Genomic DNA, 72089 nt, shown 5'->3' on the forward strand with positions numbered 1-72089 from the left:
AAGTGACCCGCCTTACACAGTTGCTATCAGCAAAGGATGCCACCATCAAGGGACTCCGAGCTTCTAAGAAATCCATTGCTCAGGAGCTAGAAGCTGCTCAGCTGGCTACTAGAGTTGCCGAAGAAACTGCTGTCACTTTCAAAGCTCAGCGTGATAAAGCCCTGGACAAGGCTATTCGGGCGGGACGAATCTTGATGAGAAGACCCGGCGTGGTTGTCCCTGAAGATATAAGAGCCGATGTGAATGCTGCCCCCGATTCTTCGAATCGCCCTTCTTCGTCAGTCGTTCCTGAGAAAGACATTGGAAAATAAAGAAACATTTCGCGTGCTATTAGCGCGCGGTTAGCATGATCAAGTACTCGTTAGAGGTTATCGGCTTATCATTCGAATGACATCATCACTCTCTTATTGTATCCGAATTGCAAATTTGTGGTAACGCTGCATGATGATTATGAAGTTTGTTTGTGGGATATGGAAGTCATCCCCTGAATTGCATAAGCGCGAGTATGCTATACCGGCTTAAGCCGACAATGACTTTAGCCGATAACTCCGTTAGTAGGGTATAGTGGTCACCCTAGGTTAAGTAAGCGTGAGCATGTTGCACTGCCTTAAGTCGTTGCCGACTTAAGTCGATTGCTCCGTTTGTAGGGCATAGTGGTCACCCCGAGTTAAGTAAGCGTGAGCATGTTGCACCGCCTTAAGTCATTGCCGACTTAAGTCGATTGCTCCGTTTGTAGGGCATAGTGGTCACCCCGAGTTAAGTAAGCGTGAGCATGTTGCACCGCCTTAAGTCGTTGCCGACTTAAGTCGATTGCTCCGTTTGTAGGGCATAGTGGTCACCCCGAGTTAAGTAAGCGTGAGCATGTTGCACCGCCTTAAGTCGTTGCCGACTTAAGTCGATTGCTCCGTTTATAGGGCATAGTGGTCACCCCGAGTTAAGTAAGCGTGAGCATGTTGCACCGCCTTAAGTCGTTGCCGACTTAAGTCGATTGCTCCGTTTGTAGGGCATAGTGGTCACCCCGAGTTAAGTAAGCGTGAGCATGTTGCACCGCCTTAAGTCGTTGCCGACTTAAGTCGATTGCTCCGTTTGTAGGGCATAGTGGTCACCCCGAGTTAAGTAAGGATGCAAGTCAATCGTAAACGAGCCAAGTATCTTTGAAATCTCTCTTTATTGATGACGTATTTCCATTATACAGAATACATGGTCGCCCCGGCTGTTTTGAAATACAGCTAGGGGTAAAACTTTCGGAGGTGCTCTATGTTCCAGGAGTTCCCAACTTCTGTGCCATCCATCTGGGTGAGGCGATACGATCCGGGCTGAGTGACCTCTGCTACTATGAATGGCCCTTCCCATAAGGGTGATAACTTGTGTCGTCCCTCCCCCGTTAGAATTCGGCGGAGGACGAGGTCTCCTATCGAAAAGAAACGTTGCCGCACAGCTTTGTCGTGGTAGCGCCTTAGGGTCTGCTGGTATCGCGCTGATTGGATTACTGCATTCAGTCGTTCTTCCTCAAGTACATCAATATCCTCCAGCCTGGTGGCTTCGGCTTCTGCTATGCTTTCGAAGATCAATCTTGGCGCCCCAAACTTGAGATTAGCAGGTAGCACTGCCTCCGACCCATAGACCATGAAGAAAGGAGTGTTTCCATGCAGGGCCCGGCTAGGTTGGGTTCTCAAACTCCAAACAACATAAGGTAGTTCTCTTATCCATTTTCCTGCGAATTTTTCGTTCTTATCAAAGACCCTTTTCCTGAGTGCCTCCAATATCATTCCGTTGGCTCGCTCAACCTGCTCGTTGGCTCTCGGATGGGCTACAGATGCGTACTTGATCTGAATGCTCTTTTGCTCGCAGAAGTCAAAGAATTCTGAACTGGTGAAGTTGGATCCCAAGTCAGTGATGATACTGTTTGGTATCCCGAATCTGAATATTATGCTTTGTATGAATTCCACGGCTTTAGCAGAGGTTAAAGAGGCAATGGGCTGGAACTCTATCCATTTAGTGAATTTGTCAATTGCCACCAATACATGGGTGTATCCTCCTTGAGCTTTCTTGAAAGGTCCAATCATATCCAATCCCCAGCATGCGAAAGGCCAAGTTACTGGTATGGTCTGTAGCTGCTGTGCTGGCATGTGCTGTTGCTTTGACAGGTATTGGCAAGCTTCGCATCTCTGAACTAACTCGGCTGCATCGTTCTTCGCCGTCGGCCAATAGAATCCTGACCTGAAAACCTTCCCGACTAGTGTTCTGGATGCTGCATGTACTCCACACTGCCCTGCATGGACTTCCTCCAGAAGTTGCTTCCCAGTGGACGGGAGAACGCACTTCATGAGGACGCCTGACGCGCCCCTCCTGTATAATACCTCCCCAATGAGTGTATAATGAGCTGATTGTCTGGCAATACGCTCTGCCGAGTTCTTGTCATCTGGTTCTTCTTCATCCTTTATATACTTAATAATCGGTCGTCTCCAGTCATCAGAGTCTGACTCAGGTTGATCTATGATGTTGCACTCTTCTATTTGATCCGTCGAGATGCTCGGCTGGAGAATTTCTTGCACAAAGATCCCGGGCGGGACCTGAGTCCGACCGGATCCGAGCTTGGATAGTACATCGGCCGCCGTGTTCCGATCTCTTTCTATATGATGAAACTCCAGACCCTCGAATTTATCTTCTAGCTTTCGGACGACGGCGCAGTATTTTCCCATTGAATCACTTGAACAATCTCATTCCTTGTTTATCTGACTGATGACTACCAGAGAATCTCCATACACCATCAGTCTCTTGACACCCAGTGATATGGCGATGTTTAATCCGTGTATCAAAGCTTCATACTCGGCTGCGTTGTTAGAGGCCGGGAATAGCAGCTGGAGAGCATACTTGAGGTGCTCGCCTCCAGGTGCAGTGAAGAGAATCCCTGCTCCTGCTCCCTGTAGCTTCAGCGAGCCATCAAAGTACATTCGCCACACTTCTGCCGTTTCTGGATTGTCTGGAACTTGCTGTTCTGTCCACTCTGATACAAAATCGACCAGTGCTTGAGTTTTGATGGCAGTGCGAGGTCGGAACTCGATATCATGGGATCCCAACTCGCAAGCCCACTTGGCTATTCGGCCAATGGCTTCCTTGTTGTGGAGAATGTCCCCTATTGGAAAACCAATAACTACTATGACTTTGTGATCGTCAAAGTAGTGACGCAGCTTGCGGGCAGTTAGAAGTACTGCATATAATAGCTTCTGAACCTGAGGATACTTTTTCTTCGATGGGCCTAGAACCTCACTGATGAAGTAAACAGGATGTTGTACCGGATAGGCATGCCCTTCTTCCACTCGCTCGACTACCAACGCAGTGCTTACCACGTGAGTCGTGCAAGAGATATATAGCAGCAAATCTTCAGCCGGTTGAGTCGGCGTAGCTCGCCGGGGCGGTTTCAATACTGGTGGTGTTGTCAGGAATTTCTTCAGTGCGTCTAGAGCTTCTTGTGCTTCTGAAGTCCATTGAAACTTATCCACCTTCTTGAGTAGTTTGTAAAATGGCAGACCTTTTTCTCCCAGCCTGGATATAAATCTGCTCAGGGCTGCCATACATCCAGTGAGTCGCTGAACCTTCTTTTGCGACCGAGGAGCTTCCATCTTCATGATAGCTTCAATCTTATCTGGATTAGCTTCAATTCCCCGGTGGCTGACAATAAATCCGAGCAACTTTCCTGCTGGTACCCCGAAAACACATTTTTCAGGATTGAGCTTCCATCTATATCTTCTCAGGCTGTTGAAAACCAGCTGTAAGTCTTCGATGAAGTTTTCCGGATTCTCCGTTTTGATCACCACGTCGTCTACGTAAGCCTCCACACGCTTGCCCCAGTGATCGGCTAAGCATGTTTGAATGGCTCTCTGATAAGTCGCTCCAGCGTTTTTGAGGCCGAACGGCATGGAGGTATAACAGAAAGCACCAAACGGGGTGATGAACGCCGTTTTTTCCTCGTCTTCTTTTGCCAAACTGATCTGATGATATCCGGAATAGCAATCTAAGAAAGACAGTACAGAACACCCAGCGGTGGAATCCACCACCTGATCTATCCTCGGGAGCCCGAAGGGATCCTTTGGACAGTGTTTGTTGAGATCAGTATAGTCGACGCACATGCGCCAATCCACTTTATTCTTTTTGAGTACAAGAACAGGGTTGGCTAACCACTCGGGGTGTAATACTTCTCTAATAAATCCAGCCGCGACCAAGCGAGCTAACTCGGCACGAATGGCCTCTCTCTTGTCGGGCGTGAAACGACGCAGCTTTTGCCGGATGGGCCTCGCCTGAGGATAGACTTTCAATTTGTGCTCGACCAACTCCCTCGGGACTCCCGGCATATCCGCAGGTTGCCATGCGAATACGTCTCGGTTATCTTGCAGGAACTGGACGAGCGCGCTTTCCTATTTGTCATTCAAACTGGAGCTGATGACGGCCGTCTTGCGCTCATCAGCAAACCCCAGGTTGATCCGCTTGGTTTCTTCAGTCGGCCGCATAGAGGTCGCGGCCTGAGCTTCGTTTGCCGGTACGGCGAGGTCTTCTTCAGGCTTAGAGTTCGCCGGTGTAGAAGGAACCGTTGACGGCTTGGTGGTGAGGGCTGCTTGGATGGCCACTCGGAAACATTCTGCGGCGCCTTGGAAGTCGGCGCGCACAGTTATGATTCCTTGCGGTCCTGGCATCTTCAGTATCATGTATGTATAGTGCGGGATGGCCATGAATTTGGCCAGCCCTGGCCTCCCGATGATGGCGTTGTACCCGCAGTCGAAGTTCGCCACCTCGAACCTCAGGAACTCGGTCCTGTAGTTATCCGGAGTCCTGAAGGTGACCGGCATGTAGATGTGGCCCAGCGGGTATTCTCCTTCCGTCGGCACGATGCCGAAGAAAGGAGTGTCTGACTCGTGGAGCTCTTTGAGGTGAACTCCCAAGCCTTGGAGCGTACGGGGGAAGGTGACGTTGATGCTGCTCCCCCCGTCCACTAGTACCTTCTTTACCCGGCTCTCTCGGATCACCGGATCGACGAGGAGCGGGTATTTGCCTGGATGATCAAAGTTGAGCCATTGATCCTCCCGAGTGAAAGTGATCGGGTGTTCCGACCACCGGTATGGGGCGGGAGGACCGGTGGTCGCCACCAGTATCTGGCGGTCGTTGAGCTTTTGTTGTCTTTTGTTCTCCTGCGACCCATGTCCGCCGAAGATGACGTTGACCTCCCTGTCAACGCGTGGGAAAGCTCCTCTTCCCCCCTCCTCCGGCTGATGGGGCTGTCGTGGTTCATCTGGTCCTCCCCTCGGCGGAGGAGGCGGTAGAGGTTGGAAGGGTCGGCCATGCCCGACGGAATGCTTGAAATCCCGGCAGTTGCGGAGAGTGTGGCGCATGTCCTTGTGGTACGGGCACTGGGCGTCGAGAATGTCATCCAGCGTGCGCTCGCCTCCACGAGGTCCTCCTCGGGCGCGAGAGGCGGGCGGTCCGGCGGCGTGTACCTCTTCACGAGGCCTCTTCTCCCAGCGTTTGTCGGGTGGCTGGATCGCGTCGCGTCGTGGTGCTGCCGGTGCGGGCTTTGCTCCTCCGATGAGATCCTGGGTCCGCTCGTCGGCGGTGATGTAGAGATCGGCTTCCCGGAACAGCTCCTCGGAGGTAGTTGGCGCCTTTTGTAGTATGGCTCGGACGAAAGCCGAGTCGTTAGATCCTCTGTAGAAGTCCTCGATCACGGCCGCCTCCGTGACCTCGGGGATGCGGTTTCTCATGGTCTGGAACCTTTTAAGGTATGACCGGAGAGTCTCATCCCCCCGGTGCTTGATGGATTTGAGGTCCCATGGTTGCGCTGGCTTGTCGGAGAGAGACTGGAAGTTGGCGGTGAAACGTCGACTGAAGTCTCCCCAGTTGTCGATGCAGTGTCGGGGTAGATGTCGTAGCCACTGCAGCGCATCTTGCCCAAGGACGATGGGCAGATACGCGGTCATGACGTCTTCGGATGCCCCGGCAGCCCGAGCAGCGGTGGTGTAGACGGCTAACCAACCCCCTGGATCCTGCTTAGGTTCATATTTGTCGACATTAGATACCTTGAAGTTGGGAGGCCATTGGATGGCCCTAAGGCGCGGAGTAAGGGCGGATACTCCGCACGTGTCCTCCTGTCGTCGGGGATGACGCCTGTCCCGGGGAGGGGAGTGGTGGTGGTGGTTCATCGACCGTCCCCGGGTGGTACCGCCAGTTGAAGCTGTTGCCGATTCAGTCCTGGTGGCCTGACTTTGAGTCGGGAAGCCATGATCTCGGTCATACTCCTCCCGACGGCGAATTTCGTTCTCATGCCGCCGTTCGCGCGAAGCATTGATAGAGCTTCGCGCGTCTCGGCGACTGTTGATGGCGTGTCGCAAATCGTTCGGCGGGTGAGCGAGCGGTAGAAGATGGTTGGCCGCCTGAGTGAACAGGCGTCGGTATCCCTCGGCGTCGGGAGTCCGAGGAAGTCCGTCAGCTATCCGAGCTAGAACGCCTCCGACTTCGCTCGGCGTGTTCATAGCTCGGGCGAAGTCGGGGTTCAGGTTGCGCCCAAAGAGTGGATTCTCGCGTTGTTGCCTTGCATCTTGCTCGGCTTGCTCCTGAGTCCGCCGGCGATCACGTCGTCGGGAGTTCCTTCGTTCCCTAAAGACGCGTTCTTCCGGAGTTTCTCCTATCTCTGAGACCTCGTCTCGCGAGACAGGCTGCTCCGGATCCCGTTCTCCGGCTGCATGATGTCGTCGAACGTTCCTGCGTCGGTTCCTTCGTCGGCGGGATTCTCGCTGAGGTGGTTCTTCTCCAGGCACGGTCGGTTCATCGTCAGAGACGGCGGGCGACTCTGCTCTCCCGATGAAGAGGACATCGGGGTAGAACGGTACTGCTGTCGCGGCGACTTTCTTTCCGTTCTCCTTTGAGGCCAGAGGAACGGGAAGAACGACTTGCCTCTCCCTGGTCTCCTTCTTTCTCGCGACCTGTGTCCATTCTTTCGTCGGGGAAGTAGACAGCGGAGTCTTCCGGGTCAGCGAGCTTCTAGCTCCAGCCTCCCCGGAGATAATCTTTTTCCGAAGAACCAGAGGTAGCGTCTTTCCAGCATTTTCGGAGTTTGTTGGAGGAGACTTCTGTTCCGGCAGATCTGCGAGGCGGTGTAGAATTCCCTCTTCATCCGCTACAGATGAGATTGTTCCGAAGCAGAATACAGATCCGGGACGCACAGCGATCTTGCTGTGGAAGGTGACGGCCATTGAGCTAGCTTGGATCGTCGACACACCCCCTACCTGGCGCGCCAGCTGTCGGTGTTTTGGGTCCGACCGCACACCCAGGGTTACCCCTCAAGGTGTTTTTAGGAGTAGGACGGTGTCAACGACTGTAGCAAAATGGTTCGTGCCGATCGCACGAGGGACAGTGGACAAGATTTGCAGGTTCGGGCCGCTTAGAGATGCGTAACACCCTACGTCCTGGTGAGTATTCGAGTGTGGTTACAAGAGGGCTCTCTGGATTGAAGGCACAGAGAGTTTACGTAAGTGGCTTGGTCAAAAGTAGGGTCGATCGTTCTGAAGGGGTGCCCCCTAGGCCTTATATACTCGACCGTGGGACAGTACATGTGATATGATAACAACAAGTAGCTAAAAGATAGTGAACCTCTTGAGTTTATCCCTACGTGACCCTCGCTGACTTATCCTCGCATGGCTCCGCTGCATGGGGGCTTCAGCGCGGGAAAGTCGGGTCTCTGTTGCGATTCATTCGTTCGACGTTGTGGGCCGTCCGGGTCTGCACTAATCTAGTTTCACGTCTTCTCTTCTTTGTTGGTTGTCTTTCCCTAGGCCCACGAAAGAATGACCTTACGAATTATTGGGCCCTTAGGCCTTTCGTGAGGCCTTTTACTTCTTTAGTGGACCCAGGGGATATCTATCCCCCACACCGCCGCTCTTCGCGCCATCCTCTTCTCTGTCGCGGCCGCCCCCGCCGTCGTTGGGAGCATCTGAGCTGGTGGGCACAGACGAGGAGGAGATGGAGGAGAGGAAGTGGAGCTGGGATTTGTACTGGGAGGGCGCGTGGCAGCGCAGCAGCGGCAGCAGCTGCGGCTGGAGGAGCGCGGGTGAGGCCGGGAGATGAGGGTAGCGAGCTATAGCTACTCACAGCAGGAGCAGCGCTCGAGCCATTCCCGGGCGGCGGTGGGCGGTGGGCGGAGCGCGTCACCGGGGGTCGCAGATGGGGTCCATGGCGAAGCTGATCTGATATGGCAACGATTTCCATGGGGCCGACTCAGAGCTGGACGGACGGAGGCCACCTCCGGCGACGGGTTCGAGGCCGCGGGCCTAGAGAGGAGCGGGTACCGGACGCCGACGAAGGAAAGAGCTGGGCGTAGGACGGCGTGCCCCGAAGGATCTGAAGCAGAACCTGAACAAGGAAGCCGATCCACCCCACCACCGCCCGCCACACCTGCGACGTCGCCTTCTCCCGTTGCTGTTACACCGCCGCCGCGGTCGGCGTGTACACCTCTGCCACCGCCATAGACGACAGAGACGAGCCGTCGCGCCACATGGAGCTTCCGGTCCGGGAGGCTGGAGACCGGGAGGACGGAGGGAAGTCGAGGACAGAGGGATGGCGAGGCCGGAGGCAACCGGAGGAAGAGGTGGTGTCGTGGTGGTCGGTCTCCGCGCCCGTGTGCGTGGTGTTTTTGCGGGCGGTGGGAGCGACGGCGGTGTGGGGAGGAGAGTCGGGGGAAGGTTGGACAGCGGCGTGGGAAGGCCGGAGCCATTGCCGACGACGGCGCGAATGAAGCCTGACGGAGGATCTACTGTCGAGGAAGAGGGGAGCGGAGAGAGGAGCAGTTGCGATCGATGGATGGAGGAGGCTTGAAGCGGAGGCGACGAGACGGACGGTGATGATTTGACGCATATAGATGGACGGTGCAGATTGGCTGAAGGCAGAACCAGGGGAGGCAGCCTATCCCTTACAACCTTAATCTATACTACTAGGTGAGTGCCCGTGCGTTGCAACGGGACCACTATATTACAACCATCAGTACTATACATACTTCTATATATGATAGGTATCTATATATGATAGGTAAGTGCTCGTGCGTTGCAACGGGGTCACTATATTACAACCATTAGTACAGTGCCCATGCGCCTACAAGAGAATTGAAAACATCACATGATAGATAAAAAAATCCTTGGAACAAAACGTTTGATCAAAAGCAAGTGATATGAAGTTACTGTTTCCACATTGCCATGAAAAAGACATATCTACAACAGGAAATAACAGACAACAAAGTAACCATCTCCTCGAGGACTGGCAATCACTTACCAAATATATCAGTGACACCATCTTGGGAATTGGTAGTTGCTCCAGCAGGATACTACTTCACAGCAAAGATTCAAATGTATTTTTGACCAATGGCATGTTAACATCACCGTTGGATAATTATTTAAAAAATGTACCAAGAACTTTATAGTACCTTCCTGATAGCTAGACACGCAATACAGGCGAGCCCACAGTAACTGAAAAGCAGCCATATCAAAGAAGCCCCACTTTTGTCCTTCCTCTGGCAACTACAAAGAATAAAATGCATTTAGTAGAATTTACTGTATAAAATAACACAAGTAGTACCTATATCAAGAATAAGAGAACTCACGCAGCCTCTTGCAGTGCTAAACCACAATGTTCCAATCACAGTCCAAACCCAGAGAAAGGGGTAGAGAAGTAGCACAAGAACTGAGAGGACATTATTCTTCCACAAAAACGAGCATATCTCTGTTGCCATCCGAGATCTCTAATTTTTTTCAAAAAAGAAGATACATAATAGAATAAACTGACAGCCATACTTTTGCAAAGTTCAGTTAGTCATTGGTTGTGGAACAAACAAACAAGACAAAGCTTAGAAACCTAAAACATCAGTATGAGAATGACAACCATAAGGTAGCAAAAATTATGGTAGGAAAACAGGTGTCAAGAAAGTCCCATGCACCAAGATAAATCATAAATGGCACAATTATCATTATTTTGATCATAAGGATACAGTCAATCAGTCACATTGAAATTCAAATCTTAGAATCATGCTTTCCATAAGTAATCTTCCATTATATAGAATATTTCTAGTAAAAGTTCCATTTCAGTTTTCAGCATCATATATAGAAAAAACTGAGATCTCCTAATTAGACGGTTTCATTAGCTGATTAAAAATGGAGTACTTTGGACAAAGAAAAATCGAGACTACAAACCCAATATTTTTTATTGACTCACTATTTTCCTAAATGAACTCATCAGGTGGTAAATCACACAGCCATAGGTATCCATCTAGCATATGCATCTCGATAATCCTGTTTTCATTAAGAGTTGCCATAGAACTAACAATTTGATTAGTTTAACACAAATAGGGCCAGGTTGCAATCAGGTGGCTGCTTGTAATTCATGTTGGTGAGGTCATTACTCATTAAGAACACAACTTGTTTTCTAGAATCTAGACTCAATCTCGAGAAAAAAAAGAATCTAGACTCAATCAAGGGGAGGGACATCGCCTTGACTTCACCTTAAAGTAGGGGCCCACTGAACTCTAGAAAGCAGGCAGGAACCTCACACATGCTTGCTTCTTTGGCGGTCACGGAACCATCTGTTCTGTTACAAACCAGAGAGGTGGGCACATGACCCACGCAGCGCCAGGGCTCGAGCCCAGGTGCGGAGTGCCGCACCTGGGTGCTCAACCATCGCGCTGTTAGCATGTCTGCTGACAAATTGCTTTTCTATTTAGCTTTTTTGGTGGCTGATAAAGTAGTGAGAGCATGAATATGATGCTCAATTGCAGCAAGGGACAGCAAAGACGTGTTTGCATATGTAAATACAAAATGCTAAATTGCAGTGCAATTAGTTTGTGTTGCAATACTTTGCTGAATTAGGCAAAAAAATTAGAAGCAAGATGGGAGGTGGGGCTTAAAATGACTTACAATCAGCAGCCACAACACACCATCCATAAGGAGATTTAAGGCATATGATACTCGTATCACATCACAAAACATATAAATAGTCAAGTATAACTGACTTAAATTAATTATAAACTTATAATACTTGCGAAATGCTTTCAATAATGTTGTACAACAAGAACCAGGAGCATAGGATGATGGCAACTCTTGTAGAGCATGTTGAAGAGGCATCCCAAACAATACATTTAGTGAGAAACAATAATCGATTATTCATGATATATAGAGCATCAAAAAATATGAAACTGCAATTGTATGGGTACCTTTACACATTCACCAACACTGAGCATCTTCATCTGCTGGAAACTCGGTCCTTCCTGGTAAGGAATTGAAATGATACGTAGACTAATCAACAAAATGAGGCCATACTAACACAAGAATGGAGTTTAAAAAAAATATAACCTGAGTTCTTAGCATCACTGTCAGATTTGGTAGGATCTTCCTGTACATGAAGTGCAAAGTCCTACAAAATTGTGTGAAGCTAGAGACCCACAGTTTATATTTTCTCTTATATGATATATAAAAACTATAGCAACGCACAGAACTTGTATGATTTTTTTGTAAATATGCATCAGGAGCATGTTACATTGGTACATGTGAGAGTGGACTCAAGGATGGGCATGGTATGTTTTATAAACCAAGAAGTAAAATGCCTTCACATGGTCAAGAGTTATTTCCTGAAAATTCAAAATAAAGTGAGGTACAACAAAATAAAATGGACCAAAAGTAAATAGAGAAAAAGGGTAAATAAACTAAGTTTCATGGTATCATTGTGCCACCTGACAATGATTTAATGTCTCTATAGAAGTCATACGATCAACATCAATCTTATAGGACCAAATCAAAAAAATTACTTAAAGACCAGCCCATCTTGGATGATTCTACCGAAACCATATGTCTCAACAAGCGGACCTCTAGAAACCATAACCAGCATCATCGTCAAGGAAAGTGATGAAATCCATGTGAAGTAAACGATAACGGGCCATCTATGTATAGGTACTTCCTACCATTATAGGTCGGTAGCCTCTCACCCAACTAAGATTGCTTGTAGAGAGTCATCAGCTTCTTGATTATGGCTCGACTAACAATCCATGAGCTAACTTCTAGTATGATTGAGACCCGTCCAAGACAAATGATATCACAATAGATAAGGTAATAGAAGAAATATGAAGGATATGCAGGTTGGAGAAATCTGAACGCACATATAGCTAAACTGATATATCACAGTTCATAGTTTGGTAGCTGGAATAATTCACAATGGCAGTTGACCAAAATGTACACTGGTAGTTAAACATATATCAGTTTAGAATTCACACTGGTTGCCTTCAGATCACAGATCGCAGTTCAAAAACAACTGATATATGTTTTAAACAATATAAAGTTTACAAATCATAGATCACATAGACAAATCACAGCTCGTCATTCAAAAGCAACTGAACCATGTCCACAGTTCAAACCTTCAGTTTAACTGATGTTGCAAAGGTAATCCTAGGTGTAGATCCCAGGTGCAAATCCCAAGTGAGAGCAGTGAACAAGCTAGAAGACCTAGGAAGAGGTTCGCCTTCCCCAATTCTAATCGGTGTTGTAGGAATCTACATGTAACAAAACTAAAATAAGGAGCTGGCATAAATGATCCTAAAGTGTACAGTTTATACAAGAAGGTGACATCAGCTGCAAGTTCAAAATAAATAAAGATTATCCTAGTCCAAATTAAATGATCCTGAACCATAAAAATTGACCTGGACCATAAAAATTATGATTATGATGTCTGAACTTCCCTGATGAGGTATCCAACATTAAACCATAACCTTTTTCTCATTTTCTGCTAGGATCAAGGCCTTGCTACCACTACTAAGTAATCTGGATGTTGAATTTAGCAGCAGAGTGGAGTAGAATAACCTTACGATGCAGATATTTTTACAAACTGGTGTCATGTGTTGTATAGTTTGGTGTGTCTAATCATTATAGAAATGGGGTGTTAATTACTACTTTAGTACTTCTGAATGAGAAAAGTGATGATGCAGAACGAGGGCACAATGCACTTGGTAACTACTACTTTTGTAGAAAATGCAATACAATGCAAAACCTTGTAATGGACTGACATTGCTACGATCTATAATGTCTGAAGTCATTGTCCATACTGAACATTTAAATCAGTCAAAATTTGCCTGAAATACTTTATTGGGTTACAAACAAATGACATTTATCTGCAGCTAAAATATATGGCTGCTAATATTGAGATCCTTGAAATGATTCTATAAAAATGAACTACATATTGTTGAAGTGATACAAGCTATATCATTTCTGATCGGCAACATAAATCGTAGGGGAACGAATGTGCTAATTCAATTGACCATAGAATTTTTGTGCAGATCTCGGCATATAAGTGCATGATCTATGACAACGCTACTGCTACTCTGCTAACTGAACCAAACCTAGCTAGAACATAAGTCATATAGTAGCTAGCTAGTAAATAAAGGTTACTGTTTAAAACACAAGCAAGGGTTCACCATGCACCCATATTGCACAAACAAAAACACACACACATATATGCATAGATGGTAATCAATCAAGAAGGGAAAAAATTTACTGTAGCAACAAGTGGCAACAACTACATCTTCTACTGAAAAGAAGGATCGACTTTTCATTTGACAGCAGGAACTGTAAGACAATTTTTTTTTAAAACTGAGAAACAGTTGCATAATCACCATAGCACGATCATGAATCTGCTGTCTAACCAAGAGCATTTATTTTGGTCCCAAATAAAAAATAGCGTGATTAATGAGGTCAGGTACCTTGAGGCTGCCACAGCAGGTGCAGGGGGCCTCCATGCAGGTGTCCCAGTCCTCCTCCTAGCAAATCCTGCACTCCACCACCTTCGTCACCGAGCCGCCACCTAGCCCGCGATGGCAGTACTCGACGTCCATCGTCTCCTGACACAGATCGACCATCTGCTTCCCATCGCCGATCGCCGCCTCCAGCGTCGACTCTGTCAGCAGCCGGTCCACGATCAACGCGAGATGGTCGCCCATCAGTCCTGCGAGCACGTGATCCATGGTTCAGTTCACGGAAACAATGCCACCATCCTCGCGAATTGCAGACACTCGATGCAGAAAAGCAATCAAACGCAATCACAACTGACAGATTGAAATTGCATTTGAAACATAGGTAAGAGTAACCAGAGGCAGACCAAGAAGCCAAACCCAATGAATGAGGAGCACGCGGTTGCAGACGGTGGGGATCCAAATGTCCAAGGAAACCGGGCAACTGCTCCCTTATGATATAGGAACTGACTGAGCATTGGGATGGCTAAATGTAATACAACTTTATATAAGAATGATAAGGCATTAAGGTATTATTATGAACAAAGAATCAAAAGAACTACCAAGAAACTGTATACAACTTATATAGACCAAAAGCATAGAGATCTAGAGAACCATTTTTGACAATATTTACTGTGAAGATGAAAGAATGGAAGATTTGAATCAGTACCTTAAATTTCGTGACAACACTTTGTTTCTGTGTATCCATTACTGAATGCCATGACAGACTTGATTTATTCTGAGAATCAGCAACCATGACAGAGGCAAAATGTTTTGGAAGTTCACATTTACATGATGATAGTAGTTGGATCGATTCAGAGTGTAGTGGATCTCTGTTCTTCTCCAGGAACCCAGCTGTATCATATGTCACCTGGAATGAAAATCAGCCAATCAGGACCACTATCATGTTGCATATAGAAGAGCTACAACAGCAAATTAGTATATAATCAACTATTGAATGGGCAAACTTGCAGATCTGGAGGATGTTGAAGATTAGAAATAGCTTAAAGATAAAACAAGACAGAATTCACCAACCTCCCCTGCATAATGGCAAACCTTAAATGTGCCTTCTTGCGGTGTATGTGCTTGAGCATTGTTTATGTTTGCTTGAAAATCTTGCGCCGACGAAAGTGCCATGTTGTGCTCTACCATCCCTGGATAATAAAATGGGAAATGGTATGCAGGTGGAGTTCCTGAAGTATCATTATGGCCTTCGCTGCTTCGCTCCATATGCATGTTAGAGGAAGAAAACCATACCATAGGGTACTGCGCAGGCATCTCAAAAGCTTCTTTGTTCCGAATATTTACATCAGTACCGGTGTCACTTCTATCGGTTGCGCTAGAGCAATTACCCTGGTTATCCAAGGAATCTAATCGGCTGCCACCCCTTTGTAATTCGCTGTCAAATGAGCTGGTGGCTGGGGTGCTTGACTTGACATATGCTAGAAATGCAGACGACTCGGCAACCCTCAGGTTAGTTTTTATAGGGCGTGAAAACGCTCTTCTCGGAGAGGCTTGCAATTAAAATAATTTATCAGAAAATAGATAGAGAAATAAAGGTGATTAACAATACAAGACCAGATATTCCAGAGCAGAACAAAGGTCCGGCTGAAACATCTTACATTTTTTACTGGCATCTAGGGCAGAGCCTGGAACACCCTCCATCTTTTCTCTCTGGTCGGGCTCAGCAACTGAAGGATTAGACTGAAACACGCAAAGAAGTGGAAGGGCATTTAAACAAGTATATTGTTAGCATGTCATCAACATACAACATAGAGCCAAAAGGGCAGATCTTTGTGGCAACATCAAACAACAGAACTGGAAACATCTAGACAAACAAAAAAAACTGGACTGCAACAATCTTCCAAATGGGTGCTTGGTTCATTACCTCGTATTCAAGTTGCTTTGAGGTGCCTGTTTCTTGATTCGTGTTTCCTTTAGGCCTATCGTCGGTCTCGTCTGAGAGGAGGGTGGTGCTATTGGTATTGGCATCGCTAGGTTCTGAGAGCACCAACTCGAAGTTGTCATTGAAGAAGTTTTTCTCGGGCAAACCAAGCTGCCAACACCAGCACTCGATTTAAAGAATAATTCACGGCGGTACATCAACACCTACGAGCATCTCAGCCTAGAGCATGCTTCTAAACGCAGAGGTTAAGGTGAGTCAGCATAGTGCCCTTTACCATCCGTCTCCGCCGCCACACATGGGTCCAAAGGTTCAGCAGCTCATTCGTGCGCAGCGGCTTCACCAGGTACTCGGCGGCGCCAAGCCGCAAGCACTTGACAACAACAGACACCTCGTCTCTGTTGGACATCACTGCACGGTTCCATCGAACAGGAGGATGGTCACAGCAAGCACAATCACATTAGCTACAAGAGTTACAGAGTTTATGGTAGCTACAAGCCTAGGAGGCTACGGAAGCTGTAGGTGAGAGAGCTGACTAACAGATACATAAGCTGGCCGTAGAGACGGAGCCAAGGCCTGGCCTGGGCAGTGCCGGTGTGGGTGCCTGGGGCCTGGGCGGTGCCGCTCGGCCGCGGAGGCGTGGGCGTGGGCGTGGTTGGTGCCCGTGCCCGGGAAGCGCCGGCGGAGGGCAGTGGCCGGGCGCGCTGCGCGCTGCAAACGAAGGCGTGGAGCCATGGAAGGTGGAAGGGCTGGGGCACCTGGCTCCCAGCACGGACGCACGATGATCTCCTGGCGGCCGGCGCAGCGGCTCTCATCTCGCAAATGCGGCGCACGCCTAGTTTCTGTTCGAGGAATCGGGGTTCGCCGATGCTGCGCTCGCCTGAGACCCGACCTGCTCGGCCGCGAAGCCCGTCCACGGAACGAACGAACGAACGAACAACCTCAGTCTAGAACCGGACTCGACTGATGAGTAATGACTAACCCGATCCAACCCAATCCACTCGAATCCAGGCGCAAAACAGTAGTGTTGTCGTCGCTAGGGAGACGAAGAAGAACCGCGACGCAATGCTCACCTGCCTCCTGGAATTCCCCCGATCCTGGACGGATACAGCAGCAACCGACCGGGGCTGCCTCCGCGTGCGTCGTCCCACTCCTCCACGCCCCACGGAGATCCAGAGGTCCCTCCTCCCTCTCGCACGACGGCGGTGGAGGGGGCGGCGGCGTACGAGCGAGGGCAGGGGAAGGGAGGGGGAGGCCTTGAATCCTGGACGCGTCCGCAGGGGTGTTCTCGGATCCTGTCACCGCGGCGCGGGACAGGGGGAGCAGGGGCGGCGGCTCAGGCGGGGTGGGATAGGGGGAGGCGGGGGACGAACGTGGGCGTGGAGACGAGGACGAACGTGGGCGTAAGCAGGGGCGGACGGTGTAGATTTACAGAAGCCATTGGACGGTGTAGATTCACCGAGGGCAGAACCAGAGAAGGCAGCCTACTCCTTGCAGCCTTAATAGGTAGTATAGATTTCTTAAGACACTAGTGTAGACGTCCACATGACATGGTGCACGGTTCTACCCTCTCCTCTGCGATCCTCCCCAATCGCCCAGATCTGTCTCCGCGCCACCATCCGCGCCGCCATCAAGGGTCGCGGAGCCACCCCTCCCCGCCTCGCGGCATTGCCCGGCGCGACAGACGCCGCACGGCCCCCGACTCGGCGCCCCACACTCCGCGCCCCCACTCCCCCCGGCGGGAGACACCGTCCCTCTCGCCATGCGCTCCCACGCCCACCACTCTCGCTCGTCACCACTCGATCTCCCTCCCCACCTCTTGTCCAGTGCCCATTTTTACCACCACGCCCCAAATGCTGACAACCACCTGCAGCCCGTCGCCGTGCCTGTGCGCACGGTCATGGCGGCTGTTAGGATTTATGGGCTTGGCCCAATTAAGAATTTCTAATAATTCCAGGAAAATCTCAAAAGCCCATATAAGTGGATGGCAAAGGGATAGGTGGAACCAATAGCACCATATTGCTAGCTCTTGTGGAGTAGAGCTAGCTTAAATATGGAAGCCACACTCACTCACCAAGTCATGGATGAGAGGAGAGAGTGTGGAGAGCCACACGCGCGCGCGCGCTCGCTCGCCTCGCCTCGCCTGGCCTGGCCTGGCCGGGGCGGGGCGGGGCGAAGGGCGCGGGCGCACGACATGCGCGTGAATGGTCCGCCGAAATCCGGCCTCTCGCCTTGCGGGGGCGCGGCTACCTTTTGCCGTTTGATTTTTTGGTTTCTTGGCTGTTACGCTTATCCTAACCGATCCCTATAAAATCTCAACTGATTGCGAGATTTTCGTGGGCGGATAAGCACGGGGGTCGCGGACTCGGCCCTATAAAAGGAGCCCGGCAGCCAGCCTCCAAATCATCCCAGATCCCAGTTCGCTTTCGCCTCTCTTCATAGCTGAGCCGCCTTTTAGTTCCCTTCGTCCCGACCGCAGAGGTGCATCTGCGATCAGGAGAGCAGGTCTCCGGAACCCTTCGTCTTCTAGATCCTGCACCGGGAGAGGGCGAATAAGGTTTTTGGGAAGCGTCTTCACGCGACTGCTCGTGATCTGCTGACCTCGTCGACCCTGCTGATTTCGCTACTTCGACATCGTCGACCCTGCTGATTCCGGCGCGTGCCATCGATCAGTAAGTCTAATCAGTACGCATCATCTGATTTGGCTTGTTATCTCAGTTATTCTGATTTGGTCATGATTTATAGTCGGAATTTAGATTGGAATTTGTCTAATTATTCAACAATCCAAAAACCTTATTGTAGACAATTTCCTAGTTTTTCTATGGCTGCTTTTGCCGACGCGCTGAAGCCAGAAAAGTTTAATGGTATGCACTTTAAGAGATGGCAAGTCAAGGCCACGCTCTGGCTTACTGCTATGAATGTCTTCCATGTTAGTAAAGGCAGACCTGAGGGTCCACTGACTCCTGAACAGGAGAAAGAGTACGACCATGCCAATACTATGTTCACGGGAGCCGTTCTTAGCGCCCTTGTTGACCGTCTGGTTGATGCGAATATGCAGTACACAGACGGGAAACAGTTGTGGGATGCACTTGCTACTAAGTATGGTGCATCAGATGCTGGCAGTGACCTGTATATCATGGAGAGCTTTCATGATTATAAGATGGTTGATAATCGCTCTATTGTAGAGCAAGCTCATGAAATACAGTGTATAGCCAAGGAGCTCGACCACCTTAAGATAGTCCTTCCTGACCGATTTGTGGCCGGATGCATTATTGCAAAGTTGCCTTCTACATGGAGGAACTTCGCCACAGCTCTGAAACATAAGAGACAGGAGATATCAGTTGAAAATCTGATAGCGTCTCTGGATGTTGAGGAGAAAGCTCGGGCTAAGGACACGGGATCTAAAGGAGGCGAGGGCCACTCCAGCGCCAACATGGTTCAGAAGAACCACAACAAGGGCAAAGGGAAGCCAAAATCTAACAAGCCCAATAAAACTACCAACTTCAAGAAGAAGAAGAACAAGGCTGAATTGACATGTTTCGCATGTGGCGAGGCGGGTCATTTTGCCAAGGATTGTCCTGATCGAGCGGATCGCCGTGGCAAAAAGGGCAATGTCAACACAGTGATCGCTAGCAATGAAGAAGACAAAGGGTATGGTAATCTACCTTTCATCTTCTCAGTATTTCAATCACCTAGTTGGTGGCTTGATACTGGTGCTAATGTTCATGTGTGTTCTGACATTAACTTGTTCTCTTCTTATCAGGGCGCCCGGGATTCTTCCGTGCTAATGGGGAATGGGTCACATGCTTCTGTTCATGGCACTGGCACGGTGGATCTGAAGTTTACTTCGGGAAAGATCGTGCAGCTGAAGAACGTGCATCATGTCCCTTCTATACACAAGAATCTCGTTAGCGGAACCCTTCTATGTAGAGATGGGTTCAAGGTAGTTTTAGAGTCCAATAAATTAGTTGTGTCCAAGTCTGGACAATTTATTGGTAAAGGCTATGATTGCGGAGGCTTGTTCCGCTTTTCTTTGTTAGATTTCAATAATAAGTCTGTGAACCATATTTGTGCTAATGTTGATGATCTTGCGAGTATTTGGCATTCTCGTTTGTGTCATATTAATTTTGGCTCTATGTCTCGGCTTGCAACCATGAGTTTAATTCCGAATATCACCATAGTCAAAGGTTCTAAGTGCCATAGTTGTGTGCAGTCGAAGCAACCTCGAAAGCCTCATAAGGCTGCTGAGGAGAGACACCTGGCACCACTAGAACTCATACATTCTGATCTTTGTGAGATGAATGGTGTGTTGACAAAAGGTGGTAAGAGATACTTCATGACATTGATTGATGATGCGTCTAGATTTTGCTATGTATACTTGCTAAAAACTAAAGATGAGGCTTTAGACTACTTTAAAATCTATAAGGCTGAGGTTGAAAACCAACTAGAGAGAAAGATCAAACGTCTTAGATCAGATCGTGGTGGCGAGTTCTTTCCCAAAGTCTTTGATGATTTCTGTGCAGAACATGGCATTATTCATGAGAGGACTCCTCCCTATTCACCCGAGTCAAACGGGATTGCTGAAAGGAAAAACCGTACGTTGACTGACCTGGTGAATGCCATGTTAGACACTTGTGGTTTATCTAAGGCATGGTGGGGGGAGGCAGTCCTGACTTCATGTCATGTTCTGAATAGAATTCCTATGGGCAAAGAAGAGAAAACCCCTTATGAGAAGTGGGTTGGGAGAAAACCATCACTTTCATACTTGCGCACTTGGGGGTGCATGGCGAAAGTCAATGTACCAATTAATAAAAAGCGCAAGCTTGGTCCAAGGACAGTGGATTGTGTCTTTCTTGGATATGCTTCGTGTAGCATAGCATATAGATTTTTAGTAGTTAAATCTGAAGTTCCTGATGTGTATGTTGATACTATTATGGAATCACGTGATGCTACTTTCTTTGAGCATATATTTCCAATGAAAGACATTCATAGCAATTCTAGATACTCTTCTGAGATAATTCCTGAACATAATACACCTATTGAGAGTTTTGAACAGCCACATGAAATTGTCCTAGAGGAGGATGACAATGATGCTCCTAAAAGGAGCAAGAGACAAAGGGTTGAAAAATCCTTTGGTAATGATTTCATTGTGTACCTTGTGGACGATACTCCTACTACCATTGCAGAAGCATTTGCATCTCCAGATGCAGATGATTGGAAAGAAGCAGTTCATAATGAGATGGACTCTATTCTTTCAAATGGTACGTGGGAAGTCACTGATCGACCCTATGGATGCAAACCCGTGGGTTGTAAGTGGGTGTTTAAAAAGAAGCTCAAGCCTGATGGTACAATTGAAAAGTACAAGGCTAGGCTTGTGGCTAAAGGCTATACTCAGAAAGAAGGAGAAGACTTCTTTGATACTTACTCACCTGTTGCTAGAATGACCACTATTCGAGTACTACTTTCTTTGGCTGCCTCGTATGGTCTCCTTGTTCATCAGATGGATGTAAAGACAGCTTTTCTTAATGGAGAGCTGGACGAGGAAATCTATATGGAACAGCCTGATGGATTTGTAGTAAAGGGTCAAGAAAGCAAGGTGTGCAAGTTATTGAAATCTTTGTATGGTCTGAAGCAAGCACCAAAGCAGTGGCATGAGAAGTTTGACACTACTCTAACGTCTGCAGGCTTTGCCATTAATGAGGCAGACAGGTGTGTATATTATCGCTGTGGTGGGGGCGAAGGAGTTATATTGTGCTTATATGTTGATGATATATTGATATTTGGCACAAACATTGATGTGATCAATGAAGTCAAGTCTTTTCTATCAAAGAGTTTTGATATGAAAGATCTGGGAGAAGTTGATGTGATTCTAAACATCAAGCTGATTAAGGCAGATGGTGGGATTACTCTCTCACAATCTCACTATGTTGAAAAGGTTTTGAAGCGATTTGGCTTCTCTGAGTGCAAACCTTCTCCAACTCCTTATGATCCCAGTGTGACACTGCGAAAGAACAAGAGAATTGGTTTAGACCAATTGAGATACTCTCAGATTGTCGGTTCACTCATGTATCTTGCTGGTGCAACAAGGCCCGATATCTCGTTTGCTGTGAGCAAATTGAGTAGGTTCATGTCAAACCCCGGGACTGATCATTGGCATGCACTTGAGCGGGTTATGCGCTACCTGCAAGGTACAATGAGTTATGGAATTCACTATTCTGGTCAGCATGCAGTACTTGAAGGATATAGTGATTCGAACTGGATATCTGATGCAGACGAGCTTTATGCCACCAGTGGTTATGTCTTTACTATTGGTGGAGGTGCGGTATCATGGAGGTCATGCAAGCAGACCATTTTGACGAGGTCAACCATGGAAGCCGAGCTAGCTGCACTTGACACAGCAACCGTTGAGGCAGAATGGTTGCGTGAACTCTTGATGGACTTGCCGGTGGTTGAGAAACCAATACCAGCTATCCTTATGAACTGTGACAATCAGACAGTGATTGCTAAAGTGACGAGTTCTAAGGATAATGGAAAGTCATCAAGACATGTCAAAAGACGATTGAAGTCTGTCAGAAAGTTGAGAAACTCCGGAGTTATAAGTGTGACTTATATTTCAACAGATAAAAATCTGGCAGATCCTTTTACCAAGGGACTACCACGTAATGTGATAGAAATCACATCGAGAGAGATGGGTATGAGACCCGAATAAAGTTGCCATGGTGGAAACCCAGTCTATGTGATCGGAGATCCCGTGAATTAGGTCCTGGGAAGAACAAGCCATTGGTGAACTGAGGAGAGTAACTTTTGACCCTCTCTAAGTAAAGATGCAATACTCTCAAATGCTGTAAGGCAGGTTGGCTTTGTGCCTTAATGTGTTCTGTTGGCTTGTATTAGCGAAGATGTTGTCCTGCAGAACATTCTTTGAAAGAACACACCTATATGAGTTAGGCTGTCTAACGTCGCAGTCTATGAGATTTGGGTGATCTCTAGTAAACTCATGAAGAGACCTTGGAGTACGACGTATATGCTCCACCCGAGAAGGGGACTACTGGTAGCCAAGTACTGGTCATGACTTCAAGTGAAACCCATTCACGCAAAACTTGCAATTCAAGGCATAGTTCATTGTCCAAGTTGTGGGTTGGTGTAACTTGGAGTTCTAGGCGGAAGTTCAACTTAACAGTCTCTGCTGAAAAACTAGTATATTAAACAGTAGTGAACAGTGGCGAAAACTGCAGATGGGCATTTGAGATCTGGTGGGGGATTGTTAGGATTTATGGGCTTGGCCCAATTAAGAATTTCTAATAATTCCAGGAAAATCTCAAAAGCCCATATAAGTGGATGGCAAAGGGATAGGTGGAACCAATAGCACCATATTGCTAGCTCTTGTGGAGTAGAGCTAGCTTAAATATGGAAGCCACACTCACTCACCAAGTCATGGATGAGAGGAGAGAGTGTGGAGAGCCACACGCGCGCGCGCGCTCGCTCGCCTCGCCTCGCCTGGCCTGGCCTGGCCGGGCCGGGGCGGGGCGAAGGGCGCGGGCGCACGACATGCGCGTGAATGGTCTGCCGAAATCCGGCCTCTCGCCTTGTGGGGGCGCGGCTACCTTTTGCCGTTTGATTTTTTGGTTTCTTGGCTGTTACGCTTATCCTAACCGATCCCTATAAAATCTCAACTGATTGCGAGATTTTCGTGGGCGGATAAGCACGGGGGTCGCGGACTCGGCCCTATAAAAGGAGCCCGGCAGCCAGCCTCCAAATCATCCCAGATCCCAGTTCGCTTTCGCCTCTCTTCATAGCTGAGCCGCCTTTTAGTTCCCTTCGTCCCGACCGCAGAGGTGCATCTGCGATCAGGAGAGCAGGTCTCCGGAACCCTTCGTCTTCTAGATCCTGCACCGGGAGAGGGCGAATAAGGTTTTTGGGAAGCGTCTTCACGCGACTGCTCGTGATCTGCTGACCTCGTCGACCCTGCTGATTTCGCTACTTCGACATCGTCGACCCTGCTGATTCCGGCGCGTGCCATCGATCAGTAAGTCTAATCAGTACGCATCATCTGATTTGGCTTGTTATCTCAGTTATTCTGATTTGGTCATGATTTATAGTCGGAATTTAGATTGGAATTTGTCTAATTATTCAACAGCGGCTCCCCGCGAAGACCTTCGGCGGAGGCTACGGCGCTAGGCGCACCAGTAGCGCGAAGCGAAGGGCGCCGAGGAGAGCTGCGGTGGTGCGGTGCGGGCTGCTGTCCGTGGACCCGTGGGTGCCGACGATGGACTCCCAGAGTGTGGCATCACAACTCTTTGCCGTCTCGCTCTTCCCCTACCTGGGCTTACGCTCTCCCAAAGCGAGACAGAGAAGGTCCAAGACCGCGCCCGGGCTCACGCTCTTCGGTTTCTACTTCCTCCTCGTCTTCGTCAGCGCCACCAGTACGGCTACTTCTCTGGTCCCCATCTCTGTCTCAGCTCCAGTTTTCGCATCGGTACATCCCGATCTCGAATTGCGCTTGGCGCTTGGGCACGAACCCAGGTAGCCCCTAAACCCGGGCTCAGTCAAGAGCGGCATCTGAATCTCGCTGCAATCCCTCCAGCGCGGGTGGAGAAAAAGGGGCAAAATCTCAGTGGCCAGCCTAATACTGTGATTTTTAGTATATCAGCACTTAGCTTGTCTATGAAAAATGTATGTGAAACATAATGCACATGCTTTTTCTGAGAGGTTATATGAAACTACGAGAGCAATTAGCTACAGAGAAAAATCACACGCAGAGATTCTCTTTGCATTGTTAACTACGGAGGGATGTATACTTAGCTCTAAAGTTCTGTAGAAGCAACATGAAGCTGAATTAGTTGAGTGATTGGAGCTTTCCCACCATTTTTCTTTCCAAGGTCGCAGTGACCCTTGCAAGGCGTCTGGCATTTCAAATTCCTACAGTGTAGCTGTAATTCCAACGCCGCATAGCCCTCTTGCGTTTAGTATTGTTTAGTTGCTGACCATTTAGCTGTCTAGCAGAATATTATGCCAGTGCCATTAATCGTTTCCATCTTGTTTCATGCACCGGTTTTTATCCCTGGAGCAGTACCTGCTGGGATTTATGGTAATGGTGCCGTAGATTTTTTTGTCATCCTTATTATATTCTTGCTCATACACACCGTGTGCACTTAATTGATACAATGATAATCCGTTGCAGCAAAAGTTCATTATGGTACCTTGCTGTCCAACGTTGACTGGCTGCACGGGGGCGCTGAATCGCTGCTGACTCTCACCAACCTGTTTATCGTTTTGGGGCTGAGGAGAGCCCTGAGGAAGCTGGAGGAAGAGGGCACAGACGAGAGCGTTTCTGAAGCTTCTCAAGACAGTGCAGAAAAAAGTTATGTCTAGATGGGTTCATCATCAGTACCCCTGATGGTGCACTCAGTATTCTAGGAGTGCGTGGTTTTTTTTCTTCTGAAGCTCAACTAGCTTGTAGTGATGCTTTGGGTGTAAGGAAATCTGGCAGATCTACTCTGTGCATATTATGCTGATAAGAAAACAATGTACAAGCATCTCCTGCAATTCTGATGAGACACCGTCCCTCTCGCCATGCGCCCCCACGCCCACCACTCTCGCTCATCACCGCTCGATCTGAGGAAGGCGGAGCGCGTGATAGATGCGGGTTCTGGCAGATTCGCGAGGAGGCTGTAGTGGTTAGGTTCTGGTGTCCCCTGGCCCGGCCGATCGTGGGAGATGAGCTCCTCGTCCGTGGCCAGCATCGGGCAGCGTCGTCTGCGCCGTCGTCGGAGGAAGGTGTGTCAGTGCCTGTCTGGCTAGGTTTCGCTTCCCTGTGCTATGTTGTTGGTTTCGCTTCCATGTGTTGTGCTGTTGGTTTCGCTTCCATGTGTTGTGCTGTTGGTTTCGCTTCCATATGACTCCCTTAAGGCCTTCTTCAATGCCTCGGTCTAATATGTGCTTCTTTTGCTATAGATTATGAAGAAGACCTGTCCTAATGACTTGTGGATCTATGTCGAGGGCCAAGATGTTGTTGACATGGAGAATGTGTCAAGTGAGAAGCTCAGGTCAGGTGGCAGTTCGTGTACACAAGCAAGCTCCCTCCGGTTGACTTCATCTTCATTTATTTTGATTACAACATAAAATGACTGTGATGCCTCCTCTCCGAAGACCTTCAGCCAGTGTTGGGTGCCTAGCTCCAGTTAATCTAATGCCTCCGTGTTCTCCATTTTCATGTTTTACTCAAGCTTTATAAACTTATTTAGCGACCACATGAATTATGTCCATCTTTTATTAGGTGAACACCCAAGCTGCTGCAGATTGATTGCATCAATCCAAAGAATTTAAAATACTATGTCGTTATTGTTTAGGTAAGCTTTAACATATCAATGTACCATTTAAAATTTATATATATCATGTTTATATTGATGTAATATATATTCTTGCAGTATATGGCATGGCTTAATGCCGAAAACATCAAGAATTTACGAGGTATATGGTTGTGCGTTGCTACGGAATCAATATGATAAAACACAATATTTTTTGCATATCAATGTACTTCTTTGTAGCATATGCTCTGTTTTTTGCAAAATAAATTGACCGAACCACACCATGCCCCATGTCGAGTTTTCTTCATAGAGTTATTTCTCATTAAATTTTTCATGTTAGTGCTTTAATGCCCCGTTGGATGAAGTAGTTTTATATTACAGATGTTAGTGCTTTTCTTTTTAGAGGGAATACATTCACAAGGATTTGTCAAATGTCAATAAATAGTTTGTTGATAGATATGTAGAAAATGTTTACTCATGAGTTAGATTCATTTGGTATCTTCCTTTTTCAAAGAAGCTGATGTTCTTGCTTAAAATCTTGTATAAATGTATATGTGTTGGTTGTTGTAGTATGATCAAACTATAGTCAAACTGTAGCTAATGGTGCATCTGGGTAGGGTCTGGATCTATTATCACTAGAAGTCTAGGACCATTTATTCAAAATCATCTTGGTTTACTCAACATTTTTTCTCTAGACTCCAATAATAAGCTGCAAGCAAGTCTAAAGATGCGTAATCATGTAATTTGGGGGTCACTTCTTTCAGCTTGTAATTAAGTTAGCTCCTATGATGTGGGAGCACGTGTGCTGATCTCAAACTTACATGCTGAAGGTGGTCAGTGGGATGACACAAAGAAAAAAAGAGGGCAGATGGGAAGAGCATTGGTATAGAGAAGTCTCCTGGCCATAATAGCTTCATCCAAGTAGAAACATTCATAATTTAGTTTAGCATGAATATGATATCTGCCTGTAGTAGACGACTAACAAGAGTGATGCCAACCAATGTAGTTTCTGATTTAGTGGGCATGAGCCCTCATATTTCAATTTCCATAGACCTGTGCACATGTGATTAGTATTCTTATATAATTTTGGGCTTAAAACATGCATAAAACATTTTGTCAATCCTGTCTTTTTAATAACTAACTAGGTGAACGTCTGTGCGTTGCTACGGAGTGAACATGTTATGATAAGATATATTAAAATTTTTAAAAATTATAATTTCCATTTTATGTTTTTGTTATATCTTTTAAAGTTAAGAATTTTTACATAAATCTTACCCATCGAAACAAATTCACCATGTACATTAAAATGCAATGCTTATCGACCACTCAAATAATCTGCTCTTGTAACATAAAGTAACCAAAATTAGGCAATGATCAGCAACCACCTTGTGCTAAGGTAGAAAAAAAGTAAAAAATTATAATACATGATATCATGTATTGCATCTAAGTACAAGCACATGTAGGTCCACCAAATAGTTTTGTTAAAAGAAAACAAAACGAAGAACTTTAAAAGATGATAACAAAAACATAAAATGGAAATTAGAAATTTTTTAATTTCAATATATCTTTTCATAACATGTCCAATCCGTAGCAACGCACGGGTGTTTACCTAGCAGTAGTATAGATTGTTAAACTCTCTCTAGCAGGGCCATGAAAGGTTCTCTGTTGGGCTAATCCACTATCGGGAAAAAAACAAGGTCGACCTGGGCCAGAACCCCTAAGCTAAGAAGGCCTCCGGCCTTCAAACGCTCCCTTTGCTTCACCGCGCCTGTTGCTGATTTGAGCGCCAACGAGCTAAAACCATCTCCAGAGCATTGTAGATTATATTGTTTATAAAGTAAAGTTCGAAATAATGAGTGTGATAAAAAGTGTGATATAGAGTTTGCTGAAGATAATCTAAGCGGGTGACGACGTGTATGTGACTTGCATTAAGCAATTTTTTAATTTTTGTTTGCACTTGAGCATGTGTTGACGCCTTTTCGGAGCGCCAATCACTCAACAAGAACCGGCGGCGGTGCTCTCTGCACAGGGGCGGACGCAGGGCCGTTCCTGACTTTTTGGGGGCCTGGGGTGAAATCCAATATGGAGGCCCCATCCACCATGTATATACACTATATATATAATTATAAACATAAATCATTGAACATTCAATAGAAAAAACTTCTATGTCATGCCTTAAAGTTTATAAGATGATACATATAAATTAGAGCCATAACACTTACTTGTCACATTTCACATGATATCATGCTAAAAATTTCTTCTAACATTTTGTGATACAAAGTCGTCGATTATACCATTAAGATCAATCTCATCCAACAACTTCTTATCAATACACAAAATTGCCAAACCATTTAATCTATCTTGAGTCATTGTTGATCTCAAATAGTTCTTCAATAATTTCAATTTTGAAAAGCTTCTCTCAGCTGATGCAACCGTCACAGGCATAGTAAATAATATTCGATAAGCGATTGCGACATTAGGATAGCAATCTAAATCTCTGACATGCTCGAATATCTCCATAGCAGACAATATGCTATCTGGTAGAGTAAATTTCAAAATCTTTAATTCAGAAATAAGATCATGCACCTCAACATCAGATAAACCATTATGAGAGAAAGTGTCTGCAAGTTTGGTGCAAGACTCTTCTAGTTCAGTATCATTCAATGACTTCAGGATAGTTGATCTCAATAAAAAACCAAATATATCTTTGAACACCATAAGTTCTTCAAATCTGGTTTTCAAAGAAGTGATTGCCATATCAACTACAACCAAAAATATTTCACTTTAAAAACCCTTTCAGCCTCTAGAATTTCTTCTTGATCATTACTTTCATCAAATTGTTTCTTCCTCAAGGCACGACGTTTTACTGGAAACGATGCCTCTAGACCCATTTCATCTGCAATGCCTTTGGAGATGATCAGACTAGAAGGAAACCCCTCATTTCTGTATGCCTCAAAGTATTGCACCATACCTTGTATTTGATTCAAAGCAGAGTCAATGCACATGTCTGGCGATTGCAATTTCTTACTCACTTTGTTTACAGAATATAAAATATCATGCCAGATAACCATACCAAGCAAAAACTCAAAGTTGCCAAGTGCATCAAATAAACTTTTTGCATCACTTTTGTCCTTAGGTTCAATATCAGAAGCACGACTTAACTCAAACAAAGCTGACCTCAACTCCTTTGCTTGATATCTTATTGCTGTAATACTTGAGATACGACTCTCCCAACGAGTATTTGACAATGATTTCAGAGTAAAAATGGGAACATGTTTACACAAAACATTCCACCTTTTGGTTGAACCAGCAAATAACACATATATGCGTTGAACAATCCCAAAAAATGAAACAGCTTTCCCACAAGATTTTGCCATATCACAAAGAGTAAGATTAAGACTATGGCAAGCACATGGCATATACAATGCTCTTGGATTAATATCAAGCAACCGCTTTTGTACCCCTTGATGTTTTCCTTTCATATTGGAACCATTATCATAGCCTTGACCCCTTATATCATTAATATTTAGGCCTAATGACTTCATAGAATCAAGCAACACACTGAAAAGCCCCAAACCAGATGTGTCATCGACATTCAAGAACCCCAAAAAGTATTCCTCAATATTTATTTTTCCATTAGACAAATTAACACAACGAACTAACAAAGTCATTTGTTCTTGATGACTAATATCAGGGGTACAATCTAGGATAACAGAGAAATATTTGGCCTCTTTAACAATCTTTATGATAGATCTTGTAATATTAGAAGACAAAAGAACTATCAACTCATTCTGAATCTTAGGACTGAGATAATGGTAATGAATTTCTTTGTTCTGAATACGCCTAAGATGGTCTTGCATTACCAAATCAAACTCTGCAATCATCTCAACACAGGCTAAGAAATTTCCATTACTATCACTATAAAGCTGCTCTTCCTCTAAAAGCCAAGTTGCGTTTACCAAGAAATTTCACAATTGCTATTATTCTTAGCAAAACTTGTCTCAAACGTTCTTTCTCTTTATTGATTTGCTTTTGCAAGTCTTTATCAATAGTTTCCTCTTTCTGCATTCGTGTCCTCAATTCATTCCACTTGTTCATGTTCTAAAAATGCTCAACACTATTTTCATGTTCTCTAAGCTTTGTACTAATATTCCTCCAATTTCTACATCCATTATGTGCTAGAGAACTGAGACTGTTGCTAGTGCTAGACTTTAAGATCTTACAACAAAAGCAAAAAACTTTATCAACATGCTTTGAATAAACCAACCATTTTCTATCATATAACTCTCCATTGCTTAACTTTCTATAATAATGAGCATATGAAAAATGTCTTGAGGCATTATCTAAAGGGAACTCGAGACCTTCCTCTCTTATAGGTCCTTTCTCAATTAATATGTCTCTTGCTTTATTATCAAGATTATCCCAATTTCTTGGATCATAAATGTCAGGTTGATCATCAACACTACCAAACTGTGCATGTGCATCTGATGAATTAGACATATTGTCATGGTCACTTACATTGTTATCATCGGCGTTGATATCAACATGTTCTTCTTCTCTAGAATTCTCATTGGTTGGTTCCTCTGTCCTCACGGGAATTATTGCCAATGCAAACGCATCATTTGAATTCGTCGAAGCACTAGCATTGCTCTTGAAAAACTTGTCAATAGCTCCTCTCTGTGAGTCTATGAGATCATCAACACGTTTTTTTCTTTTTCTTTTTTCACTTCCAGATAGATATCTTCTCGATGACATGATTACACAAAACACTGAAAATAAAAATATATATATCACAAATTGAATGATAACATACGAATGATTATACATATCTAAATAGTGTTGTTATTATTATTAATCAGTTACCTTAAATTTGTCAATTAGATTAAGCCAACAAATCATCAATCAGTTACCTTAAATAGCCTCGTTGATGTGAAGGTCCCTCTGAATGAACAGGATGCAACCGCTCATCACACCAACATCTGACATTTGGATGTGAAATTATGGAACATCATTATCCAACTATAGACTACTCTGTAATAGTTAAAAAGAAGAAGTAATAATTAACAAGCAGCAGCAGCCATTGTGATGTCTAAGGAGAAAAAAATGTTACCATCTCCAAATCCTACGCACAGGCTGACAGGCAGCAGGCGATTCAGCTCTTAGCCGTGTAGGCGATCGCCGATCGCTGATCAGGCGTCCAGCCGTCCAAGCGGCAGGCGAACAGGCGCCAGGCCGATCGCCGATCAGGCGTCCAGCCGTCCAAGCAGCAGGCGAACAGGCGCCAGGCGGCGGCGGGCGGCGGGCAGACGAACAGCCGTCAGCCGAATAGGGCAGGCGAACAGGTTTGGCGGAGCAGGCGAACAGATTTTCTGGCGGAGCAGGCTGCAGATATCTCACGATATGTGGAATAATTTTTATGGGGTGGGGGCCCACTACCTTTGTGGGGCCTGGTGCGGTGGCACCGGCTGCCACCCCCAGGGCCGGCCCTAGGCGGACGGTCCGCGCGCAGGGGCCGGACGGTCCGCGGCCTTGGAGCAGGGGCAAAGGTTCCCTGCCTGACGGCCGGACGGTCCGCGCCCTGGGGCCGGACGGTCCGCTCGTGCGCAGGGGCGGCGGAAGATCGCCGGCGGCGCCTGGATCTCGCTTCCGGGAGAGACTCCGTCGGGGAGGAGAGATCCTAGGAGTTGTCTAGGCTCGGGTAGACCGACCTAGACTCCTCTAATCGACGTAGAGTCGAAGAGAGGCGAAGAATTTGGATATTGAGAGGCTAAACTAGAGCTAGACTAGAGCTACTTCTAATGCATAAGGTAAAAACGAGAAATAGACTTGAGTTAATCGATTGTTGGGGGGTTCAATCGGCCGTAGCCCTTCATCTATATAAAGGGGAGGTCTGGATCCGCTTCAAACTGATTTCCGAGTTAATCCCGCGGTTTTAGGTAACAAATCCCGCGAGAAACTAGGAACCTAACTGATTCTGCGCACGCGCGGACCGTCCGGCCTCAGGGCCGAACTGTCCGCGCTGCTCTTTTTGGTCTCCAACAGCATGCAACGAGCAAGACGGCATATTAATTTCCATCACTACAGCAGCAAACCGGCCTACCGATATCATGCATCGCGCCTCTGCTGATCGGGTGCCATCCCACGGCGGATGCTCAAACCGCAGAGGCATTTGGCTAGCAAAGGGGCGATGTATGTGGTCGGTAGGCTCGTCCACCCGTGTCTAGTGAAGAGCCCCTATTTGTTTCGGCTTTTCGCGGCTTCTGGCCACCAAAAGCTGCTGCGGATTGCCAAACACTCAGCTTTTCAGCCAGCTTCTATAAAATTCGTTTGAGTAAAAACCATTCAAAATCAACATAAACATATAATCGTTTGAGTCGTCGCAATAGTAGCAATCCGTCACTTTATAGATCCTGAACCCCATGGACAACTTTATCTTCCTCCGCACGTAATCCTAATGATACTCAAATTCTCTCCACAGCCAGATTCTCCCCGCAGCTAGATTCTCGGAAAAGCTGGTTAGAAAAAAGCTAAACCAAACATGCCCATAATCTGCCGCCTTGCTCAATGTCTGCACTAGACCACACCGCTTTCTATGTTACATTCTATCCGTTTAAAGGAGGAGCAAACAGAACATGAGATACGATGAGTCGTCTCATGTGATTACGTATTTAGGTTAAACTATTTGCCTATTATTTATATTTCATATCCATATGTTTTCGATCTTGACTTGGGACTACCTAGGTTTAGGGTTGAAGCTTAAGTTTACCTGTTGGCTGTTGTGTACATATACGTATGGGTTCACACATGTTAAATTGTTAATCTCCATGTGCGTGCTTTTGTGGTCTAGTGTTGAGGCTATAATATTAATGCCGTTAGTGTGAGTATTGGTGTCTGATGTCGACTCGGAACCTCCTTGTTTCTTCGGCACAACCTGATTAAATAAATAACAAAACCTTGTTACGAGCACAAACATGATTATAAACTACATTCAAATACATGATTATAAAGCACAAACGAGTAATACATACTTTGTTTGAGTATGCACAATATTATAAAAAAGAGCAGGACATATGTTAGTTAATGTTTTACACCAAGAACAATATCATAGGTGGAAGTCTAAATACAATACACAGTCTTGACCAACAAAGTAGTGGTTCTAAACTCCCAATCCTCAGACACAACCGCAACAATATCAATATACTATTAGACCTTAACAACGACTTTGAAACAACATTAGACAACAAAATTTGGCATACATCATGAATCAAACATAGAAACATGTCGTAGATAGTATTGTTTCCATATGTTGTGAAACAATTTTCTCTTTGGCATAATCACAAACAATTGCAAATTGGTTATGACAATGAAGGAGACATTCATTTATACTAACTTGCATCATATACATTTTTCACAGTTAATTTAAGGCTGAAATAGTGACCATGTTTTACCAAAAATTTTGCATGTGTATATTGGAGTGCATAACAACATTTGTGTTGGGTACCGTAATTAGGGGTACCCCCAATGCTCATTAACCTGGCAGAAAAACATCTTCAGAACAAACCATATACGACTGATGAAGCGCGGTACAAGTCAAGGCCTTGTCTACCACGGGACGCGACCTCATCCGAGCCCAGCCTCGGGCAAGGACAGTAGTCCTGGACGGATTCACGCCTCGCCCGAGGGTCCCCTCAGTCAGCAGACACACCCCCGTCTCACCCAAGGCTAAGCTCGGGCGAACTTTGTCGTGCAACGACCTCGGCCAAATCGCCTTACCAACCGACCGTATCGCATGCGCATTTAATGCGGGGATCGCCTGACACCTTATCCTGACACGCGTGCCTCAGTCGGTAAGGTCGAAGTGACCGCAGTCACTTCGCCCCTTTACTGACCGTTCTGACAGGGAAACATCGCTATTCACCCCGTTCCGACTACTGTGCCAACCACCAGGGTAAAACTGACAACAGCAAGTCACGACCTCCCCCGAGTTCAGCCACGGGCGCAACAGGGAGCTCCGCCTTGCCCGACCCCAGGCCTCGGCCTCGGAAGAAGGTCTCCGCCTCGCCCGACCCTAGGCCTCGGCCTCAACCTCGGCCTCGGGAGGAGTCACAACCTCGCCCGACCTCAGCCTCGGCCTCAGGAGAAGTCTCTGCCTCGCCCGACCTCGGCCTCGGACCGACTACGCTACAGGAGATACATCATTACCCTACCACTAGCTAGCCACCCCTTGCTACGAGGGAACAAGACCGGAGTCACGTCAACCTACTCCGGTAGCAGGTAATGATGGTTCCCCGCGTGCGACCATGACGTCGATGGTTCTCAGCTCCTTACGGAAGCAAGGAAACGTCAGCAGGACCCCGGGCCGTACCGTCAGCTACGCTTCTACGGGGCTCAAGCACTTCTCCGACGGCCACGTTAGCACGTGTACAGGGCTCAAGGCACTTCTCCGCCAGCCACGTTAGCACATAGCTACACCCCTATTGTATAGCTAGGCATCTCCTTGTATCTATAAAAGGGGATGTCCAGGGCCTTCCTAAGGCACGGGCAAAAAGGGCGAAGGCAGGCGAGCAGAGGCAGGCAGAGTAGGAGAGACGCGGTGGAGGCAAACTCAGACAACTCACCTCAAGGTCAAACCCTCTCTCCCTCTCTCTCTCTCGCTCTCCCGCAACGCTTGTAACCCCTACTACGAGCACCCTAGTGCAAGATAATATAAGCCTCATCCTCCCGCTTGTGTTCCATCTTGCATCAACCCATCTGGGCAGGGACACGCAACGACAAATTCACTGGTCGATTGACGGTCCTCGCGGATCCGAAACGCCGACAGTTGGCGCGCCAGGTACAGGCCTGCTGTGTGTTGACAAACACTTTCCCGTTGAAGTTCCAGATGGGTAGCTTTCAGCAGCCTCTCCAGCCCGGGACGGTGCTACGCTTCGGGAGTCTCGAGTTCATGTCCCGCGACGGCAGCTACGACATGGTACTCCTCCCCTCGCAGCACGACAACAACGACGATCGTCGGCTCGCCCAACGGAGGTGAACTCGACGACAGCATCTCCACGCGGCAGAAGAGGAACACCCGGGTTTGCCCCGTCACCCTCCTCGCCGGAGGAGGAGGAGACGGGGCAACCGTGGCAAGGCAGGAGACGGCACCTCATCGGCTGTCGGACTAGAGCGAGTCGACGACGCCGGCACCCCTGCGGGGGACAAGATTGTCCTCGCACCTGAGACAACGGCGGGTGTCGCTTCCCAGCAACGTGCCAACCCCAAGCGGACTGATGATGCCAGCACCCTCGCGAAGGACTTGCTGGACGTCAGCCTCGTACCTGAGATGACGGTGCATTCCGTCCCCGATACGACTTCACCACCGTCCATCAACCAAGAGGTACCATCCATTTTCCACCCTGTTCCCTTTAGATTCAGCTTCGATCCACCAAGCGACCCCGCTTTGGTGAGCGCTTTCGCAAGGGCATATCCTGACCTTCCAGGGTACCATATGTGGTCAACTTGGGACCGACTAACGATCGTCTCAACCTCCAGACCCGCGGGTTCCGAGGAAGAAGACGACCCCGACTTCGGTTGGGATTTCTCCGGACTTCGTGATCCCAGTGCCATGCGAGACTTCATGTCCGCATGTGACTACTGCCTCTCTGGCTGCTCCGACGATGACCACAGCCTTGACGACGAGGGTTATGGCCCCAGTCGCGAGTGTTTCCACATCAGTCAGGGGGGTCACGACGAAGACAGCCACCTCGGCATGCCGGAAGATGACGACGCCCTTGTGCCTGCGTCTCGCGTTGAGATCCCGCGGGAGCTAGCTGTGGTCCAAGTCCCTGCGGGGGTCAGGACACACAGCTCGAGCAACTCCGCGAGATGCAGGCCAAGCTCAACGAAGAAGTGGGGCGGCTTGTGCAGCTCCGACAAAACATCAAGCAGGAATGGGCAGGCTGGGCACTCGCCGGAGAAGCGTGTCATCGGGCCCGGGATGTCCAGCGTCGTATCGTTGACGATGCCAGGGCGGGGCTGCCCCCAGCCTTTAGCGGGGCCAGCCAGAACCTAGCTGCAGCGGCGATGCTACTTCGAACAATGTCGGAGCCATCCACCACCGAGGGGCGGCGTATCCAGGGCGAACTCAAGGATCTCCTGGAAGATGCCGCAGTCCGACGAACCGAGAGCTCTGCCTCCCGAAGGCGAGGGTGCCCCTCGGAGCGTCGCGCAACGTCCTCCCGACGCATGCGAGAGGCCTCGGTCCGCACCGAGCGCACACGGGATGGGACGCCCACAGCCCCGGATCGCCTCAGCGACGAGCAACACCGCCGCGACCGTCGAGTCCACCTCGAGGAGAGGGTGCGCCGAGGCCACCACCCCAGGCGCGGAGGACGCTATGACAGTGAGGAGGATCGGAGCCCCTCGCCCGAACCACCAGGTCCGTGAGTCTTCAGCCGGGCCATACGACGGGCGTCGTTCCCGGCCCGGTTCCGAGCCCCGACTACCATCACCAAGTACTCAGGGGAGACAAGGCCGGAGTTGTGTCTTGCGGATTACCGGCTGGCGTGCCAGTTGGGAGGGACGGACGACGACAACCTCATCATCCGCAACCTCCCCCTTTTCCTCTCCGACGCTGCCCGGGCATGGCTGGAGCATCTGCCTCTTGCGCAGATCTCCGACTGGAATGACCTGGTCAAGGCCTTCGCTGGAAATTTCTAAGGTACGTACGTGCGCCCTGGAAACTCGTGGGATCTCCGGGGCTGCCGCCAGCAGTCAGGGGAATCCCTGCGAGAGTACATCTGACGGTTTTCGAAGCAGCGCACCGAGTTGCCCAACATCACCGACTCGGATGTCATCGGGGCATTCCTCGCCGGCACCACTTGTTGAGACCTGGTGAGCAAACTGGGATGCAAGACTCCCACCAAGGCGAGCGAATTGATGGACATCGCTACCAAGTTCGCCTCTGGTCAGGAGGCGGTCGAAGCCATCTTCCGGAAGGACAAGCAGCCTCAGGGAAGACAGAAGGAAGACGCCCCCGAGGCATCTGTCCAGCGTGGCACGAAGAAGAGCAAGCAAAATGCGGTGCCGTTGACGCGGATCGCGTCGCTGCTGCCGAGCACAGGAACCCTCGGAAACCTCCCGGAGGGGCCAACATGTTCGACAAGATGCTCAAGGAGTCGTGCCCCTATCACAGGGCTCCCATCAAGCACACCCTTGAGGAGTGCGACATGCTCCGGCGTTACTTCAACAAGGCTGGACCCTCGGCAAAAGGTGGCAAAGACCAAGGCAACAACAAGAAGGGGCGACAAGGAAGAGGAGTTCCCGGAGGTCCACAACTGCTTCATGATCTACAGCGGACAGGTGGCGAACGCCTCGGCTCGGCACCGCAAGCAGGAGCACCGGGAGGTCTGCTCGGTGAAGGTAGCGGCGCCGGTCTACCTAGACTGGTCCAACAAGCCCATCACCTTCGTCCAAGGCGACCACCCCGACTGCGTACCGAGCCCAGGAAGGTACCCGCTCGTCGCCGACCCTGTCATCGGCAACGCTAGGCTCACCAAGGTCCTCATGAACGGAGGCAGCAGCCTCAACATCATCTACGCCTTGACCCTAGGGCTCTTGGGGGTCGATCTGTCCACGATCCGGGCCGGTGCGACACCTTTTCACGGGATCGTCCCCGGTAAGCGCGTCCTACCCATTGGGCAACTTGATTTGCCCATCTGCTTCGAAACTCCCTCCAACTTCCGAAAGGAAATCCTCACTTTCGAGGTGGTCGGGTTCTGAGGGACCTATCACGCGGTGTTGGGGAGACCGTGCTACACCAAGTTCATGGTCGTCCCCAACTACACGTACCTCAAGCTCAAGATGCCAGGCCCCAATGGAACCATCACCGTCGGATCCATGTACCGCCATGCTTACGAGTGCGACGTGGAATGCGTGGAGTACGCTGAGGCCATCGCCAAATCTGAGGCCCTCATCGCCGACCTGGATTGCCTCTCCAAGGAGGCGCCCGACACGAAGCGGCGCACCGACAACTTCGAACCAGCCAAGGCGATTAAGTCTGTCTCCCTCGACCCCAACAACGACGCCGGCAAGAAAGTCAGGATCGGCTCCGAGCTCGACCCCAAATAGGAAGCAGTGCTCGTCGACTTTCTGCGCGCAAACGCCAAAATTTTTGCGTGGAGTCCCTCGGACATGCCCGGCATACCAAGGGATGTCGCCGAGCACTCGCTGGACATCTGAGCCGGTGCTCGACCCGTGAAGCAGCCCCTGCGCCGCTTTGATGAAGAAAAGCGCAGAGCCATAGGCGAGGAGGTCCACAAGCTAATGGCTGCAGGGTTCATCAAAGAGGTATTCCATCCAGAATGGTTAGCTAACCCTGTGCTTGTAAAGGAAAAAGGTGGGACATGGAGGATGTGCGTAGACTACACTGGTTTAAACAAAGCATGTCCAAAGGTTCCCTACCCTCTGCCTCGCATCGATCAAATTGTGGACTCCACTGCTGGGTGCGAAACCATGTCTTTCCTTGATGCCTATTCAGGTTATCATCAAATCAAGATGAAAGAATCCGACCAGCTCGCGACTTCATTCATCACACCCTTTGGCATGTATTGTAACACTACTATGCCATTTGGCTTGAGGAATGCAGGTGCAACCTACCAAAGGTGCATGAACCACGTGTTCGGAGAGCACATCGGCAAAACGATCGAGGCTTACATCGATGACATCGTTGTCAACACAAGAAAAGCCTCTGACCTCCTCTCTGACCTTGAGATAACATTCAAGTGTCTAAAAGCGAAGGGCGTAAAACTCAATCCCGAGAAGTGTGTCTTCGGAGTCCCCCCGAGGCATGCTCCTAGGGTTCATCGTCTTCGAATGAGGCATCGAGGCCAACCCGGAGAAAATCGCGACCATCACCAACATGGGACCAATCAAAGATTTAAAAGGAGTACAAAGGGTCATGGGATGTCTTGCGGCTCTGAGCCGCTTCATCTCGCGCCTCGGCGAGAAAGGATTGCCCTTGTACCGCCTCTTAAGGAAGGCCGAGCGCTTCACTTGGACCCCTGAGGCCGAAGAAGCCCTCAGAAACCTCAAAGCACTCCTTACTAATGCGCCCATCTTGGTGCCCCCCGCTGAGGGAGAAGCCCTCTTGGTCTACGTAGCCGCAACCACTCAGGTGGTCAGCGCCGCGATCGTAGTCGAGAGACGAGAAGAGGGGCATGCACTGCTCATCTAGAGGCCGGTCTACTTCATCAGCGAGGTGCTATCCGAGACCAAGATCCGCTACCCACAAATACAGAAGCTACTGTATGCAGTAATTCTAACACGACGAAAGTTGCGACACTACTTCGAGTCTCATCCGGTGACTGTGGTGTCATCCTTCCCCCTGGGAGAGATCATCCAGTGCCGAGAGGCCTCGGGTAGGATAGCAAAATGGGCAGTGGAACTCATGGGCAAAACACTTTCATTCGTGAAGCGTCCCGATCCTTTGGGACTCAAATGTGATATAATTACTAGTCCCAGGAGGCTAGTAAACACATTCCTTACTTCAAATAGTACAGAGTTTAAATAGAGGTTATTACAATACCGAGGTACAAGCTCGAGAGAGCCAGAATAAGAAGCGCAGTAGGAAAATATACTAGCCCAAGCCACAGGCAGAACTGGGTGCAGACACAGCCCTCTGGCTTCTTGCGGATTCCCATGCGAAGCGCACAACTTCGCAGCAGATGTGGGAACCCTTCCACCTCTGAGCAGTAGGATGTCCTAATGACCAGAGAGTCTTCCATCTGGAATAGGAAAAGAAGGGTCTGTTAATATCGGGGAAGAGGAGAGAAGACTTTTCTTTGGGTAAGAGGTATTTTCTTTTAAGGCAAGTTTTAGGGTCAGGGCTGCGACCTACGGCCAGTCCTATGGCTCTGATACCACCTGAAGCGTCCCGATCCTTTGGGACTCAAATGTGATACAATTACTAGTCCCAGGAGGCTAGTAAACACATTCCTTACTTCAAATAGTACACAGTTTAAATAGAGGTTATTACAATACCGAGGTACAAGCTCGAGAGAGCCAGAATAAGAAGCGCAGTAGGAAAATATACTAGCCCAAGCCACAGGCAGAACTGGGTGCAGACACAACCATCTCAATCAAGCTTAGCAGAAAAGAAGTCTCCGGCTGCTGAAAAACATAAATAAATCTGGGTGAATACACTAGGTATTCCGCAAGCCCACCCCGCTCCCGTAAAGACAAAGAGACCTATATCATACATGCTTTATTTGGTGGAGTTAGAGTCACTCTTCATTTTCTTAGAGAAAGGCAGTTGCTATAAGGTTTTTCCCAAAGACTTAAAAGTAACAAAATACTCAACCACCACTGAGCTTCCCGCTCCCGTGGCCTGGTTTTCTTTCTTAGTAAGCACTTATATACATTTCCCTGTTCGCGGAGGCTATAGAAAATCTCTAATTGTCATACCACACCAGACTCGTCCATATTAGTGGACACGGACTATTCGAATAGGTTTCAACTCTGCGCAGAGGGGGTACACTTTACCCACTAGTCCGGTTTCTGCGATCTCACCGTCGCGAGACCCGAATGCCGGATCTCTTTCCTTCCTCGTACGTCCTAACCTTAACGGTTATCCGGAAGGAGTTAGGCCACCACCATGTCCAAACCGGACAAAACTTTCCCCCTCCTTATCCTCCCGGTGCTCCCCAGCCTTCATAACCCTAGGGTCGGACCGCACGAGTTCGGATTGAGTGACTGCCCACACAGTCTTGAGTGATTGTACTATTAAAGAGTACAGGTAGTGAAGATGACAAACCGGTCCTTATATGAGGGGACAATCCTTCTGCTCACGCCTAAACCAGCTGAGCCAACACCTTAGGCCCTCCCCTAAACCAAGGAGTCCTTGATCATCCCACTGCCAAGGTGATTAGGGTGAGTACCCTTCATCGCACACCTCTTTTTGAAAGAAACCTTATTTGAAGTATCATATTCCTCTTTCTCCCAACCCACATTTCGCATCCGAAAAATGTATGTTAATGCAGGCTATCTTTTTGCTCACAATGCAAATATCCCACCCTGAAATCCCGGCCTAGGTAGTGGTAGAAAGAATAGGTAATTTATGCATCAAGGGAAGGATGGACTTGCCTTCGTCGAAGCTTTCCTGGCACAAAAGATCTACTTCCGAGAGATCGGGCTCCAGCCCTTCTTCCGGGGCTACGGGTTCCGGATCAACGGTCCCCGCTTCTTCTAGTAAAAACAGTCAATAAAACAATACATCAACAGTGGTTTTCCAAATGCAGTGTGTCATTTTCTAACATTATTATTACTTGTGACTTTAGGAATCATTTTGATAATTTTTGGTGCATAAAATATTGAGAAATACTAATTAAATGAGAAAAGGTTGGAAAAAGGAAAAAGAAAAGGGATTCCCTCGCAGGTGGGCTGGGGGGAATTTTTGGCCCAGCCAGGCGCAGCATGCGCGCGAGGGCGCCGGCCCAGCTGCGGCCCAAGGCGAGGAGACGGCGCGGGCGCGCGGGAGCGACGGCGTCGCCGCGGGGCCCACACATCAGCGAGAGCGGAGGGGGGGAAACAGCGCCACGGGTCGACGGCGCGGGCGAACCGGCCGCCGGTGGGCTCGGTGGCAATTCGCCGCCGGTGGCCCTGTTCTCGGACAACGGGGAGGTGCCTTAGCATGGGGAGGGGCTGGCGAACCTAGGGGTGGGCTCAATTTGGCTAGAGGGGGCCAGGAGAGGGCTGTCCGTGGGGAGGTGGCGGAGCTCCACGGCGGGGGTCGCCGCCGGTGTGCTTCGGGCGAGGATTGGGGTAGGGGAGTGGCGTTCCAAACTCGCGGTGGTGTGGCGAAGCTGATAGGCCTAGCTAATTTCTTGCTACGCAGTCCAGAGGGGGAGGGGGAAGAGAAGGAAAGGCTCACCGGAGAGGGAGAAGACGACGGCGCTTCGCGAATTGAGCTCGGGCGAGGGGAGGAGGGTGGTGGCTGAGGCCGGTGCGGGGAAGGAGGTGCCCGGGGCGACCTTTTTATAGGTGCCCGAGGGAAGGGGAGCGGCGGAGCTCGGCCGGCGCCGGTGAGGTGCACAACGCCGGCATTAATGCCGCACAGCGGCGACGACGAGACCTCACGGCGGGGGCGGTACCGGGCAAGGACGCGGTCAAGCGGCGAGGACGGGGCGGTGCCAAACTCTCCTGTGCGGCGAGGGGATGGGCGAGGGTACGGCGATGGAGGGGACTAAAAGGGAAATGTACCCTTGGGACATTTCTATAAGATTTTGGTGATTAAGTGCTCCACACAAATGTTTTGAGTAATATTTGTGTCAAAGACTTAAGAAGTGCAAATCAAGAGAAAAGGTATGTTTCTAAGACTTAGTACATTGTTTTGGAGACTAATGTATTGTGTCTAAGTGCTAGAAACAGGAAAAGACCAATTTGGAAAAGACTTGGCTGAGCAGCCAAGACTCTGCGCAGTCTGGGTGCACCGGACTGTCCGGTGCGCCAGGCTGGCTCTGGCGAACTGGCTGCTCTCGGGTTTCATCGGCGGCGTACGACTATAAATCACCGGACTGTCCGGTGGTGCACCGGACTGTCCGGTGAGCCAACAGTCGACCGGGCCAACGGTCGGCCGCGTAATCCGCGCGCGACGTGTGGCAGAGCCAACGGTCAGAAGGGGGCACCGGACTGTCCGGTGTGCACCGGATAGTGTCCGGTGCGCCAACGACTCTGAATCTCCAACGGTCGGCTTCGCCAAAGAAGGAAAGAAATCCGCACCGGACAGTGTCCGGTGGTGCACCGGACTGTCCGGTGCGCCAGGAGACAGAAGGCAAGAATTGCCTTCCTGGAATGCTCTCAACGGCTCCTAGCTGCCTTGAGGCTATAAAAGGGACCTCTAGGCGCATGGAGGAGTACACCAAGCATTCTCTAAACATTCCTAAGCACCAAGACTCCAATTTCGCGCATTCGATTCTTTGTGATAGCAACTAGAGCTCCATTTGAGTAGAGAACTCTTTGGGTTGTGTTGTGAGCTCGAGTTGTGACTTGTGTGCGTGTTTGTGCTCTGATTTTGTGTCTTGTGTGCGTTGCTCATCCCAGCCTTACTTCCGTGTTTCTTTGTGAACATCAAATTGTAAGGGCGAGAGGCTCCAAGTTGTGGAGATTCCTCGCAAGCGGGATATAGTAAACAAAGCAAAACACCATGGTATTCAAGTGGGTCTTTGGACCGCTTGAGAGGGGTTGATTGCAACCCTCGTCCGTTGGGACGCCACAACGTGGAGTAGGCAAGTATTGGACTTGGCCGAACCACGGGATAAACCATTGTGCCTATCTGTGTTGATCTTCTTGTGGTTATCGTGTCTTGCAAGAACTCCTCTCTAGCCACTTGGCTTTATTGTGCTAACTCCTAATCAAGTTTTGTGGCATTAAGTTTCAAGTTTTTACAGGATCACCTATTCACCCCCCCTCTAGGTGCTCTCAATTGGTATCGGAGCCGTTCTCTTCAAGAAAGGGACTAGTCGCCCGAAGAGATGGATCCTAAGGGAAAGGGGATGGTGGTCAACGACAAGGAGAAGGAGACCATCTTCAACGAGCCGAGGGACGACAAAGCAAATGACTCCGGCTCGAGTCAAAAGAAGAAGGGAAGAAGAAGAGGCGGATCAAGAAGATAGTCTACTACAACGACAGCGACGAATCCTCTTCTTCCCAAAAGGACGACGACGACTACGAGAAAAAGAAAACGGTCAATTCAAACTTTTCTTTTGATTATTCTCGTATTCCGCAAAGTACAAATGCTCATTTACTCTCCATTCCACTTGGTAAACCTCCTCACTTTGATGGAGAGGACTACGGATTTTGGAGTCACAAAATGCGTAGTCACTTGTTCTCTCTCCATCCAAGTATATGGGAGATAGTAGAGAATGGAATGCAATTTGATAGTATGGATAGTCCTTTGTTTATTAATGAACAAATTCACAAAAATGCACAAGCTACTACTGTGTTGTTAGCCTCATTGTGTAGGGATGAATATCATAAAGTGAGCGGCTTGGATAACGCCAAGCAAATTTGGGACACCCTCAAGATCTCACATGAGGGGAACGATGTCACCATGCTCACCAAGATGGAGTTGGTGGAGGGCGAACTTGGGAGATTCGCAATGATCAGGGGAGAGGAGCCAACCCAAACGTACAACCGGCTCAAGACCCTCGTCAACAAAATAAGAAGCTATGGAAGCACGCGATGGACGGATCACGACGTCGTCCGCCTAATGCTAAGGTCCTTCACTATCCTTGATCCACATCTTGTAAACAATATTCGTTAAAATCCTAGGTACACCAAGATGTCGCCCGAAGAAATACTTGGAAAGTTCGTAAGCGGGCGGATGATGATCAAGGAGGCAAGATACGTCGATGATGCGTTGAATGGCCCAATCCACGAGCCTCAAACTGTGGCTCTCAAAGTAACAAGGAGCAAGGAGGCGCTACCTAGCAAGGTGGCGCAAGTTGAGGCGGCCGGGCTTAACGAAGAAGAAATGGCCCTCATCATCAAGCGTTTCAAGACGGCGCTAAGGGGTCGCAAGAAGCATCCCAACAAGAACAAGACGAAGGGGAAGCACTCATGCTTCAAATGTGGTAAGATTGGTCATTTTATCGCTAATTGTCCCGATAATGATAGTGACCAGGAACAAGAGAAGAAGAGGGGAAAGAAGAAGTCTTACAAGAAGGCTAAGGGCGAGGCACACCTTGGCAAGGAGTGGGACTCGGATTGTGAAAGTTGCCTAGAGGGGGTGTGAATAGGGCGAATCTGAAATTTACAAACTAAATCACAACTACAAGCCGAGTTAGCGTTAGAAATATAATCGAGTCCGAGAGAGAGGGTGCAAAACAAATCGCAAGCAAATAAAGAGTGTGTCACACGGATTTGTTTTACCGAGGTTCGGTTCTTGCAAACCTACTCCCCGTTGAGGTGGTCACAAAGACCGGGTCTCTTTCAACCCTTTCCCTCTCTCAAACGGTCCTTCGGACCGAGTGAGCTTCTCTTCTCAAATCAATTGGGAATCAAACTTCCCGCAAGGACCACCACACAATTGGTGTCTCTTGCCTTGCTTACAAATGAGATGATCGCAAGAAAGAATGAAAGAAGGAAGCAATCCAAGCGCAAGAGCTCAAAAGAACACAACAAATCTCTCTCACTAATCACTAAAGCCTTGTGTGGAATTGGGAGAGGATTTGATCACTTAGGTGTGTCTTGTATTGAATGCTTAGCTCTTGTAAGTACTTGGAAGGTGGAAAACTTGGATGACTTGAATGTGGGGGTGGTTGGGGTATTTATAGCCCCAACCACCAAACTAGCCGTTTGGTGGAGGCTGCTGTCGCATGGCGCACCGGACAGTCCGGTGCGCCACCGGACACTGTTCGGTGCGCCAGCCACGTCACCTGGCCGTTGGGTTCCGACCGTTGGAGCTCTGACTTGTGGGCCCGCCTAGCTGTCCGGTGGCGCACCGGACAAGTCCTGTAGACTGTCCGGTGTGCCACCCGCGCGTGCTCTGTCCTCTGCGCACGCAGGCGCGCATTTAATGCGTTGCAGTCGACCATTACGCGCGAAGTAGTCGTTGCTCCGCTGGCTCACCGGACAGTCCGGTGAATTATAGCGGAGCGGATTCCCAAAGCTGGCGAGTTCAGAGCCGCTCTCCCCTGGGGCACCGTCTGGTGAATTATAGCGGAGTGCCTCTGAGAATTCCCGAAGATGTTGAATTCATCTTGGAGTCCCCTGGTGCACCGGACACAGTCCGGTGGCACACCGGACAGTCCGGTGCGCCAGACCAGGGAGCACTTCGGTTATCCCTTGCTCTCTTTGTTGAACCCTTTTCCTGGTCTTTTTATTGGCTTATTGTGAACCTTTGGCACCTGTATAACTTATAGACTAGAGCAAACTAGTTAGTCCAATTATTTGTGTTGGGCAATTCAACCACCAAAATCATTTAGGAAATAGGTGTAAGCCTAATTCCCTTTCAATCTCCCCCTTTTTGGTGATTGATGCCAACACAAACCAAAGCAAATATAGAGGTGCATAATTGAACTAGTTTGCATAATTGTAAGTGCAAAAGGTTACTTAGAATTGAGCCAATACTTATAAGATACGCATGGATTGTTTCTTTAATTTTTGACATTTTGGACCACGCTTGCAGCATATGTTTTGTTTTTGCAAATTCTTTTGTAAATCCTTTTCAAAGTCCTTTTGCAAATAGACAAAGGTAAATGAATAAGATTTTGCGAAGCATTTTCAAGATTTGAAATTCTCTCCCCTTGTTTCAAATGCTTTTCCTTTGACTAAACAAAACTCCCCCTTAATGAAATCTCCTCTTAGTGTTCAAGAGGGTTTTAAGATATCAATTTTGAAAATACTGCTCTCTCCCCCTTTTAAACACAATAGGATACTAATTTGAAAATGTTAATTTTGAAGAGGGTATACCAATTTGAAATTATACATAAGATACCAATTTGAAAATACTTCTTTAAAACCAGATCGAAAGACTAGAAATTTTGAAATTGGTGGTGGTGCGGTCCTTTTGCTTTGGGCTCATGCTCTCTCCCCCTTTGGCATAAATCGCCAAAAACGGAATCATTAGAGCCCGAATAACTACTTTCTCCCCTTTGGCAAATAAAATATGAGTGAAGATTATACCAAAGACGGAGAGATGCTTGGAGCGACGGCGAAGGATGAGTTACGGAGTGGAAGCCTTTGTCTTTGCCGAAGACTCCAATTCCCTTTCAATATACCTATGACTTGGTTTGAAATATACTTGAAAACACATTAGTCATAGCATATAAAAGAGGCATGATCAAAGGTATATAAATGAGCTATGTATGCAAGACATCAAAAGAAATTCCTAGAATCAAGAATATTTAGCTCATGCCTAAGTTTGTTAAAAGTTTGTTCATCAAGTGGCTTGGTGAAGATATCGGCTAATTGATCTTTAGTGTTAATTTATGCAATCTCGATATCTCCCTTTTGTTGGTGATCCCTTAGAAAATGATACCGAATGGCTATGTGTTTAGTGCGGCTATGCTCAACGGGATTATCCGCCATGCGGATGGCACTCTCATTATCACATAGAAGAGGAACTTTGGTTAATTTGTAACCATAGTCCCTAAGGGTTTGCCTCATCCAAAGTAGTTGCGCGCAACAATGTCCTGCGGCAATATACTCGGCTTCGGCGGTAGAAAGAGCTACGGAATTTTGCTTCTTTGAAGCCCAAGACACCAAGGATCTTCCCAAGAACTGGCAAGTCCTCGATGTGCTCTTCCTATTAATTTTACACCCTGCCCAATCGGTATCGGAATAACCAATTAAATCAAAAGTGGATCCCCTAGGATACCAAAGCCCAAACTTAGGAGTATAAACTAAATATCTCAAGATTCGTTTTACGGCCGTAAGGTGAGCTTCCTTAGGGTCGGCTTGGAATCTTGCACACATGCATACAGAAAGCATAATGTCCGGTCGAGATGCACATAAATAGAGCAAAGAACCTATCATCGACCGATATACCTTTTGATCTACGGATTTTCCTTCCATGTCGAGGTCGAGATGCCCATTGGTTCCCATGGGTGTCTTGATGGGTTTGGCATCCTTCATCCCAAACTTGCTTAGAATATCTTGAGTATACTTCATTTGGCTTAGGAAGGTGCCCTCTTGGAGTTGCTTCACTTGAAATCCTAATAAATACTTCAACTCCCCCATCATAGACATCTCAAATTTTTGTGTCATGATCCGACTAAATTCCTCACATGTAGATTCGTTAGTAGACCCAAATATAATATCATCAACATAAATTTGGCATACGAACAAATCATTGTCAAGAGTTTTAGTAAATAGAGTAGGATCCACTTTTCCAACTTTGAAGCCATTAGTGATAAGAAAATCTCTTAGGCATTCATACCATGCTCTTGGGGCTTGCTTGAGCCCATAAAGCGCCTTAGAGAGTTTATACACATGGTTAGGATACTCACTATCTTCAAAGCCGGGAGGTTGCTCAACATAGACCTCTTCCTTGATCGGTCCATTGAGGAAGGCACTCTTCACGTCCATTTGATAAAGCTTGAAGCCATGGTAAGTAGCATAGGCCAATAATATACGAATTGACTCAAGCCTATCTACGGGTGCATAGGTTTCACCGAAATCCAAACCTTTGACTTGGGAATATCCCTTGGCCACAAGTCGGGCTTTGTTCCTTATCACCACACCATGCTTGTCTTGCTTGTTGCGGAAAACCCACTTGGTTCCTACAACATTTTGATTAGGACATGGAACCAAATGCCATACCTCGTTCCTAGTGAAGTTGTTGAGCTCCTCTTGCATCGCCACCACCCAATCCGAATCTTGGAGTGCTTCCTCTACCCTGTGTGGCTCAATAGAGGAAACAAAAGAGTAATGCTCACAAAAATGTGCAACACGAGATCTAGTGGTTACCCCCTTATGAATGTCGCCGAGGATGGTGTCGACGGGGTGATCTCGTTGGATTGCTTGGTGGACTCTTGGGTGTGGCGGCCTTGGTTCTTCATCCTCCTTGTCTTGATCATTTGCATTTCCCCCTTGATCATTGCCGTCATCTTGAGGTGGCTCATCTCTTTGATCTTCTACTTCATCAACTTGAGCCTCATCCTCATTTTGAGTTGGTGGAGATGCTTGTGTGGAGGAGGATGGTTGATCTTGTGCATTGGGAGGCTCTTCGGATTCCTTAGGACACACATCCCCAATGGACATGTTCCTTAGCGCGATGCACGGAGCCTCTTCATCACCTATCTCATCAAGATCAACTTGCTCTACTTGAGAGCCGTTAGTCTCATCAAACACAACGTCACAAGAAACTTCAACTTGTCCAGTGGACTTGTTAAAGACTCTATATGCCCTTATGTTTGAATCATATCCTAGTAAAAAGCCTTCTACAGTCTTAGGAGCAAATTTAGATTTTCTACCTCTTTTAACAAGAATAAAGCATTTGCTACCAAAGACTCTAAAATATGAAATATTGGGCTTTTTACCAGTTAGGAGTTCGTATGATGTCTTCTTGAGGATTCGGTGTAGATACAACCGGTTGATGGCGTAGCAGGCGGTGTTGACCGCCTCGGCCCAAAACCGATCTGAAGTCTTGTACTCATCAAGCATGGTTCTTGCCATGTCCAAAAGAGTTCTATTCTTCCTCTCCACTACACCATTTTGTTGTGGGGTGTAGGGAGAAGAGAACTCATGCTTGATGCCCTCCTCCTCAAGGAAGCCTTCAATTTGAGAGTTCTTGAACTCCGTTCCGTTGTCGCTTCTAATTTTCTTGATCCTTAAGCCGAACTCGTTTTGAGCTCGTCTCAAGAATCCCTTTAAGGTCTCTTGGGTATGAGATTTTTCCTGCAAAAAGAACACCCAAGTGAAGCGAGAATAATCATCCACAATAACTAGACAGTACTTACTCCCGCCGATGCTTATATAAGCTATCGGGCCGAATAGGTCCATGTGTAGGAGCTCTAGTGGCCTGTCAGTCATCATTATGTTCTTGTGTGGATGATGAGCACCAACTTGCTTCCCTACTTGGCATGCGCTACAAATCCTGTCTTTCTCAAAATGAACATTTGTTAATCCTAAAATGTGCTCTCCCTTTAGAAGCTTATGAAGATTCTTCATCCCAACATGGGCTAGTCGGCGGTGCCATAGCCAACCCATGTTAGTCTTAGAAATTAAGCAAGTGTCAAGTTCAGCTCTATCAAAATCTACCAAGTATAGCTAACCCTCTAACACTCCCTTAAATGCTATTGAATCATCACTTCTTCTAAAGATAGTGACACCTACATCAGTAAAAAGACAGTTGTAGCCCATTTGACATAATTGCGAAAAGGAAAGCAAATTGTAATCTAAGGAATCTACAAGAAAAACATTGGAAATTGAATGGTCAGGAGATATAGCAATTTTACCCAATCCTTTGACCAAACCTTGGTTTCCATCCCCGAATGTGATAGCTCATTGGGGATCTTGGTTTTTCTCGTAGGAGGAGAACATTTTCTTCTCCCCTGTCATATGGTTTGTGCACCCGCTGTCGATGATCCAACTTGAGCCCCCGGATGCATAAACCTACAAAACAATTTTAGTTCTTGACTTTAGGTACCCAAATGGTTTTGGGTCCTTTGGCATTAGACACAAGAACTTTGGGTACCCAAACACAAGTCTTTGATCCCTTGTGTTTGCCCCCAACATACTTGGCAACTACCTTGCCGGTTTTATTAGTTAAAACATAAGATGCATCAAAAGTTTTAAAGGAAATGTCATGATCATTTGATGCACTAGGAGTTTTCTTCTTAGGCAACTTAGCACGGGTTGGTTGCCTAGAACTAGATGTCTCACCCTTATACATAAAAGCATGGTTAGGGCCAGAGTGAGACTTCCTAGAATGAATTCTCCTAATTTTGCTCTCGGGATAGCCGACAGGGTATAAAATGTAACCCTCGTTATCCTGAGGCATGGGAGCCTTGCCCTTAACAAAGTTGGACAATTTCTTAGGAGGGGCATTAAGTTTGACATTGCCTCCCTGTTGGAAGCCAATGCCATCCTTAATGCCAGGGCGTCTCCCATTATAAAGCATACTACGAGCAAACTTAAATTTTTCATTTTCTAGTTCATGCTCGACAATTTTTGTATCTAATTTAGCTATATGATCATTTTGTTGTTTAATCATGGAAAGGTGATCATGTATAGCATCAACATCAACATCTCTACATCTAGTACAAATAGTGACATTCTAAGTGGTAGATGTAGAGGGTTTGCAAGAATTAAGTTCAACAATCTTAGCATGCAATATATCATTTTTACTTCTAAGGTCGGAAATGGAAGCATTGCAAACATCTAATTCTTTAGCCTTAGCAAGCAATTTTTCATTTTCAATCCAAAGGCTAGCAAGAGAAATGTTCAATTCTTCAATCTTAGCAAGCAAATCAACATTATCATTTCTAAGATTTGGAATTGAAACATCACAAACATTTGAATCAACCTTAGCTAATAAATTAGCATTCTCATTTCTAAGGTTGTCAATAGTCTCATGGCAAGTGCTTACCTCACTAGATAGTTTTTCACATTTTTTTACTTCTAGAGCGTAAGCATTTTTAACCTTAACATGCTTCTTATTTTCTTTAATAAGGAAGTCCTCTTGGGTGTCCAAGAGATAATCCTTTTCATGAATAGCACTAATCAATTCATTTAATTTTTCTTTTTGTTGCATGTTTAGGTTGGCAAAAAGAATGCGCAAGTTATCCTCCTCATTACTAGCATTATCCTCATCGCTAGAGGTTTCATATTTAGTGGATGATCTTGATTTTACCTTCTTCCTTTTGTCGTCCTTTGCCATGAGGCACTTGTGGCCGACGTTGGGGAAGAGAAGACCCTTGGTAACGGCGATGTTGGCGGCGTCCTCGTCGGAGGAGGAGTCGCTAGAGCTTTCGTCGGAGTCCCACTCGTGACAAACATGGGCATCACCGCCCTTCTTCTTGTAGTATCTCTTCTTCTCCTTTCTTCTCCCCTTCTTGTCGTCGCCCCTGTCACTGTCACTAGATAGTGGACATTTAGCAATGAAATGATCGGGCTTACCACATTTGTAGCAAACTTTCTTGGAGCGGGGCTTGTAATCTTTCCCCCTCCTTTGCTTGAGGATTTGACGGAAGCTCTTGATGATGAGCGCCATCTCCTCGTTGTCGAGCTTGGAGGCGTCGATGGGTGTTCGACTTGGAGTAGATTCCTCCTTCTTTTCTTCCGTCGCCTTGAATGCGACCGGTTGAGCTTCGGACGTGGAGGGGCCGTCAAGCTCGTTGATCTTCTTTGAGCCTTTGATCATCAATTCAAAGCTCACAAAATTCCCGATTACTTCCTCGGGAGTCATTAGTGTATATCGAGGATTGCCACGAATTAATTGAACTTGAGTAGGGTTAAGGAAAACAAGTGATCTTAGAATAACCTTAACCATCTCGTGGTCATCCCATTTTTTGCTCCCGAGGTTGCGCACTTGGTTCACCAAGGTCTTGAGCCGGTTGTACATGTCTTGTGGCTCCTCCCCTTGACAAAGTCGGAAGCGACCGAGCTCCCCCTCGATCGTCTCCCGCTTGGTGATTTTAGTCACCTCGTCTCCTTCGTGCGCGGTCTTTAGCGTGTCCCAAATCTCCTTAGCACCTTTCAATCCTTGCACCTTGTTATACTCCTCTCGACTTAGAGAGGCGAGTAGTATAGTTGAGGTTTGGGAGTTGAAGTGTTGGATTTGGGCCACTTCATCCTCATCATAATCTTCATCCCCTACGGATGGTACCTGTACACCAAACTCAACAACATCCCATATACTTTTGTGGAGTGAGGTTAGATGAAATCGCATCAAATCACTCCACCTAGCATAATCTTCACCATCAAACGTTGGTGGTTTGCCTAATGGGACGGAAAGTAAAGGTGTATGTTTAGGAATGCGAGGATAGCGTAGGGGGATCTTACTAAACTTCTTGCGCTCATGGCGCTTAGAAGTAATGGATGGCGCGTCGGAGCCGGAGGTGGAAGGTGATGAAGTATCGGTCTCGTAGTAGACCACCTTCCTCACCTTCTTTTTCTTGTCGCCACTCCGATGCGACTTGTGGGAAGAGGATTTCTTCTCCTTCCCTTTTCCTTTGTTGCGGGACTCTTCCGATGAAGCCTTCCCGTGGCTTGTAGTGGGCTTGTTGCCGGTCTCCATCTCCCTCTTGGCGTGATCTCCCGACATCACTTCGAGCGGTTAGGCTCTAATGAAGAACTGGGCTTTGATACCAATTGAAAGTCGCCTAGAGGGGGGTGAATAGGGCGAATCTGAAATTTACAAACTAAATCACAACTACAAGCCGAGTTAGCGTTAGAAATATAATCGAGTCCGAGAGAGAGGGTGCAAAACAAATTGCAAGCAAATAAAGAGTGTGTCACGCGGATTTGTTTTACCGAGGTTCGGTTCTTGCAAACCTACTCCCCATTGAGGTGGTCACAAAGACCAGGTCTCTTTCAACCCTTTCCCTCTCTCAAATGGTCCCTCGGACCGAGTGAGCTTCTCTTCTCAAATCAATTGGGAATCAAACTTCCCACAAGGACCACCACACAATTGGTGTCTCTTGCCTTGCTTACAAATGAGATGATCGCAAGGAAGAATGAAAGAAGGAAGCAATCCAAGCGCAAGAGCTCAAAAGAACACAACAAATCTCTCTCACTAATCACTAAAGCCTTGTGTGGAATTGGGAGAGGATTTGATCACTTGGTCGTGTCTTGTATTAAATGCTTAGCTCTTGTAAGTAGTTGGAAGGTGGAAAACTTGGATGACTTGAATGTGGGGGTGGTTGGGGTATTTATAGCCCCAACCACTAAACTAGCCGTTTGGTGGAGGTTGTTGTCGCATGGCGCACCGGACAGTCCGGTGCGCCACCGGACACTGTTCGGTGCGCCAGCCACGTCACCTGGCCGTTGGGTTCCGACCGTTGGAGCTCTAACTTGTGGGCCCGCCTGGCTGTCCGGTGGCGCACCGGACAAGTCCTGTAGACTGTCCGGTGTGCCACCCACGCGTGCTCTGTCCTCTGCGCGCGCAGGCACGCATTTAATGCGTTGCAGTCGACCGTTGCGCGTGAAGTAGTCGTTGCTCCGCTGGCTCAACGGACAGTCCGGTGTGCACCGGACATGTCCGGTGAATTATAGCGGAGCGGATTCCCGAAGCTGGCGAGTTCAGAGCCGCTCTCCCCTAGGGCACCGGACACTGTCTGGTGGTACACCGGACAGTCCGGTGAATTATTGAAAGGGAATTAGGCTTACACCTAGTTCCTATATAATTTTGGTGGTTGAATTGCCCAACACAAATCTTTGGACTAACTAGTTTGCCCAAGTGTATAGATTATACAGGTGTAAAAGGTTCACACTCAGCCAATAAAAAGACCAAGTTTTGGATTCAATAAAGGAGCAAAGGGGCAACCGAGGGCACCCCTGGTCTGGCGCACCGGACTGTCCGGTGTGCCACCGGACAGTGAACAGTACCTGTCCGGTGCACCAGGGGACTTAAACTCCAACTCTTCACTCTCGGGAATTCTCGGAAGCCGGCGCGCTATAATTCACCGGACTGTCCGGTGTGCACCGGACATGTCCGGTGCTCCAAGGAAGCTCGGCCTCCTGAACTCACCCGCCTCGGGTTCGCGCGACAGCCGCTCCGCTATAATTCACCGGACTGTCCGGTGTGCACCGGACTGTCCGGTGTGCCAGCGGAGCAACGGCTCTCTGCGGCGCCAACGGCTCCCTGCGCAGCATTAAATGCGCGCGCAGCGCGCGCAGACGTCAGGGCTGCCCATACCGATGCACCGGACATCAAACAGTGCATGTCCGGTGTGCACCGGACACCCAGGCGGGCCCACAAGTCAGAAGCTCCAACGGCTAGAATCCAACGGCAGTGGTGACGTGGCAGGGGCACCGGACTGTCCGGTGTGCACCGGACTGTCCGGTGCGCCATCGAACAGAAGGCTTCAGCCAACGGTCAAGTTTGGTGGTTGGGGCTATAAATACCCCAACCACCCCACATTCATATCCATCCAAGTTTTCCACTTCTCAACCACTTACAAGAGCTAGGCATTCAATTCTAGACACATTCAAAGAGATCAAATCCTCTCCAATTCCACACAAAACCCTAGTGACTAGAGAGAGTGATTTGCCGTGTTCATTTGAGCTCTTGCGCTTGGATCGCATTCTTTCTTTCTCTTTTGCTCTTGTGATCATCACTCAATTGTAACCGAGGCAAGAGGCACCGATTGTGTGGTGGCCCTTGCGGGGAAGTTTTGTTCCCGGTTGATTGAGAAGAAGGAAAGCTCACTCGGTCAGAGGGACCGTTTGAGAGAGGGAAGGGTTGAAAGAGACCCGGCCTTTGTGGCCTCCTCAACGGGGAGTAGGTTTGCAAGAACCGAACCTCGGTAAAACAAATCCACGTGTCACTCTCCTCATTTGCTTGCGATTTGTTTTGCGCCCTCTCTTGCGGACTCATTTATTATTACTAACGCTAACCCCGGCTTGTAGTTGTGATTATTTTTGTAAATTTCAGTTTCGCCCTATTCACCCCCCCTCTAGGCGACTATCAATTGGTATCAAAGCCCGGTGCTTCATTAGAGCCTAACCGCTCGAAGTGATGTCGGGAGATCACGCCAAGAAGGAGATGGAGACCGGCGAAAAGCCCACTACAAGCTACGGGAGCACTTCATCGGAAGAGTCCCGCACCAAAAGGAGGGAGAAGAAGAAGAGCTCCTCCAACAAAGGGAAGGAGAAGAAATCTTCTTCTCACCACAAAGAGAAGAAGGAAAAATCTTCTTCCCACAAGCCGCATCGGAAAGGCGATAAGCACAAGAGGATGAGGAAGGTGGTCTACTACGAGACCGACACTTCATCAACTTCTACCTCCGACTCCGATGCGCCCTCCGTCACTTCTAAGCGCCAAGAGCGCAAGAAGTATAGTAAGATCCCCCTACGCTACCCTCGCATTCCAAAACATACACCTTTACTTTCCGTCCCATTAGGCAAACCACCAACTTTTAATGGTGAAGATTATGCTATGTGGAGTAATTTGATGCGATTTCATCTAACCTCTCTCCACAAAAGAATATGGGATGTTGTTGAGTATGGTGTACAGGTACCATCAATAGGGGATGAGGACTATGACACGGACGAAGTGGCCCAAATCGAGCACTTCAACTCCCAAGCCGCAACTATCCTCCTTGCCTCCCTAAGCAAGGAGGAATACAACAAAGTACAAGGATTGAAGAACGCCAAGGAGATTTGGGACCTACTCAAGACGGCGCACGAGGGTGATGAACTCACCAAGATCACCAAGCGGGAAACGATCGAGGGGGAGCTCGGTCGCTTCCGTCTTCGCCAAGGGGAGGAGCCACAAGACATGTACAACCGGCTCAAGACCTTGGTGAACCAAGTGCGCAACCTCGGGAGCACAAAATGGGATGACCACGAAGTGGTTAAGGTTATTCTAAGAGCTCTTATTTTCCTTAACCCCACTCAAGTACAATTAATTCGTGGGAATCCTAGATATCCACTAATGACCCCCGAGGAAGTTATCGGGAATTTTGTGAGTTTTGAATGCATGATTAAGGGCTCCAAGAAGATCAACGAGCTTGACGAGCCTTCCACCTCCGAGGCGCAACCGGTGGCCTTCAAGGCAACGGAGGAGAAGAAGGAGGAGTCTACACCAAGTAGACAACCAATTGACGCCTCCAAGCTCGACAATGAGGAGATGGCCCTAATCATCAAAAGCTTTAGGCAAATCCTCAAGCAACGGAAGGGGAAGGACTACAAACCTCGTTCCAAGAAGGTTTGCTACAAGTGTGGTAAGCCCGGTCACTTTATTGCAAAATGTCCTATGTCTAGTGACAGTGACAGGGGCGACGACAAGAAGGGAAAGGAGAAGAAGAAGTATTACAAGAAGAAAGGCGGCGATGCCCATGTTTGTCGGGAGTGGGACTCCGACGAAAGCTCAAGCGACTCCTCCGACGACGAGGACGCCGCCAACATCGCCGTCACCAAAGGCCTTCTCTTCCCCAACGTCGGCCACAAGTGTCTCATGGCCAAGGACGGCAAAAAGAAGGTAAAATCAAGGTCCTCCACTAAATATGAAACATCTAGTGATGAGGATGATGATAAAAATGAGGAGGATAACTTGCGCATTCTTTTTGCTAACCTTAACATGGAACAAAAGGAAAAATTAAATGAACTAATTAGTGCCATCCATGAAAAAGATGATCTCTTGGACTCCCAAGAGGACTTCCTAATCAAGGAGAATAAGAAACATGTTAAGGTTAAAAATGCTTACGCTCTACAAGTTGAAAAATGTGAAAAACTGTCTAGTGAGCTAAGCACTTGCCGTGAGATGATTGACAACCTTAGAAATGAAAATGCTACTTTAAATGCTAAGGTTGATTCACATGTTTGTAATGTTTCAATTACCAATCTTAGAGATGATAACGTTGACTTGCTTGCTAAGATTGATGAATTGAATGCATCTCTTGCTAGCCTTAGATTAGAGAATGAAAATTTAATTGCTAAGGCTAAAGATTTTAATGTTTGCAATGCTACTATTTCCGACCTTAGAACTAAGAATGAAATGTTGCATGCTAAGGTTGTAGAACTTAAATCTTGCAAACCCTCTACATCTAATGTTGAGCATGTTTCTATTTGCACTAGATGTAGAGATATTAATGTTGATGCTATCCATGATCACCTAGCCTTAATTAAAAAACAAAATGATCATATAGCTAAACTAGATGCTAAAATTGCCGAGCACAACTTAGAAAATGAGAAATTTAAATTTGCTCGTAGCATGCTTTATAATGGGAGACGCCCTGGCATCAAGGATGGCATTGGCTTCCAAAGGGGAGACAATGTCAAACTTAATGCCCCTCCTAAGAACTTGTCTAACTTTGTTAAGGGCAAAGCTCCCATGCCTCAGGATAACGAGGGTTACATTTTATACCCTGCAGGCTATCCTGAGAGCAAAATTAGGAAGATTCATTCTAGGAAGTCTCACTCTGGCCCTAACCATGCATTCATGTATAAGGGTGAGACATCTAGTTCTAGGCAACCAACCCGTGCCAAGTTGCCTAAGAAGAAAATTCCTAATGCATCAAATGATCATGCCATTTCATTTAAAACTTTTGATGCATCTTATGTGCTTACTAGCAAATCCGGCAAAGTAGTTGCCAAATTTGTTGGGGGCAAACACAAGGGCTCCAAGACTTGTGTTTGGGTACCCAAAGTTCTTGTATCTAATGCCAAAGGACCCAAAACCGTTTGGGTACCTAAAACAAAGAACTAATCTTGTTTTGTAGGTTTATGCATCCGGGGGCTCAAGTTGGATACTCGACAGTGGGTGCACAAACCATATGACCGGGGAGAAAAGAATGTTCTCCTCATATGAGAAAAACCAAGATCCCCAACGAGCTATCACATTCGGGGATGGAAATCAAGGTTTGGTCAAAGGTCTTGGTAAAATTGCTATATCTCCTGACCATTCCATTTCCAATGTTTTTCTTGTTGATTCATTAGATTACAACTTGCTTTCTGTTTCCCAATTATGTCAAATGGGCTACAACTGTCTTTTTACTGATATAGGTGTCACTGTCTTTAGAAGAAGTGATGATTCAATAGCATTTAAGGGTGTGTTAGAGGGTCAGCTATACTTAGTAGATTTTGATAGAGCTGAGCTCGACACATGTTTAATTGCTAAGACTAACATGGGTTGGCTCTGGCACCGCCGACTAGCCCATGTTGGGATGAAGAATCTTCATAAGCTTCTAAAGGGAGAGCACATTTTAGGACTAACCAATGTTCATTTTGAGAAAGACAGGATTTGTAGCGCATGCCAAGCAGGGAAGCAAGTTGGCACTCATCATCCACACAAGAACATAATGACGACTGACAGGCCACTGGAGCTCCTACACATGGATCTATTCGGCCCGATCGCTTACATAAGCATCGGCGGGAGTAAGTACTGTCTAGTTATTGTGGATGATTATTCTCGCTTCACTTGGGTATTCTTTTTACAGGAAAAATCTCAAACCCAAGAGACTTTAAAAGGATTCTTGAGATGGGCTCAAAATGAGTTCGGCTTAAGGATCAAGAAAATAAGAAGCGACAATGGGACGGAGTTCAAGAACTCTCAAATTGAAAGCTTCCTTGAGGAGGAGGGCATCAAGCATGAGTTCTCTTCTCCCTACACGCCACAACAAAATGGTGTAGTGGAGAGGAAGAATCGAACTCTATTGGACATGGCAAGAACCATGCTTGATGAGTACAAGACACCGGACCGGTTTTGGGCCGAAGCGGTCAACACCGCCTGCTACGCCATCAACCGGTTATATCTTCACCGAATCCTCAAGAAGACATCATATGAACTCCTAACCGGTAAAAAGCCCAATATTTCATATTTTAGAGTTTTTGGTAGCAAATGCTTCATTCTTATTAAAAGAGGTAGAAAATCAAAATTTGCTCCTAAAACTGTAGAAGGTTTTTTACTTGGTTATGACTCAAACACAAGGGCATATAGGGTCTTTAACAAGTCCACTGGACTAGTTGAAGTCTCCTGTGACGTTGTGTTTGATGAAACTAACGGCTCTCAAGTGGAGCAAGTTGATCTTGAGGAGATAGGTGAAGAACAGGCTCCATGTATCGCGCTAAGGAACATGTCCATCGGGGATGTGTGTCCTAAGGAATCCGAAGAGCCTCCAAGTACACAAGATCAACCATCCTCCTCCATGCAAGCATCTCCACCAACTCAAAATGAGGATGAGGCTCAAAATGATGAAGAGCAAAATCAAGAAGACGGGCCACCTCAAGATGATAGCAATGATCAAGGGGGAGATACAAATGATCAAGAAAAGGAGGATGAGGAAGAACCAAAACCGCCACACCCAAGAGTCCACCAAGCAATCCAACGAGATCACCCCGTCAACACCATCCTCGGCGACATTCATAAGGGGGTAACTACTCGATCTCGGGTTGCTCATTTTTGTGAACATTACTCTTTTGTTTCCTCTATTGAGCCACACAGGATAGAGGAAGCTCTCCAAGATTCGGATTGGGTGGTGGCGATGCAAGAGGAGCTCAACAATTTCACGAGGAATGAGGTATGGCATTTAGTTCCACGTCCTAACCAAAATGTTGTAGGAACCAAATGGGTCTTCCGCAACAAGCAAGATGAGCATGGTGTGGTGACAAGGAACAAAGCTCGACTCGTGGCCAAAGGGTATTCACAAGTCGAAGGTTTGGATTTTGGTGAAACCTATGCACCCGTAGCTAGGCTTGAGTCAATTCGCATATTATTGGCCTATGCTACTTACCATGGCTTTAAGCTCTATCAAATGGACGTGAAAAGTGCCTTCCTCAACGGACCAATCAAGGAAGAGGTCTATGTTGAGCAACCTCCCGGCTTTGAAGACAGTGAGTACCCTAACCATGTCTATAGGCTCTCTAAGGCGCTTTATGGGCTCAAGCAAGCCCCAAGAGCATGGTATGAATGCCTAAGAGATTTCCTTATCGCTAATGGCTTCAAAGTTGGCAAGGCCGATCCTACACTCTTTACTAAAACTCTTGAAAATGACTTGTTTGTATGCCAAATTTATGTTGATGATATTATATTTGGGTCTACTAACGAGTCTACATGTGAAGAGTTTAGTAGGATCATGACACAGAAATTCGAGATGTCGATGATGGGGGAGTTGAAATATTTTCTAGGATTCCAAATCAAGCAACTCCGAGAAGGCACCTTCATTAGCCAAACGAAGTACACTCAAGACATTCTTGCTAAGTTTGGGATGAAGGATGCCAAACCCATCAAGACACCCATGGGAACTAATGGGCATCTCGACCTCGACACGGGAGGTAAGTCCGTGGATCAAAAGGTATACCGGTCGATGATTGGTTCATTGCTTTATTTATGTGCATCTCGACCGGACATTATGCTTTCCGTTTGCATGTGTGCAAGATTCCAATCCGACCCTAAGGAATCCCACCTTACGGCCGTAAAACGAATCTTGAGATATTTGGCTTATACTCCTAAGTTTGGGCTTTGGTACCCTCGGGGATCCACATTTGATTTAATTGGTTATTCGGATGCCGATTGGGCGGGGTGCAAAATTAATAGGAAGAGCACATCAGGGACTTGCCAGTTCTTGGGAAGGTCCTTGGTGTCTTGGGCTTCAAAGAAGCAAAATTCGGTCGCTCTTTCCACCGCCGAAGCCGAGTACATTGCCGCAGGACATTGTTGCGCGCAATTGCTTTGGATGAGGCAAACCCTGCGGGACTACGGTTACAAATTAACCAAAGTCCCTTTGCTATGTGATAATGAGAGTGCAATCAAAATGGCCGACAATCCCGTCGAGCATAGTCGCACTAAGCACATAGCCATTCGGTATCATTTTCTTAGGGATCACCAACAAAAGGGGGATATCGAGATTTCTTACATTAATACTAAAGATCAATTAGCCGATATCTTTACCAAGCCACTTGATGAACAATCTTTTACCAGACTTAGGCATGAGCTCAATATTCTTGATTCTAGAAATTTCTTTTGCTAAGCTTGCACACATAGCTCTTTTGAATACATTTGATCATATCTCTTTTATATGCTATGACTAATGTGTTTTCAAGTTTATTTCAAACCAAGTCATAGGTATATTGAAAGGGAATTGGAGTCTTCGGCGAAGACAAAGGCTTCCACTCCGTAACTCATGCTTCGCCATCACTCCGAGCAACTCTTTATTCCTTGGGGAGAAATGAGCATCAAAGAAAAGGACTTCATCCTTGGAGGAAAGAGTAAAAGCTCAAAAGCAAAAGGACCGGATTTCGTCTTTGGTATAATCTTAACTCATTTACTTTTGACCAAAGGGGAAGAAATTACTAACAAGGGCTCTAATGATTCCGTTTTTGGCGATTCATGCCAAAAAGGGGGAGAAATGAGCCCAAAGCAAAAGGACCGCACCACCACCACCAAATTCAAAAACTTAGTGCCTTCCAAAAGTCTTTATCATTTGGTATCCTATTGTGTTCAAAAGGGGGAGAAAGTAGTATTTCAAAAATGTTATATCAAAACCCTCTTGAACACTAAGAGGTGGATCTCTTTTAGGGGGAGTTTTGTTTAGTCAAAGGAAAAGCATTTGAAACAGGGGGAGAAAATGAGCATCTTGAAAAAGCTTTTGCAAACTCTTATTTATTTACCTTTGACTATTTGCAAAAGATCTATGAAATGGATTTACAAAAGGTTTTGCAAAAACAAAACAAGTGGTGCAAACGTGGTCCAAAATGTTAAATAAGAAAGAAACATTCCATGCATATCTTGTAAGTAGTTTTATTGGCTCAATTCCAAGCAACCTTTACACTTACATTATGCAAACTAGTTCAATTATGCACTTCTATATTTGCTTTGGTTTGTGTTGGCATCAATCACCAAAAAGGGGGAGATTGAAAGGGAATTAGGCTTACACCTAGTTCCTATATAATTTTGGTGGTTGAATTGCCCAACACAAATCTTTGGACTAACTAGTTTGCCCAAGTGTATAGATTATACAGGTGTAAAAGGTTCACACTCAGCCAATAAAAAGACTAAGTTTTGGATTCAATAAAGGAGCAAAGGGGCAACCGAGGGCACCCCTGGTCTGGCGCACCGGACTGTCCGGTGTGCCACCGGACAGTGAACAGTACCTGTCCGGTGCACCAGGGGACTTAAACTCCAACTCTTCACTCTCGGGAATTCTCGGAAGCCGGCGCGCTATAATTCACCGGACTGTCCGGTGTGCACCGGACATGTCCGGTGCTCCAAGGAAGCTCGGCCTCCTGAACTCACCCGCCTCGGGTTCGCGCGACAGCCGCTCCGCTATAATTCACCGGACTGTCCGGTGTGCACCGGACTGTCCGGTGTGCCAGCGGAGCAACGGCTCTCTGCGGCGCCAACGGCTCCCTGCGCAGCATTAAATGCGCGCGCAGCGCGCGCAGACGTCAGGGCTGCCCATACCGATGCACCGGACATCAAACAGTGCATGTCCGGTGTGCACCGGACACCCAGGCGGGCCCACAAGTCAGAAGCTCCAACGGCTAGAATCCAACGGCAGTGGTGACGTGGCAGGGGCACCGGACTGTCCGGTGTGCACCGGACTGTCCGGTGCGCCATCGAACAGAAGGCTTCAGCCAACGGTCAAGTTTGGTGGTTGGGGCTATAAATACCCCAACCACCCCACATTCATATCCATCCAAGTTTTCCACTTCTCAACCACTTACAAGAGCTAGGCATTCAATTCTAGACACATTCAAAGAGATCAAATCCTCTCCAATTCCACACAAAACCCTAGTGACTAGAGAGAGTGATTTGCCGTGTTCATTTGAGCTCTTGCGCTTGGATCGCATTCTTTCTTTCTCTTTTGCTCTTGTGATCATCACTCAATTGTAACCGAGGCAAGAGGCACCGATTGTGTGGTGGCCCTTGCGGGGAAGTTTTGTTCCCGGTTGATTGAGAAGAAGGAAAGCTCACTCGGTCAGAGGGACCGTTTGAGAGAGGGAAGGGTTGAAAGAGACCCGGCCTTTGTGGCCTCCTCAACGGGGAGTAGGTTTGCAAGAACCGAACCTCGGTAAAACAAATCCACGTGTCACTCTCCTCATTTGCTTGCGATTTGTTTTGCGCCCTCTCTTGCGGACTCATTTATTATTACTAACGCTAACCCCGGCTTGTAGTTGTGATTATTTTTGTAAATTTCAGTTTCGCCCTATTCACCCCCCCTCTAGGCGACTATCAATTATAGCGGAGCGCCTCTGAGAATTCCCGAAGGTGTTGAATTCAGCTTGGAGTCCCCTGGTGCACCGGACAGTCCGGTGCGCCAGACCAGGGAGCACTTCGGTTATCCCTTGCTCTTTTTGTTGAACCCTTTTCTTGGTCTTTTTATTGGCTTATTGTGAACCTTTGGCACCTGTATAACTTATAGACTAGAGCAAACTAGTTAGTCCAATTATTTGTGTTGGGCAATTCAACCACCAAAATCATTTAGGAAATAGGTGTAAGCCTAATTCCCTTTCAGATTGTTCGTCATCCGACTCCGACAACGAAGGACTCGTCGCCTCGGCCTTCAACAAATCGTCCCTCTTCCCCAACGAGCATCACACTTGCCTCATGGCAAAGGAGAAGAAGGTAAACACTCGAAAGTCTACTTATGCTTCTAGTGATGATGAATCTAGCGATGATGAAATAGACTACGCTAGTTTGTTCAAGGGCTTAGATAGAACTAAGATTGATAATATCAATGAGTTGATTGATGCCTTGAATGATAAGAATAGATTATTAGAAAAGCAAGAGGATCTTTTGTATGAAGAACATGATAAGTTTGTAGAAGCACAAAATTCTCTTGCTTTAGAAGTTAAAAGAAATGAAATACTTTCATGTGAATTGTCTACATGCCATGAATCTATCTCTAGCCTAAAAAGTGTTAATGATGATTTGAATGCTAAGTTAGAAATAGCTAGTGAATTAACCTCTCGTGAAGAACATGTTACGATTTGCAATAGGTGTAAAGATTTTAATGTTGATGCTTGTAGTGAACACCTAGTTTGCATTTCTAAACTAAATGATGAAGTGGCTAGTCTTAATGCTCAACTTAAGACTAGCAAAAATGATTTTGATAAACTAAAATTTGCAAGGGATGCCTACACGGTTGGTAGACACCCCTCAATTAAGGATGGGCTTGGCTTCAAGAGGGAAGCCAAGAACTTGACAAGTCATAAGGCTCCCATCTCCGCCAAGGAGAAAGGGAAGGCTCCTATGACTAATAGTAGTCAAAAGAATCATGCTTTCATTTATGGCGATAAGAGATATTATAGAAATGTTCATAGGAGTTGTAATGATTCAAATGCCATGTTTGCTTCAAGTTCTTCCTATGTGCATGATAGAGATATGCCTAGGAGAAATGTCATTCATCATGTCCCTAGGAGAAATGTTGCTAACGTTCCTAGGAAAATTAATGAACCTTCTACAATTTATCATGCTTGCAATGCTTCCTTTGCAATTTGTAGAAAAGATAAGAAGGTGATTGCTAGGAAATTAGGGGCAAAATGCAAGGGAGATAAAACTTGCATTTGGGTCCCTAAGGCGATTGTTACTAACCTTGTAGGACCTAACAAGAGTTGGGTACCTAAGACCCAAGCCTAATTTGCCTTGCAGGTTTATGCATCCAGGGGATTAGGCTAGATTATCGACAGCGGATGTACAAACCACATGACGGGGGAGAAGAAGATGTTCACCTCCTACATCAAGAACAAGGATTCCCAAGATTCAATCATATTCGGTGATGGGAACCAAGGCAAGGTGAAAGGACTAGGAAAAATTGCTATCTCATATGAGCACTCTATTTCTAATGTATTCTTAGTTGAGTCGCTTGGATATAACTTGTTGTCTGTAAGTCAACTTTGTAATATGGGATACAATTGCTTATTCACAAACATAGATGTGTCTGTCTTTAGAAGGAGTGATGGTTCATTAGCTTTTAAGGGTGTATTAGACGACAAACTCTACTTAGTTGATTTTGCAAAAGAGGAGGCCGGTCTAGATGCATGCTTAATTGATAAGACTAGCATGGGCTGGCTGTGGCATCGCCGTTTAGCACATGTGGGGATGAAGAACCTTCACAAGCTTCTAAAGGGAGAACATGTGATATGTCTAACCAATGTTACTTTCGAAAAAGATAGACCTTGTGCAGCTTGTCAAGCAGGTAAACAGGTGGGAAGCTCTCATCATACCAAAAATGTGATGACCACATCAAGACCTTTGGAGTTGCTTCATATGGATCTCTTCGGACCCGTCGCCTATCTAAGCATAGGAGGAAGTAAGTATGATCTTGTTATAGTTGATGATTTTTCCCGCTTCACTTGGGTATTCTTTTTGCAGGATAAATCTGAAACCCAAGGGACCCTCAAGCGCTTCCTAAGGAGAGCTCAAAATGAGTTTGAGCTCAAGGTGAAGAAGATAAGAAGCGACAATGGGTCCGAGTTCAAGAACCTTCAAGTGGAGGAGTACCTTGAGGAGGAAGGAATCAAGCACGAGTTCTCCGCTCCCTACACACCACAACAAAACGGTGTGGTAGAGAGGAAGAACAGGATGCTCATAGACATGGCGAGGACAATGCTTGGAGAATTCAAGACACCCGAGCGATTTTGGTCGGAAGCCGTGAACACGGCTTGCCACGCCATAAACCGGGTGTATCTTCATCGCCTCCTCAAGAAGACTTCGTATGAGCTTCTAACCGGTAACAAACCCAATGTGTCTTACTTTCGTGTATTTGGGAGCAAATGTTATATTCTAGTGAAGAAAGGTAGAAATTCTAAGTTTGCTCCCAAAGTTGTAGAAAGGTTTTTGTTAGGTTATGACTCAAATACAAAGGCGTATAGGGTCTTCAACAAATCATCGAGTTTGGTTGAAGTCTCTAGCGACGTTGTATTTGATGAGACTAATGGCTCTCCAAGAGAGCAAGTTGTTGATCTTGATGATGTAGATGAAGAAGACGTTCCAACGGCCGCAATACGCACCATGGCGATTGGAGATGTGCGGCCACAGGAACAAAAGGAACAAGATCAACCTTCTTCTCAACAATGGTGCATCCCCCAACTCAAGACGATGAACAGGTTTATCAAGAAGAGGCATGTGATCAAGGGGGAGCACAAGTTGAGCAGTTATGGAGGAAGAAGCACCACAGGCCCCTCCAACCCAAGTTCGAGCGACGATTCAAAGGAATCATCTCGTCGACCAAATTTTGGGTGATATTAGCAAGGGAGTAACTACTCGTTCTAGATTAGTAAATTTTTGTGACCACTACTCTTTTGTCTCTTCTATTGAGCCTTTCAGGGTAGAAGAGGCCTTGCTAGATCCGGACTGGGTGTTGGCCATGCAGGAAGAGCTCAACAACTTCAAGAGAAATGAAGTTTGGACACTGCTGCCTCGTCCCAAGCAAAAGGTTGTGGGAACCAAGTGGGTGTTCCACAACAAACAAGACGAGCACGGGGTGGTGACAAGGAACAAGGCACGACTTGTGGCAAAAGGTTATGCCCAAGTCGCAGGTTTGGACTTTGAGGAGACTTTTGCTCCTGTGGCTAGGCTAGAGTCAATCCGCATATTGTTAGCCTATGCTGCTCACCATTCTTTCGGGTTGTTCCAAATGGATGTGAAGAGCGCTTTCCTCAACGGACCAATCAAGGAGGAGGTGTACGTGGAGCAACCCCCTGGCTTCGAGGATGAACGATACCCTGACCACGTGTGTAAGCTCTCTAAGGCGCTCTATAGACTTAAGCAAGCCCCAAGAGCATGGTATGAATGCCTTAGAGACTTTTTAATTGCTAATGCTTTCAAGGTTGGGAAAGCCGATCCAACTTTATTCACTAAGACTTGTGATGGTGATCTTTTTGTGTGCCAAATTTATGTCGATGACATAATATTTGGTTCTACTAACCAAAAGTCTTGTGAAGAGTTTAGCAGGGTGATGACTTAGAAATTCGAGATGTCGATGATGGGCGAGTTGAACTACTTCCTTGGGTTCCAAGTGAAGCAACTCAAGGACGGCACCTTCATCTCCCAAACAAAGTACACGCAAGGCTTGCTAAAGCGGTTTGGGATGAAGGACACCAAGCCCGCAAAGACTCCAATGGGAACCGACGGACACGTCGACCTCAACAGAGGAGGTAAGTCCGTTGATCAAAAGGCATACCGGTCTATGATAGGGTCTTTACTTTATTTATGTGCTAGTAGACCGGATATTATGCTTAGCGTATGCATGTGTGCTAGATTTCAATCCGATCCAAGGGAATGCCACCTAGTGGCCGTTAAGCGAATTCTTAGATATTTAGTCGCTACGCCGTGCTTCGGGATCTGGTATCCAAAGGAGTCTACCTTTGACTTAATTGGATATTCAGACTCCGATTATGCTGGATGTAAGGTCGATAGGAAGAGTACATCGGGGACGTGCCAATTCTTAGGAAGGTCCCTGGTGTCGTGGAGTTCTAAGAAACAAACTTCTGTTGCCCTATCCACCGCTGAGGCCGAGTATGTTGCCGCAGGACAGTGTTGCGCGCAACTACTTTGGATGAGGCAAACCCTTAGGGACTTTGGCTACAATCTGAGCAAAGTCCCACTCCTATGTGATAATGAGAGTGCTATCCGCATGTCGGATAATCCTGTTGAACACAGCCGCACTAAGCACATAGACATCCGACATCACTTTTTGAGAGACCACCAGCAAAAGAGAGATATCGAAGTGTTTCATGTTAGCACCGAAAACCAGCTAGCCGATATCTTTACCAAGCCTCTAGATGAGTCGACCTTTTGTAGGCTGCGTAGTGAGCGAAATATCTTAGATTCGCGGAACTTGGATTGATTTTTAGCATACATGTGTTTTATGCCTTGATCATGTTCCTTATGCATTTTGTTGTTTATGTATGGTGCTCAAGTTGTACAAGCACTCCCCGGACCTCATAAGTCCATTTGCAAGTGATGCACATATTTAGGGGGAGTTGTGCTACAACTTGATCCTTTGAGACTAACCATGTGCTTGAGTGTTCTTAATTTAGTCTCAAAGGTGGATTGAAAGGGAATGTTGGACTTGGACCATGAAAGACTTCCACTGCACACCGATGAAAGAGTAACTAACTCCAAGTTCATCTTCATGCTCTTATTGCCTTTTTACTCTTAATTGAAGATTTTGGTGAGGCAATGGGGTTTAAGGGCCAAGATTGATCCCGTTTTGGTGCTTGATGCCAAAGGGGGAGAAAATAAGGCCAAAGCAACAAATGGATCAGCTACCACTTGAGAATTTTGAAAATAGTAGAATAGAGCTTTTGGTTTGTCAAAAAATCTCTTATTGTCTCTTTTGTCAAAAGTTGGCCTCTTGTGGGGAGAATGGTTGATTATGGGAAAAGGGGGAGTTTTTGAAATCTTTGATCAATTTCTCTTGGAACAATTCTCTTTATGTCTCAACGGGTGTGTTTGACTTAGAGATAGGAAATCGAGTTTGATTTGCAAAAACAAAACCAAGTGGTGGCAAAGGATGATCCAAATATGCCAAATTTAAATCAAAACAAATTTGTGTTCTCATTTGAATTGATGTTTGAAAGGGAATTAGGCTTACACCTAGTTCCTATATAATTTTGGTGGTTGAATTGCCCAACACAAATCTTTGGACTAACTAGTTTGCCCAAGTGTATAGATTATACAGGTGTAAAAGGTTCACACTCAGCCAATAAAAAGACCAAGTTTTGGATTCAATAAAGGAGCAAAGGGGCAACCGAGGGCACCCCTGGTCTGGCGCACCGGACTGTCCGGTGTGCCACCGGACAGTGAACAGTACCTGTCCGGTGCACCAGGGGACTCAAACTCCAACACTTCACTCTCGGGAATTCTCGGAAGCCGGCGCGCTATAATTCACCGGACTGTCCGGTGTGCACCGGACATGTCCGGTGCGCCAACGAACCGCGGCCTCCGGAACTCGTCAGCCTCGGGTTTTCACGACAGCCGCTCCGCTATAATTCACCGGACTGTCCGGTGTGCACCGGACTGTCCGGTGTGCCAGCGGAGCAACGGCTCTCTGCGGCGCCAACGGCTCCCTGCGCAGCATTAAATGCGCGCGCAGCGCGCGCAGACGTCAGGGCTACCCATACCGATGCACCGGACATCAAACAGTGCATGTCCGGTGTGCACCGGACACCCAGGCGGGCCCACAAGTCAGAAGCTCCAACGGCTAGAATCCAACGGCAGTGATGACGTGGCAGGGGCACCGGACCGTCCGGTGTGCACCGGACTGTCCGATGCGCCATCGAACAGAAGCCTCCAGCCAACGGTCAAGTTTGGTGGTTGGGGCTATAAATACCCCAACCACCCCACATTCATTGCCATCCAAGTTTTCCGACTTCTAACCACTTACAAGAGCTAGGCATTCAATTCTAGACACATACAAAGAGATCAAATCCTCTCCAATTCCACACAAAACCCTAGTGACTAGTGAGAGTGATTAGCCGTGTTCTTTTGAGCTCTTGCGCTTGGATCGCATTCTTTCTTTCTCTTTTGCTCTTGTGATCAACACTCAATTGTAACCGAGGCAAGAGGCACCGATTGTGTGGTGGCCCTTGCGGGGAAGTTTTGTTCCCGGTTGATTGAGAAGAAGGAAAGCTCACTCGGTCAGAGGGACCGTTTGAGAGAGGGAAGGGTTGAAAGAGACCCGGCCTTTGTGGCCTCCTCAACGGGGAGTAGGTTTGCAAGAACCGAACCTCGGTAAAACAAATCCACGTGTCACTCTCCTTACTTGCTTGCGATTTGTTTTGCGCCCTCTCTTGCGGACTCATTTATTATTACTAACGCTAACCCCGGCTTGTAGTTGTGATTATTTTCGTAAATTTCAGTTTCGCCCTATTCACCCCCCCTCTAGGCGACTATCAATTGGTATCAAAGCCCGGTGCTTCATTAGAGCCTAATCGCTCGAAGTGATGTCGGGAGATCACGCCAAGAAGGAGATGGAGACCGGCGAAAAGCCCACTACAAGCTACGGGAGCACTTCATCGGAAGAGTCCCGCACCAAAAGGAGGGAGAAGAAGAAGAGCTCCTCCAACAAAGGGAAGGAGAAGAAATCTTCTTCTCACCACAAAGAGAAGAAGGAAAAATCTTCCTCCCACAAGCCGCATCGGAAAGGCGATAAGCACAAGAGAATGAGGAAGGTGGTCTACTATGAGACCGACACTTCATCAACTTCTACCTCCGACTCCGATGCGCCCTCCGTCACTTCTAAGCGCCAAGAGCGCAAGAAGTATAGTAAGATCCCCCTACGCTACCCTCGCATTCCTAAACATACACCTTTACTTTCCGTCCCATTAGGCAAACCACCAACTTTTAATGGTGAAGATTATGCTATGTGGAGTAATTTGATGCGATTTCATCTAACCTCTCTCCACAAAAGAATATGGGATGTTGTTGAGTATGGTGTACAGGTACCATCAATAGGGGATGAGGACTATGACACGGACGAAGTGGCCCAAATCGAGCACTTCAACTCCCAAGCCGCAACCATCCTCCTTGCCTCCCTAAGCAAGGAGGAATACAACAAAGTACAAGGATTGAAGAACGCCAAGGAGATTTGGGACCTACTCAAGACGGCGCACGAGGGTGATGAACTCACCAAGATCACCAAGCGGGAAACGATCGAGGGGGAGCTCGGTCGCTTCCGTCTTCGCCAAGGGGAGGAGCCACAAGACATGTACAACCGGCTCAAGACCCTGGTGAACCAAGTGCGCAACCTCGGGAGCACAAAATGGGATGACCACGAAGTGGTTAAGGTTATTCTAAGAGCTCTTATTTTCCTTAACCCCACTCAAGTACAATTAATTCGTGGGAATCCTAGATATCCACTAATGACCCCCGAGGAAGTTATCGGGAATTTTGTGAGTTTTGAATGCATGATTAAGGGCTCCAAGAAGATCAACGAGCTTGACGAGCCTTCCACCTCCGAGGCACAACCAGTGGCCTTCAAGGCAACGGAGGAGAAGAAGGAGGAGTCTACACCAAGTAGACAACCAATTGACGCCTCCAAGCTCGACAACGAGGAGATTGCCCTAATCATCAAAAGCTTTCGGCAAATTCTCAAGCAACGGAAGGGGAAGGACTACAAACCCCGTTCCAAGAAGGTTTGCTACAAGTGTGGTAAGCCCGGTCACTTCATTGCAAAATGTCCTATGTCTAGTGACAGTGACAGGGGCGACGACAAGAAGGGAAGAAGAAAGGAGAAGAAGAAATACTACAAGAAGAAGGGCGGCGATGCCCATGTTTGTCGGGAGTGGGACTCCGACGAAAGCTCAAGCGACTCCTCCGACGACGAGGACGCCGCCAACATCGCCGTCACCAAGGGCCTTCTCTTCCCCAACGTCGGCCACAAGTGTCTCATGGCCAAGGACGGCAAAAAGAAGGTAAAATAAAGATCCTCCACCAAATATGAAACATCTAGTGATGAGGATGATGATAAAAATGAGGAGGATAACTTGCGCATTCTTTTTGCTAACCTTAACATGGAACAAAAGGAAAAATTAAATGAACTAATTAGTGCCATCCATGAAAAGGATGATCTCTTGGACTCCCAAGAGGACTTCCTAATCAAGGAGAATAAGAAACATGTTAAGGTTAAAAATGCTTACGCTCTACAAGTTGAAAAATGTGAAAAACTGTCTAGTGAGCTAAGCACTTGCCGTGAGATGATTGACAACCTTAGAAATGAAAATGCTACTTTAAATGCTAAGGTTGATTCACATGTTTGTAATGTTTCAATTACCAATCTTAGAGATGATAACGTTGACTTGCTTGCTAAGATTGATGAATTGAATGCATCTCTTGCTAGCCTTAGATTAGAGAATGAAAATTTAATTGCTAAGGCTAAAGATTTTAATGTTTGCAATGCTACTATTTCCGACCTTAGAACTAAGAATGAAATGTTGCATGCTAAGGTTGTAGAACTTAAATCTTGCAAACCCTCTACATCTAATGTTGAGC

The 72089-nt window shown here is 47.2% G+C and overlaps 2 protein-coding genes across 2 annotated transcripts; one reads left to right on the forward strand and one right to left on the reverse strand.

Moving 5' to 3' along the window:
- Positions 1–14325: 14325 nt before the first annotated feature.
- On the reverse strand, positions 14326–16155 carry LOC103651094 (two-component response regulator-like PRR1). Its single transcript, XM_020550440.2, has 5 exons — positions 15979–16155; positions 15687–15854; positions 15421–15502; positions 14834–15312; positions 14326–14669 (listed from the first exon to the last, which is right to left on the reverse strand). The coding sequence occupies exons 1-5, from the start codon at positions 16108–16110 to the stop codon at positions 14358–14360; spliced, it is 1173 nt and encodes a 390-aa protein (XP_020406029.1). The 5' UTR covers positions 16111–16155; the 3' UTR covers positions 14326–14357.
- A 611-nt stretch (positions 16156–16766) lies between these two features.
- LOC103652440 (uncharacterized) lies at positions 16767–25275 on the forward strand. The gene is made up of 5 exons (XM_020550997.2): positions 16767–16879; positions 17301–17610; positions 23812–24124; positions 24772–24789; positions 24883–25275. The coding sequence occupies exons 1-5, from the start codon at positions 16767–16769 to the stop codon at positions 25071–25073; spliced, it is 945 nt and encodes a 314-aa protein (XP_020406586.1). The 3' UTR covers positions 25074–25275.
- Positions 25276–72089: the final 46814 nt, after the last annotated feature.

This window comes from Zea mays, chromosome 3 (genome assembly GCF_902167145.1).
Source record: "Zea mays cultivar B73 chromosome 3, Zm-B73-REFERENCE-NAM-5.0, whole genome shotgun sequence".
NCBI lineage: Eukaryota > Viridiplantae > Streptophyta > Magnoliopsida > Poales > Poaceae > Zea > Zea mays.

Excerpts from the sequence above, each read along its gene's own strand:
- LOC103651094 (XM_020550440.2), bottom strand. The coding sequence starts at position 16,110 with ATGTCCAACAGAGACGAGGTGTCTGTTGTTGTCAAGTGCTTGCGGCTT. Across the intron at positions 15,313-15,420 it reads CCTAGATGCCAGTAAAAAAT|CCTCTCCGAGAAGAGCGTTT; the intron begins GTAAGATGTTTC and ends TTTAATTGCAAG. Across the intron at positions 14,670-14,833 it reads TTTGCCATTATGCAGGGGAG|GTGACATATGATACAGCTGG; the intron begins GTTGGTGAATTC and ends TTTTCATTCCAG.
- LOC103652440 (XM_020550997.2), top strand. The coding sequence starts at position 16,767 with ATGCTCACCTGCCTCCTGGAATTCCCCCGATCCTGGACGGATACAGCA. Across the intron at positions 16,880-17,300 it reads CGCCCCACGGAGATCCAGAG|ATCTGTCTCCGCGCCACCAT; the intron begins GTCCCTCCTCCC and ends CCAATCGCCCAG. Across the intron at positions 17,611-23,811 it reads TGCGCACGGTCATGGCGGCT|ATTGGAATTTGTCTAATTAT; the intron begins GTTAGGATTTAT and ends GTCGGAATTTAG.